General features: G+C 38.6%; 1 long non-coding RNA gene across 1 annotated transcript; it reads left to right on the forward strand.

Moving 5' to 3' along the window:
* The first annotated feature begins 12,520 nt into the window (after positions 1–12,520).
* LOC149180568 (uncharacterized) lies at positions 12,521–43,401 on the forward strand. Its single transcript, XR_016256938.1, has 3 exons — positions 12,521–12,848; positions 13,450–13,572; positions 41,312–43,401. It is a non-coding gene; the product is annotated as an uncharacterized LOC149180568 (long non-coding RNA).
* Positions 43,402–72,089: the final 28,688 nt, after the last annotated feature.

A 72,089-nucleotide genomic window follows, 5' to 3' on the forward strand; every position in this document is an offset into this window, starting at 1 on the left:
AGCAGCTTGAACGGTGTCTAGTGCCATTGGAAGTGGTCATTTGCTTTCTTATTTCAAGTCATTTCAGTTCACTTATTCCTTTCAAGCATTTCCTTTCAAGCAAGTAGTTAGAGATCACTAAACACACACTTTCACTCATTTAGGATTCACTCTACACACACACCATCACTCACTTGTTTATAAATTATCACTCCATCTTAGGAACATAATTAACCACAACAACACCCCAACGATAAGAAAAACTCTAAGAGGTTACTTAAGTACATATAGTACACCTTCACTTCATCAGCTTACGAGCCCCGGGTTGACAATAAATACTAGCAATTTAGATCACACTAAATTGACTAAACAGGTTCGGCCAATAAAAATACTTATGCAATACTGCCACTGTTTTCTCTACTCCAAAATGTCCAGCGACTTGGCAGTAGTGCACCTCCCAAATCATCTTGGTACGATCACTTGAGGGAACACAAATGTGTCCTAGGTGGCATAACAATGCATCATGGAGGTGAAATTTTGGAACTTTCTTAACTTCCAGGAGTGTCGAGTATGTGTTGCCGAATTTTGGATCACTCTTGTAAATATGCGGCCACCTCGAAGTCTCGTGACCACAAGAGTCGAGCACAATGATCAGGGCCATGACTGGTGGTCAGCTAATGCAGTCTGCAACATTATTGGTGCTTCCCTTCTTATACTTAATGTTCAAATGGAATTGTTGCAGGTATGTGGACCATTTCTGATGGCAATCATTCTGTAACTTCCCTTGTGTCTGTATGAATTGCAGGGGTTGGTGTTCTGTGTGGATGACCATTTCCTTCCACATAATGTAATGCTTCCATTGACAACATGCCTACACAATGGAATACATTTATTTGTCATAGGTGGGATACTTTCAGACTATGTCTAAAAGTGTCTCACTATGGTAAGCCACTGGATTCCCCTGTTGAGTAAGAATTGCACCAATAACATAGTCGGAGACATCTGTCTCAATCTCAAATGGTTGTTGCAGGTCTAGTAATGTGAGCATTGGTGCAGAGCAGAGGCGTTGCTTCAACTCGACAAACGCATTCTGTTGGGTTTCAAACCAAAATAAATTTTCTTTCGCTCCACCCCTAATGACTTGACTTAAAGGCCAAGTGATATGAGAGAACCTCAACACGAACCTGCGGTGGAAATTGACAAGGCCCAGAAAGCTGCAGAGCTCTGTTAGAGTGGTTGGGGTTGGGTAATCTCGAATGACTTGTATCTTGGTTGGGTCCACATGTACACCCTACTCATCAATGATGTACCCCAAATATTGAACCTGGGTCATGCCAAAAGTGCATTTCTCCAGATTGGCACACAACTTGTGTTGTCACAGGGTTTGGAGGACCTGTCGAATATGGTGGAGGTGCTCTTCCCAACTCTGGATGAAGATCAAGATGTCATCTAAATACACCAGCATGAATGCATTGGTAAATGGTCAAGAGATGTCGTCCATCAATCTCATGAAGGTTGCGGGCGAATTCGTCAGCCCGAAAGGCATGACCAACCATTCGAAAATGCCCTCCTTGGATTTGAAGGCAGTCTTCCACACATCGGAGGGTTCGATAGGTACCTAGTGATACCAGACTTCAAGTCAATCTTGCTGAAATATTGGGCCACCTTGATCTGGTCCAGAAGGTCATTAATCCGTGGGATTGGGTACCTATTCCAAACAGTGATCTTGTTCAGCGCTTGATAGTAAATACAGAGTCTCTAGGTCCCATCCTTCTTCTGTACAAATACAATTGGGTTCCCACATGGTAATGAGATTGGCCTGATGTGCCCTTTCTACAAAAGCTTTTGATTCTGCCTCTTGATCTCATCATTCTCCATAATAGGGCATCGAAAGATTGGTCCATTGGGTAGCGACGCGCCCAGGGTCAGATCGATGGATTGCTTGACCTGACAGTGCATAGGTACCCTTGTAGGTGAGGTGAAAATGTCCTTGTACTCCTCCACGACCATATCCATTTGTTGCTACTCTGCGGAGGAGCCCCATTTGGAAGTCATGGCCACAATATTCTTCTTGCCCTAAGGGCGAATCATAAGGAAAACAAATTTCCTGGTCTGTGAAATGATCTTACCACATTGCTTTGCAGAGATCAAAGAGATGACGGTAGGCGGGGCTACCTCAAGTATCCTGTACAATTTATTACCCAAAGTAATAATGATAGAGCGAGGTTTAGACTCATATACAACATGTTGCTTCCACAAGTATGGTTGTCCTAAGAATACACCACAAACTTCAAGAGGAGCAACATCACACAATACTTCATCTGTGAAGGGCTTCATTCTGTAGGGAAGGCGACACTGTTGGATGACGTGAAGATCTCATCCTTGGTGAAGCCACCCGATGGTGTACAATTGCAAATGTGTTGTAGTTTGTAGACCTAACCGCTTCACGACCTCTATTGAAATGAGGTTCTTTTGGCTCCCGCCATCGACAATGAACTGCAGCGGAGAACCCTTAACCCACATCTGTGAGTGGAAGAAGGGTTCCCCCTCCTCTGGATCTTCAGGCTCATTCTTCTGAATCTTGGTGGTGGTCATAGTGGCACTGGGCTCCGCGTAAATGATCTGCTTCCCTTTGTCATTCCCTTGTCAGGTTCTGACTCAGAGTTGGAACATGCGTCTGATTCAGAAGCCTTCAACTCAGCCACCAATGACTACTTGGCCCGAAACTCACTTGTTTTGTGAGTGGAGCTCTTATGGAACTCACACCATTTTCTCGTGTCCTTATTTATCTTCGAGGTGTTTTTCTTTTCTTCTGGCTTCGGTGGGTTGTCCTGGGTCGCCCCGCCTTGGCTTTGTCCTTTTCTCCGCGGTTTGGGGGCGCTTTTCCCTTGCTTTGGATTCACAAATCCAAAGTCTCACTTCTTCTGTTTAAATTTTTGCTCAATCTTGACAGCATATTGCTACGCCATGCCAAGCGATGAGATGTCCAGGAAATCCATCTCGTCCTGGATGTCTCTGTGTAGACATTTGCAGTACTCGAGTACCAAATGTCGCTCAGAATCCTTGATACCAAACTTCGTGTGAAGGGTATGAAAAACATTGGTAAAATTTGACACGTATTGGTCTCTTCCCTGCCACAGCATGGTCCACTTTATGTATTTATCCTCATAGCTCCCCACATGGTAATAATGCTCCTTGATGGGGTCCCGGAATGAATTCCAAGTGGGTGTGGTTGAAAATAATGAGGGTGTACTTTCGTCCTTCTTCTCACAGTAGGTTTCCCAGCAGTCCTTGACGTGGGGGGCGACTTTGAGAAGTGAAAAAGTAATCTTTTCTTGACTGGAAAAATTATGAACAAAAAAATATCCTTCTAGCATATTTAACCATTTATCTACGTCGTCTGCATCTATCTGAACTTCAAATATGGGAATGTCAAAGTTAACTTCTACCTTAAAGGGTGTGGTGCTTCTAGGGTGGTTGCTAGAAGAAGATGTGTCCCCTTTGGATAGTTGTTGAAGGATCTGGGAAAAGTTGTCCATAACTGTGTTCCTTTGTCACTCGAGGGCTTCTTCGAGCAAGATTTTGGAAGCATCTCGTGCCCCCTCGTCTTCTTTCTCTTCAGCCATAGGAGGCCATCGGGATTTCCAAGGCTGGTCTTGTAAAGGTTCGACCAGTTCGAGCCCTAACTCCTTATATCCCAGCCTCATTGGAGACATGCAAAGAAAACCAAAGAAAGAGCAGACCCCTCTGGTACCACTGATTCAAACTTAAACAAGCACACAACAAATCATAGATATAGCCATAAATATAGATATGCAACATAAATAACACTTCATTTCATTAATATCAAATATTGAAATATGCTTACAAACAGAATGGAAACCAACTAGCTCGGGCAATGGTAGCTTATCTCTGAGGAGAGATGTGGCAACTACATGCCTATGAACTATGTTACAATGAGGCTCGAAGGCCTATTTATTATTGAGAAATAATGGAAAACCCTAAACATCCAAAAACCTAACACTAGGAGATGAAGTGCCAAAGCTATGGGTCCCATTTGGGTAAATTGGTATATCAACTTCCCGGGGTCGTAACTTTGGCATACAATCTTTGTTTGATGCCCACAATACCTCGTTAGAAAGATATATCCGAGGACTACAAATTTCGATTGCAAACATTAGTGAAAAGGTTGCATTTGCCCAATTTCCCCAAAAAAATGTCGTTTAGGGTCTCAAAACGGCTCCGAAAGTTCGAGACTCGAAAAACTGTCAAAAATAGTAAACTGTGCTACAATTAAGGAAACTGAGAAACTGAAAGAGACAATGCTGGGGGTAAAAGTGGAATAGGTGGAAGGCCACAAATATCCACTTGGATCATCAAACCAACAAAAAAAAAATAAAAATTATATATATATATATATATATATATATTTATTTTGGTCCGCCCTTGGTAACTTGACTCAATGGCCAAGTGATATGAGAGAATCCCAACACAAACCTTCGATAAAAATTGGCAAGGCCCAAAAAATTGCAAAGCTTTGTTAGAGTGGTCAGGGCTAGATGACCAATCTCGAATGACTTGGATCTTAGTTGAATCCAAATGCATGCCTTGCTCATCAATGATGTAACCAAGATAGTGGACTTGGCTCATGCCAAAGGTGCATTTCTCCAAGTTGGCACATAGTTTGTGTTGTTGTAGGGTTTGTAGGACATTTTGAATGTGTTGCAAGTTCTCCTCCCAACTCTTGCTGAAGATGAGGATGTCGTCCAGATATACAACCACAAACGAGTTGCTAAAGGGCCACGAGATGTCATTCACAAACCTCATAAAAGATGTAGGGGAATTTGTTAACCCAAAAGGCATGACCAATAGATTTGCAGAGCTACAATGGAAACTGAAGTTCAATTCATTGATAACAAAATATTGAAAATAGTTTACATGTAGAATGAAAATAAACTAGCTCGGGCGATGGTAGCTTATCTCTAAGGATAGATGTGGCACCTACCTGCCTTTGAACTGTGTTACAATGAGGCTCGTGGGCCTTTTATTATTGAGAAACAAGGGAAAATCCCAAACATCCAAAAACTTACCCCCAGGAGATGAAGAGCCAAAAGTTTGTGGGCCCCATTAGGGTTAGTTGGTGCACCAACGTTTGAGGGTCGTAACTTTGGCATACGATCTTTGTTTGACACGTGCGATACCCGAAAAACTGCAAAAAATAGTAAATTGTGCTACAATTAAAGAAATTGAAAGAACTGGGTCTAAGTGGACTAGGTGGGTGGCCAACAATATCCACTTGGATCATCGAGCCATCATTTCACTATATCCCCACATTCACTAACACATCGGCCACAACAATTCTTCATAGTTAACTTTCTATGCGAATTGAAAGTAGTCCATATGAGCATGATTTGAGAGGTGAGGTACTTAGTACTTGGATCCCTGGAAAGACAACCATCTAGAGCTTCACAACTTGTGAAATGATATAGGAGAGATTTTTAGGTCTGGTTACATGCAATATCTTCGTGGGGTTAACACGTGGTTCCATGGGCCCCTCATATTTATTCTAAAATAAAAGTTCCTTTTTAACAATTTTTTTTTTTTTTTTTTTAAGTTTAACTCCATTCATTTCTAAGGGATTAGAGAAGGCATAATTTAGCCATTAGCTTTCAAAATACACAATTTACATCCCTCATTAGCAAAATGGTCCACTTTTTTATTGAAGTCTCTTTGGACATGGAAGAATTCTAGTGAGGGGATTCCTTCAACAACTTTTCGGATTCTTTTCATAAGGGACTCTAGAGATTTTTCCTTCGTGGATGAGTTCTTAACCAAATGTTGAAGAATTAGGAGAGAATCTCCCAATATAGTAAGCACACTAACACCATTTTTTTTTGCCAACAAAATACCTTGATAGAACCATAGGCTTCGATTTGGTTATTCGTTAAGTGCGCTAAACCCCATGAATACTCTATAACATTGACTTCCTTGGGGTCATGAAGAAACTCTACCCCTCCTGCTACCCCTTAAAATAAATTTAAATTATTGTAATAAAATATTATAATAATACATAATCCTATAATCAAATTAAGAAAGAAAAAATAAAATAATATGTTTAAAACAATTTGTAATTTCCCCTAAGAAATATATTATACATTTTTAATTGTATATATAAAAAAATTAGATAACAAATATTTTATATACGTTGAATTTAATTAAATTTTAGCTATTGTTAAAAAATTGTAATAAACAAGATTATTTTGGGATGGAATTTTGATCATAAACAAAAAAGCAGACCATGTTTGCATGACCCAACCAGACCAATGCTACAATGTTTGTTTATTGTAGATATCATAAAACATGTGTGATAGGAAAACCAAGTCACCATAGTGAAGATATGAGAGTACAATTTAGGACCAAAAAACCATAAGAATTACAGTGAAACTAAGGAGACCTACGATAAAAAAATCAATTGATGGATGAATATGAAAGCCATCTAAAGTGCTAAAGTGGGATGATGAGAGGTTGACTAGGAGCTGGATGGAGGATCTTTCATGATCTTTTAGGTGTGTTCCAACTAGCTTCTTCTGCTTGGCCACAAGTGTCAACTTCTTATCTAAGATGTTGACCCTATTTTCTGGGTTGTCGACTAGATGCTTGAGATGTGGTAGAATGCTTAATGACATGTTCAAATTTTTCATTGGGTTGTTTTCTAAAGCCTCCATTATTTTTGAGAGAATATCATTTTCGAAGCATAGTTCTTCAATGGCCATAGAGTTTTGGCATAGGGAACTACATGTGGCTCATAGCTCCCCATAATCCATATCCACTATGGAAAAGGTTAGTTGTGAAAGACTGTAACCAAATCTAGTCACCCAAACCAATCAATCAACCAAGTTATAGATCCAAGGAGGAAACCGAATTTTTGCATCAAAATCCATGTCTTTTCCCATAGTTTAAGTGTGGGAAAGGATGAGTGTTGGCTTATATGGGCCTGATCTAGGTTCGGAAGAGTTAGTTAGCCAAACAAATCCCGCAGCTACCGCCCCTTTCAGCAACAGCCCGCGGAGCGCGGATTGAGGTCTCACCCGAGGTAGCAGGGGAGGGTGCTGGAACCAGGTTTCTGCACCCTAGGGATGTCTTGGTGTGGTCTAGAGGTTTCGTGCACTGGTTTACAGCTCCGTGCTACTCGGTATTCGCACAGATCCAGGTTGATTATATCTTTCTTATTAGTGCGCTATTATATTGGAGGATGCTGTTACAAATTAACAGGGTTTTTAAGAAAACATTTGACCAACACAACTGATTCGCGCATTAAAATGAACCCAGATTTACATTCATTCATACCATAAGCAGATTAAATTAAACAGATATTATGAAAGTCAGATTCGTGACAGCTCAGAAGGAACACATAATTTCAGAAGAAACTTACCTTTATTTCTACTTATCCTCAATACATCCAGATCCTTCCTGCGGACTCAGCTACAGGGGTTCGTGCACACAGTGGTGGACTTTCCAGGCCTCTGCGTGCAAAGCTGTAGAGCCTCTATCTACTACCCCAACCCTTGACTTGGACCTACATACGCTTTCAGAGTATCTTCTTCTAAAAACCCATTACATTTCATATTCTTCTAAACTGGAACTGCCTTTCCCTCATAGAGCCGCGCTCTATTTATACCCTTCCTTGGCCCGCGATCCCTGCGCGGGCCAACTCTATTTATATTTCTTTACATTATTTTCGGGCGGACTACCCTTTGACTCAATCCTATTATACTTCGCGCTTCGCATACTTCATAGTTTTTACAATAATTTAATCCTGCTTTTTGGGCTTTCTGCCCCAAAACCGTTACGCGGGACCTCCGCTACCCAACAACGAGCGTGATTATACCCAAAGCATACACTCTATGGTTCTTAATGGATATGGGAGGTGGATGATAATTGATCACGATGCAAGGAAGATTCTAACGATTCCATGTGGTACAAAGAAGAGTTGACACTCGATAGATTAAGGAGTTAAAGAATATGACGATTGTCATGTATATCTTTGAAAGATATGCCCCCCTTTTAGTCTAGGTTAATGGTGTAATTACCTTAGTGATCCATTAGTTGATTGAGATCCCTCTTAATGTGATACCATTCAATTGGACATGCTAAACGAGAAGCTTGATATTGTACTCGAATGATGATAGAAGTGAGCTTGATTTCTTGTGCATTTGTGCCTTTGACCATATAACTTATTATGAGTTGGGAATATCCAAACATTAGAAGCCGCTCTTGGTGAAGAACTTGAGCTAAAGAAATGCCTTTTAAGAATGCATAATTTTCGGTCATATTTTGGTTTGTGATTCAAGTTTCCAAGCAAAAGATTCTTTAATTGTTCCAATGTTGTCAATGTTTTGAATCCAATAAAGGGTCCATCTTTGGGCAATTAGGTAAAATAGATCCTCTTTTATATTCGTAACATCAAGATTATTCAATAAGCTATATGGATAATAATCTAAGTTTACTTGCAAATCTAAATAATAGAAATTTAAAAACATACAAATAGAAATATGAGGTACAATATATATATATATATATGAAAATATTAAATAACAAATATGTAAATATATGTTTTGAATATAAATATTTAAACATTTTTTTTTTGTAAATTCACATCTTATATCATGAAAAAATATATGTATAGAGAAAATCATATATCACATCCACAACCAGTTCTAGCCTGCTTGAATGGAAACCATGCTTAGAAGGTTGGCCCAGAGTCCTACTATTTGGTTCATGAAAGTCCAAATAAAAACTAACCATGCTCAATACTAATAACAAAAGAGGCTTCGTAATCTATGATATGCATGCAAACAAAACACTATAAAACACAGATTAATTAAGGACTATGACAAAACTAAACATACTAGTAAAGGTTGTAAGCCATAGAAGGTGCATGTAACATCCAATCTGTGAAGGCCTTGCCGAGGGTGGTTGTTCATGATCTCTGAGCAGATTTGCATCCAGGCATTGCAGTGGACCATCCATAATATAAAAGAGCAAGTGAATCTCCCCCATGTGAAGGAGGAGCTCAACCCTACTCTCGTTACATTCAAATATCACCTTGCCCTGTAGGTGGTTGTGGTGTCAATACAAGTGTACTATGTGGAGGTATTGGTTTCTCTAAAGGGGCACCCAGGTCAGGGACCTAATCCTCCACCTAGGACAAGCCATCTGAATCCAAAGGCTCTACATGCTTATCTATCAATTCTTGTTTGATGTAAAAAATTTCATGTTGCACGACCACCAGGGTGTCCTCCAGAAATTTCTTTGCTAATGCTCAGACTTAGGCCTAAGATTTCGTGTTACCTTGCATGTTGTGACCGCCTACTCCTCTCCATGCTCAGGCTCATTTTCTTGGCATCGTGAGGACAACCGAGATCAACATGAGTGGATGGAAGACTTCTATGCGAGAAAGACACAAGCAGCTAGAAATTTGGGACTAGAACAAAGGCTGTTAAGACTCTCGGAAATGTATAAGCACAAAGAGAAGCTGCAATGAGAAATGATAGGGGAGTATATAACGAAACAAGCTATTTTAGAACTAGAGGGTGGACCAAAGGGTGTATGAGGCGAACATAGATGAAACATGATATAATTGCATATGGAGAAGTTTTCACATGTAGGTTTGCAGGGAGTGAAGTTTTGAGGAGTATCAGTGATGAAGGAGTTCAGTGGGACTAGATCAAGGGGTTTGGTCCTTCAACTTGCAAGGCTGTCATAATAAAGAAAGTGATCCAGTTTCCTTTGTTGGCATGACACAATTCCTTCGTGGATTTATAGCTCATATATGAAAATTGTAACCTTGTTAGATACATTATGCTAGTAGAGTGCATCACATTGGAAAGCTTAGTGCATTGAAGGAAATCCTTCAATGCTCCCCTGGCAGAGTAAATTCACCTAGCAGGGAGAATGTTTGTTTGTGACTCCACACATGGCAACTGCAATGTCACCCTCCCTTCATTAGTTGTGCCAAGTATAGGTGGGCAGTGTGTTCATATCTATTGTCATTGGCTTCTGCCTCCCCCCTCGCTTAGTGAGTGATGGAATGTGTTCTCCAACGTGAACAAGTGATAACTCATATATTGAATCACTGTGTTTTGATGTTCACTTTGGCATTAGAACACCACATTGGGATATAAATATATAAACATTATAAAAATACAAATATTCATTATATATATGTGTGCGTGTGTGTGTGAGAAAATATAAATATTGAGCTCTTTGACATGCACATTGTTTTGCAGCCATACCTTTTTATTAACTCTTACATGCCTACAACTTTTGAAGAGACATGAATGGAGGTACATTGATATCTAAGGATTACCCAAAATCCTCCCCCTTTTCAACATCTTATGTTGGAAACATGTCAATTTGTACATTAATGTTTCCTTTTAAGGTTTTTTTTAGCAATTATTGAGTTTAGGAAATGGCTTATGAATGGATCTCACAATGCTTTTTCATAAAAAATTATGGAAGTTCATTGTGTGATGGCTGAAACCATGGACAAGAAGGGGAAAAATTATAAACTCACAAATGTTCAAGGTCCAACCCAATAAGGAGACACAACCTTGGTTGGCACATATGTAGGAAGTGTCCAATAGTCAAGTTGTAATTTGGATTTCATTGATCATGGCTGTAAACACCAAATTCAATCAAAGGTGCGAGAAATTGAATATTGGACCCCATATCCAAGTTTGTAGGGGTCATCAACACAAACTTGGTTATTGTAGTGTACACTTTTTAACAACTATATAATTTGTAAATTGAAATTATTTTGGTAAAAATCAAATTAGATTTTTTGTGTCTATGTGTTTCAAACCATCCAGTGTGGTTCATCATCCTGACGATGAACCACAATGGATGGTTCAAAATGCATAGAGACAAAAATTCTAATGTGATTTTTACCGAAAGAATTTCAATTTATAAAATATGGATCATAGAAGCCTGAATTCAAAAACTATATAATTATCTATGTTTTTTATTTACAAAAAAAACACGATAATATTTTTCTTATGGAAACCAAACAATGAGGGTTTATGTTGGAAATCTTATTGCTGATATTTATAACTTCGCAGTTAGCATCACCAATTCCTTGTTTTATCAAAGAGGCTAAGAAGGATAATTAACTATGTTCTAGACAATAAGAATGATATGTTACCTTTTTTGTTTGTAATCTTGGTAGGACTACATCTTCATCATGTCCAACTTATCATCTCAATTGGGGGGATAACACGAGATTTGAACCCAAGACTTCCGGTTCGCTGAGACTTCATTTCCACGACCATTGCCAGTTGAGCTACCCCAAGCGGACGTTACCGATTATTTCTTTGAGTAAAAGATATGTTATCATTCTTTTACAATTGTTTATGCACATGACAGGGTTGAATCTAATGCTACAATCTCGATGCAAAGGGAATAAGGCATGATGCCATCCTTGAGTCCATTGAAGGTGCCAAGGCTTGATCAACACGATGATCACTTTATGAATGGTTCGGACTAGCAAGGTGAAGGCGAAGGACATATAATATGTTGTCTAATATTTTGAGATTGGTTGTAGTTAACTTGGAGCAAAATGAATGGACATGTGATGATGACTATGCTAATGGTTGAGACCAATAAGGTGAAATATTATTAGCATTTCTCATGCATGATCTAATTGTGGAAATATGAGGAGTAGATCAATGCTCAATATTGTTATAACAAGGGAAGAATAAAGTTGCATTTGTAAGGGACCCTACTTCACTATGTTGGCGTTATATATAGATTGATGAATAAATATAAGATGTCAATTTTTTTAAATGCTAATAATGTAGAGACTCATATATGTTGTGCACTTTAAGAATGCCATAAATATTAATAATATATATCTATATATCTATCGATATATATATTGTGCACTTTAAGAATGCGATAAATACTATTAATACTATAATAATTTAATTTTAAATAATAATAAATCAATTTTACATTCATTGCCGAGTCTGACATCAAATTGGTGAATGAGACCTTTTAAACTACTTGGTCTTCCCATAACGAGATTTCATGACTTGTACATCTTTGTAATTTGTTTTACAAATATGTATTAGTCTTTAACTCTCCTCATGGGACGACCGAGTGGTTGGCAAAATATGATGTTATCCCTTCCACCAAGTTTCAAATCCCATGAGGGGACATCTTTGACCCGTTGTGATAAAGTAAGTTAAATATGATGTTATCCCTTCCACCAAGTTTCAAATCCCATGAGGGGACATCTTTGACCCGTTGTGATAAAGTAAGTTTAACGAATAAACTCCTCCACTCGTGATAAAGTAAGTTTAACGAATAGACTCCTCCACCCGGGATAAAGTAAATTTAATGAATAGACTCCTCCATCCTAGACTCCGCAAATAAAACATTAAAAAATACGCTACATAGGTTATAAATTGGGTAATATTTAGGAAGCGCCGAAAGCGTTGGCCCACTCATGAAGCCTTAGCTTTATCTATGAATTTTTCTTCATCCCAAATTCGATTAGCCTATGACTTTAAGCCTACGGTCGTGTATGGCCACATATATGCTTTGGACTGGAAGAGATTCGTGTGTCCAAAACAGAAATATTCTCAGAAAATTGATGAGGAAAAGACAAGGTAACTATTCTCAGAAAATTGATGAGGAAAAGACAAGGTAACTCTGCGAGCACTTGCAGCCAGGTAGACGAATTTGATCTTGGGTAGGTGAGTGCGTAAGATGATAGTAGTTGATCTTTCCTGCTCCGTCCATCGATCTGTCTGTATGGCGAATCGGCTAAGGGGTGCTCTATTTGGCGCACGGCCCTTCAAATCTGGGTGGGTACATGCAAACCCCAAATTTCCAGATGTCAGTGAAATGTTTGACGCATTTGCGTTTCAATTTTGTTTTGAAAAGGTTGGTGGGTTGTTTGATCACAATTGTTTTAGGCTGACAACTCTTCCGAGAAAATTTGGTAAAAAACGAAACTATTTAGTCTCTTACTCTTCTGGCTTGGAATTTTTTAACCTGTTCTGATAATTTTGATAGGTGGGCTAAAAGAATTAATTGAAAAAAACATTATTGTTTCACCCTTCTAGGTGGGAAACTTAACAAGTAACTTTGTGTGATTGTGCACAAAGAACTAAATAATAACCTGTTACTGTCATGTGTTACCATTAGAAACTCTCCTGATATCTTCGGTCGATTTTTTTGAAAAGCATTTATTTAGAAAATTTTAGCTTGTTGTCTTGGGACTTGGGATTTATACCCTAGTTGATTCGACCGGCCACATCCCTTGCAATGGCCTTGCTTTCCTGCAGGCAAATTCAATCATCTTTATGTGCATCAGTTTTTATTGGATATATGCCTGTGTAATCAAATGAAATTCAAATAAAATGAAATTCAAATTCTCAAGGCTGGTAGGAATGGTGGATGCAGGGATGGGCTCAGTAGCAGGTCGGTTCCACCTGCTGATCAGTTGCAGTTGAGAGTGGTCCTATACACGGAGATTTGGATGACGAAATTACTGGCCTGTACCACAAAGTTTCACAGTTAAAATATGTAAGTCGGTTATATCAATGTGGTTTTCTGATCAAGAAAAGGTAGAATTGCAGAATTGCCAGTTAAAAATTCTTGAATTTCCTGCCACCATATGGTATATCGAGAATTTACTACACTACAAACCTGTTAACTACATATGCTATGTAAAATATGTAATATATAATGTAATTGTTTGAAATATTCTTCTGATATTCGATGTGTTTGGGAGGATCCTGATAACCTAAGCTATCTAGATGGTTGAGGACCTTCGACCATGCTTCCGGCACGGCTTTTAAATTGGGATAGTCGTTATAATATATATACATGATTCTCTTTTGGGCATTGGAGTCTCCTTTTCTTGTTGTGACATTACTTTTTCTGACCAGTAGACTAAATCTGTTTATCTATCAGTATGATTTGATATTCAGAAATCTTGACTTCTGTTGGTCTACTAGTTGACTGTCAGGTTTGGTCAGACAACCCTTCTATCAAGTAATTCTGCAAAGACAGTAACAAATTTTTCTTAGTTTTCCTCTCTGTTTTGATTATTTCCTCAGGTCACCAGTTCATTTGCAGAAGGCATGTTGGTGTAATTCATCAAGGTCAAGTCCAGAGCACGTAGAGCAACCTAGATCTATCTTAAGTCCGGATCTATCAAGCACCGAGAGGGATCAAATCTCTTTTGCTTTGAAAAAAGAGGTTTGCACCTTGAGAGATTTGATCCTTTTTGGCACTTGATAGATTTGAAGTTAAGATGGATCTAGACTGGTATTCCATATGAGAATATACATGTTTTGGTCCTTGAGAGACTGTCAGACAACAAGGCTGAAAACCATTACAAGGATATACTCATGATGATCTCAACATGTTATTATGCAGGAATTGAACTTGGGTAGTGAGGATAAGAACATTTCTCCCCACCACCTAAGCTACATCCAATTGACGTGTGTGTGTGAGGAATATGCATGTTTCGGTCCTCGAGGGACTCTCAGACAACAAGGCTCAATGTAAAAAATCCACGAAATTCTGCAAATGTTAATATGAACAATCTGAAACTAATTTCTTTTCATATAGACACATAATTTCTCTACTTATTTGCAGCAGAATAGGAACAAAAATAAATACACAACGACATAATTCAGCAATACAATTTTTATCTAACTAGGAAATCCCTCTGCTTGATTGAGAATTTTATTGATAGAAAATGAGCAACAAATCTCTTACAATACAACTTTGTATCACTAGAAACCAATCTGGCTTTCTCTCCTTGTCCTAAGCTTGAAACACCTGCAAGACCCTTGATCTGCTTCCCTCAATCTATGTGCATAAGTTGCTCTTATTTAATTAGTAAATAGCTCCTAATTGCTAGTGCAATTGCCAAAGGGAAAAATAGCCTTGACCAATCTGTGCACAAGCTCCTCTTGCACACTACTACTCTAACAAGCTCACACACAAACATGTGCTCTCTATTACTTTGTTTCACCAACTCGTGTTCACAAAACAATTGAATAATTCTGTGCCTTGGTCCTCCTTATAAGCTTTTCGAATAGGCTAAATCTGGCAAGTTTTTATTTTAGGATTTGATTTGTAATTGATGAGTGAACTAACTCATGCACCTTGTCCTGCCTCAAATTATAAGTTGAAACTCACTTGTTTGTCTTTTCCCAAAAATAACTTGCACTAGAAGACAACAAATTGAGCCTTCTATTCCACGCATAAGTCAAACTGCTTCATGAATTGTCCTAACTTATAGAAACTCGACCTAATTTTTAGGAATTTGTTCTTAAATTTTAGGAACTCGTCCTAAATTTTAGGAACTCGTCCTAAATTTTAGGAACTCGTGCATGCTAAGGAAAACTACTTCTTGGTCTCTTTGACTAAGGCACAAGTCAGAGAAGGACCTTTCTCGCTACTATTTTCAACGACCCCTCTTAGCGAAGAAGGTGCTTTTGGAAGAACCTCGTGCGCCTGGATCTATCTCCAAAACTACCACATTCTCCGCTGTTGCAGTTGCTCCCTCTGAACTAGAAGACTTCCCTGCTTTCTTCTACGGACCCTGATCTGAAGACTCGTTCTTTCCCACCATGTTCTACGAGTCCATAAGTCCCATGTACCTTGTGTACCTCTGTGGTTGCTTCCTCTGGTTGGAAGTGATATTGGAAGATTCAACTCTCTTATGATCTCCATTAACCAAATCCTCTGCCCACTTGACTCGAACTCGCCCTATACTGGGAGTCTTTAATTGAGTAGTTGCCTCCACTCACCTTGGGCTATGCTCCTCATCATCCTGCTGGTCAGCCCAACTTCCAACTAGCTTAGACTCAAACTTAGATATTGGTTGAGGCTCCATCTTGAGAGCTCTTTCCTACTCTCGCTCGACCATCACATCTCTACTCTTAGCTCTCCTTGCCTTGTTGCTCAAGGTTGCACTTGTCTCTACCTGCAACTTGTAGAGATTCTTCAATCTCACACCTATTTGTTTCTTGTTAATTTTTCATAGGGCTATATTGTTCTTTTCTTTGATAATTGCATTTCTTCATTAACACCTGAAGTTCACCCCATAACATCAAAAACATTATTCAGATTTACATCATTATTCATCATCATATGCAACTATGTAGAAAGAAAAATACCATCATCATCAATGCAGCAGAACATAAAGGATCATTAGAAGAAAAGCATTCACACATAGAGACACCAAGATTGGTTGGAGACTAGGGCAAAATCACTATGGGGAAACCCTTGCAAATTTTTCTTCTTATAGATTGTCATCAAATGATTCAACAAAAGAGAGTACAATGATCCATATCTTCATCTATGCAGCTAACCAACAAAAACAACTGCAACATCCATGAAATAAACCCAACAAAACTTATACTCTAAAACACTGATTCTGAAGTTTGTACTGAATTTTCACTAACTGTAGTCAATTGCCGAACCCTGTGGTCACAGAGCGAGATCTTCAGACAACTGAAATTTCATCTTTTAGTTACTGGTTGCATGGAGGAGGAGTCATTTGAGCAACTATAGCTTCGTGGTCGCTCTCTGAAGCACAACGACTGTGGTCGGATCGACCCAGATTTGTTTCTAAGCTTCGGTCGCACCCTTCAAGACGTTATGCGAGCGACTATAGCAGCATAGTCGCACCCTTAAGCCTGGCGAGCGAGCGACTAGGGCTGGATCTAGTCTATGGTGAGCGAGCGATTGTGTCTGTGAAAACCTTAACTCCCGGTCACATGCACAATGAGTTGTCTGTGCGACTGGAAGGCTCCAGTCGCACGCATGAGCCTATGTGAGAGCGACTGTGGTTGAGATCCTTCTGCTCTATCCCTGCTACTATGACCAAAAACCCTAGATTTGAAATGCGAGCTTCGGACCCTACAATTAAACCTCAGAGTGAACCTATTCCTCCGCGGACGAACCTCATACTTGTGTGAGCCAAAAACAAGATAGAAGAGTGTCTCAGGATTGTGTCTAAATGAGGTAGAGGGAACTTGTATTTATAGCCTTCCAAGAGGGTCCACTTTGCTTTAGGGCCGACCTTATCAAATATGCACATGTGGGATATTATTCATAAATATTAAATACACTTTCTTTTATCCGATTTGAGTGATCTTTAAGCCGATTTTGGTCCTCTTGAAAAGAGGAATTAAATGCAATTATTATCTCCATCAAGTGAGCTGTCCAAAGTGGAATTTTGACTGCAGTTGCATATTTTTAACTCTTCTTACATCCAAAAGATAAGTGTTAGAGGTATACCTTACCTCTGCTGAAGATTATGTCATATCCTTTGTCCTCAAGGGTAGCTACCGAAACAAGATTTTGCCTTAATCCTGGAACATAGAGGACATCTTTGAGATGAAGAGGATTACCTAACTCCCTCTGAAAACTGACAATACCAACTCCTCTAGCTGCACACTGATCATCATCTCCTAGCTCAATTTGAAATTGCATGTCCTTCTCTTTTAAGTGGCTAAAAATCTGCTTGTTCCCAGTCATGTGGAAGGATGCTCCTAACTGAACACATATGGCAAGTACTTTGCCTCCTCTCCTGTTGATCACTGCAACTTTTTCTACTTCAGAATGCATGCATCTCCAATCATCAAAACTGTCACTATCAGTCTCTCTTTGGTTGCTCCAAGAAGATTGAACATAGGTTACTCAAACTGCCCACACACACAATCAACACCTTGATTGATCTAGGGCTGCCAAGCACTGCTGTTCATCACCTATGAACAAACCTCCATTGTTTCCTTGATTTTGCCCACTAACCTCCACTTCAAGACATCCCAACCTATAGTCGCAACGCCCATTGTTCTTTCCACGATCTGAACTAGGTCTTGACCTCTTTTCTTCTCTGAACTAGACCACATAGGGAGTGTCTTATGGAACTGTTCTTGCATAGGAAATAAGTCTCAACTAGGGCATCAAGGACTACCCACATATTAGTATTCTAATAGCCTTTAGATCACTGAACTAGGGTTAGATAAACCACTGTCAGTTTCCCTAATTTACAGCTCTCCATCACTTTGCAACAACGAACTTGGAAAGACAATCCCTTACCTCTTTAAGATGTATTCTTCTGTCCTGAAAGAACTCAAATTTGAGCACTTATTTGACCTTTCCTTTTAGGATTCCTGAACAACTACAAGAGTGCCCTACCTTTGGCCCCCAAAACAATGCTAAAAAATTGCGTTATTTCCCTCATACAGACCCTCATCTCCTGCGCTAGTCTGCTAGAGTATGCGACCCTCTTTCCTGCAAGAAACTAGGACTTTACAACCCTTCAATACACTGCTCAGAGGGGTCTTGACCCTCTTCTTAAAACCAGAACTTATGTGGCCCGCAACACATAGGAAATCTGCCCATAATTTGTGCCCAAAACTTCCAAACAAACTCGACCAACATCCTGCTCCTACACGACCAGACCAAAACTAGGTAAACATAACTAATTGTGAAAATTCCAAACTGCAATCCTATTGTAGCCACTGATATTATTTCTCCTAATTGTTAATTAATTAACAATTTATTGCTACGACAAAATATCGAAATAAATACATTGCAACCTTCACAAATTAAACTGCGGAAAATAATAGCGTTGGAAACTGAGAAACATGCTAGCACACACACATAAAAATTTACACAATTATTTTTGGACAAATGTCCAGGGAAAAACCCAACTTGGGAAAACCGGTGCAGCGACTTAGGGTTTTATATTATAAAGCAACAGTTAAATTCTGAGTACAATATGGATGTCGAAAACTGGCAATCCATAGCAAGAAAATCTGGCTAAAATTATCTAAGGGAATTTTCCTTCTTCCACAGGGAACCCTGACATAACGCTGCTTTAGAAAACGCATCCTCTTGGACCCTCTGCGCAAGCCCCTTTGACGTCTAGCCTGAAATTGCCTCTGATCAAGTCGTTCTGCCTGTCTTTGCTGAGGAAAATGATTCTTTGGCCTTTTGGAAGACTTTCCTGGCCTTTGGAAGCTGAATTAATTTTTACCACAGTTAAATCGAATTGCCCTCTGAAGTTGACTGCACAATCCTTAGTGTTACCTCACTGGGAATAACTTGACCTCTTGTTGTTGCCTCTCCGGATATCGAAAACATCCTCCAGATCACTATCCCTGCCCCTCTCTGTCTCTGCTTCCTTCTGAAGCTCGAACTTTTCCAGCAAATGCAGGCTCTCTGGAAAAATTGAACTCTCCAAGGAAATCGAACTCCACAAGTGTCTCAAGTGATCTCTCCATCACCACATCGACCTCCTCTTATCATCCTCTGTTGGAGCACCAACGACCAAAATTAAAACATAGTCGATGACTAGGATCATCTCTAGATCGATCCGTGTGAGTTTCTAGATGATTCTTGCCTTGACTTAATTAATACTGATTAATTAACCATATTCCCTAAGTTTAGACTTAGGAAATATTTAAAAACTGGTTAATAATCTAATTAAGTCATTTCTAGGCGAAATTTCCTGAAATGATTTCTAGGTTTTGGAGATCTCATGTATTCTAGCCTCTCCACAACATTTCAAGGCTAGAACACATCCGATGCTATGAAAATTAACACTCCCTCTTAGCGAGGAATGTGTTCTAGTGTTGCAGTCCCTACCACAACACCCTGTTTCTGCATTATCTCTTGTCACACTGCTGATGTCTCGCCATACTGCCCACCAACCACTGCGCAACTGTCACTCTGGTACTGACTGCATCAACTGCCATTGATCCATTTTGCTACTGAATACTGTGGGCCCCTGTACTTAGGTACTGATCCATGAGGTGGACTCCTCAAGGACCTTGCCCAAATCTCTGTAGCTCTCTGGGGCTACAACTCCAAGTCACCCCACCTCATTCCTGGAGGTATATCAGCAAACATGGTGAAGTCTTCCTCCAACCTAGAGGAAAGCCTATCGATCTCTGCTGAAGATTCCTGTTGGTCATGCTTCTCCTCCTTGTCCTTTTTCTTGATGGACATTAGGTACTGTAGTGATCGAGCTCACCACACCCGAAGCATTTGACTTTTGACAGGTCCTTCTTCTTCTTCCTCTGCTCCCCCCCTCTCTCATTGGGACCCTTAGACGCGAGGACCACATTCTCCTCCTTCACCGTCTTCGATCCGCTGCTACCACTGATGGAACTCTTTAGAAGAGCTTGCCTCAATTCCTCCTGCTGCAAGTCAGCCCACATCTTGTCCCACTCTCGTAACATGTCTCTGCCCAATATGCTCTGGACAAAGACTTGCCAATCGTCGGAGACACTGTTGAGTGCTAATCTCACTAGCTCTGTGGGTTGAGGCACTGCCCCAACAACTGGTCCCAGACCTCCTGAATCTTGGTGAGGAAGGGGTCTATGCCTTCTCTTTATGCATCCGGATGAGCCTCAACTTCTCCTCGAGGTACATCTTCTGTTGCTCAGAAGTACCCTGATATAACGCCGAGAGAGCATCCCACATATGTTTGGCAATATCTTTGCTAGCTATATGCAAGACTATATGATCATGGACTCCATCTAGGATCAATCGCTTCGCCCGTGCCATCTCCTTTCGGTACTCTTTCAGCTGATTTTTATCCTGAGGAACTGTGTTAAAATTGGCAACTAGGGCCAAACTCCATGTGGGTCATCTTATTAATGGAAGCTGATAGTTTTCTTGGATCCCTCTCATCGGGAGGTGTAGGATTGATCTAAAGATCATTCGATTCCGATAAGTATTCGTGGAGATATGAATTTATTTGTGTTATTGGACAATTCGTCAAGGTCGGCCAGCAACCAAATAAACCCCACTTGTGCTCAACGTTTTAGTATAAATACAGGTGGCCTTCAAGTCATTTCAACATACTTGGGATCTCTTCCTCTATACTTGTCCTTGGGTTTTAGTAGGAGGAAAGATCCTAAGGGATAACGCTACCATAATCCAGAGTGTAGAAGCCGGAACTGTCGGGAAAAGCCGGAAGTGCCGGGAAAAGCCGGAACTGCCAGGACTGTCGGAACTGCTGGGAATTGCCGGAACTGCCAAGAATAGCTGGAATTGCCGGGAATAGCCAAAACTGCCGGGAATTGCCAGAACTGTCGAGAATAGCCGGAATTGTTGGAATTGTCGGGAATAGCCGGAATTGCCGGGAACAGACGGAACTGCCAGAACAACTGGGAATGCTGATGAAGAGGGCAGAAGTCAAAACTGTCGGAACTGTCGGAACTGTTGGGAATAGCCGGAAAAGTCGGAGCTGCTAGAACTGCCTGGAAAAGCCGGAACTGCCGGGAATAGCTGGAATTGTCGGAAGTGCCATGAAAAGCCGGAACTTTCGAGAATAGCCGGAACTGCCGGAACTATCGGGAACAACCGGAACTGCTGGGAACTACCAGAACAGCTGGAGCATCTGTCTCCGAAGGAGAGCAGCATGCAAGGGACAACTAACTAACATTGGGACAATTGTATTGTACTTAGCAGCAAATACACCAAGCATGCAATGTTACAGCTAGCATGCAAGGGACAACTAGCATGCAATAACAAGCATGCTAAGGACAACAAACATGCTAGGGACAACAAGCAAGCAAGGGACAACAAGCAGGCAAGGTGCAGCCAACAGATAGGTTAGTATGGCAACATGGTGCAACAATGGCACATAATGCAGTACAGTGATGGGTATAGTCATGATTAATGAAGCGTGATGAGATACAACATAGTGATGATGGGTGCAGCATGGTGCAGCACGGTGAGGTGCAGCATGATGATGAAATGCAGCACAACGATAGGTGAAGGAGTCACCTTGGAGAATCAGTTGAAGCAGCATGTCTTCAACTCATCTCATGTATCATCTTCTTAGAGATGATCTATGCTATTATCTAGATAAGTCAAAGTGTTGACTTCTGTTGTAAACGTACTATCTCTCTTTCTCTCTCTGCTGAACTATTAAAGAACATATAAGAATTGATCAAGGGTTTCCCCACATTGGGGTTTGTCCTTGGCTAGCGCCACATCTTGTGTCCTCTTGTCTTGGCTTGTCTTCTGCGATTTATGTTTATGTTCTATTTGCAGTTTACTTTAATGCTGATGTGATTGCTAATCTGGAAAAGATATTGAGCTAACTGTGAAAATTGAAATAAATTTCTCTAAGCATAGAACATACCTAAAATTAACATGGTATCGGAGCTGAGGTGAAGACAATGCCCAAGCAAGAGTGAAAGAGCAATCACCGAAGACAGTTGGGAAAGGACAGAAGGCTCAGTGGATTCCTCATCCCTCTTCAAATTCACCAAGGGTGAAGTCGAAGTAGAGAATATTATCAGAATGGTGCAGCAGAAGTTTCTGATGGCCTACCTAAAGATCACTTCAATGGGAAGTCCGGATCTAAGGGTGGAAGGAAAGACAGATGCCTTGGTTGTAATAAGTTCGACCATTATGCGAAGGAGTGTCCGAATGGCAGAAACACATCTCTTGATGAAGATACCAATCATTCCAGGGACATCTTCAATGATCAAAGGAATGACAGGTAATGTAGGTCATCAAGGAGATGGCTGACTCTTCAAAGAAAGCAAGGAACCCTAGGTATGAAGAATCAAATATTGTTTTTGATAAGATAAAGAAGCATTATCTTATATTGGCCCTCTCCTTCAGATTCTTTGGGAATCTGGGAATTTGGCTTATTGATTGTAGTGCTTCAAGGGACTTCATCGGATAGAAGGGTGCACTCTCTAATCTGGTAGAGATGGAAACAATCGTGGGATTATACTTGGAGCCAATGCCACCTATCCCGGAAAGGGTGTAGGGAATGTTACCCCTCAATTGAATGAGGGTAACTCGATTCATTTACAGAATCTCTTTTATGTACCTTATTGCAAGAAGAACCTGGTGTCCATTTCAGCAATGGAAGTCAAAGGTTACGAGGTGGCACTCATCGATGGAAAAGTACGTGTTTGAAAATAGAATTTTCAAAGATGTTTTTGAGTTCAGGGTTGTATCAAGTTGCAGGAAGTCCACTGGGGACCATGTCCATTGACACATAGCACCAGAGTTTTGTGAGTCAGATGGTGACAGGGATGCCTTAATTCAAAAAGAGCATGAAAGTACATGTTTGAGATGTATTGAAGGAAAATATTACAAGGGGACCATTCCCCTCATGTAGCAGGTCCACAGGTTTGGAACAACCCGAGGGGTTTGACATTGATGATCAGGAATCTCACGTATGCAGGTGGAAGAAAGTGCTATATGGCTTGAAGCAAAACTCCACGGGCGTAGTATGAGAGGATTGATAGTTGTCAGATGAAGCTGAGATTCACTAAGAGCGAAGCTGATCCAAACCATTGTTTGAAGGTTGTGGATGATAGACCTCTCATAGCAGCACCTTATGAGGACGACCTATTTTTGACAGGTGCAGACCCTCTCATTTGCAGAAGTAAGAGGGAGTTGGATTTCGGATGTGGAATGATAAACTGCAAGCCTGTGACTACCTCGAGGATCTTAACTTTAAGAAGTTATATGGTAGTGATGTCGAACCAAATTTGGGAAATGCCTCTGAGTTTCATAAACTCATTCGCGTTGATGTTCTTGGTGAACTTCTGTCCGGACATATGTTTTGCAGTTAGCATGGTGAGCTCATATTTGGTTGAGCCTCACTAGATTGGTGCCAAGAATCTTGTGAGATATCTTCGGGGCACAATCTCTCATGGATTGAGATACGCTGCCGGAAATATGAAACTGCATGATTATTCGAATGCTGACTGGGTAGGCAGTGTGGAGGATCACTAGAGCACTTCTTAGTGCTGGTTCTCTTTGGATTCCGCTTCGATATCATGGATGACCAGGAAGCAGAAGTCGGTTGCTATAAGCACCGCCGAGACCGAATACATAGCTACGAGTATGATCTTGTGTGACGCTGCATAGTTGCAGAAGCTCTTAAGTGAGCTGTTTGTACACATGATGAATACCACTGTGATTCTCTGTGACAACCAGAGGGGGGATTTGATTATTGAGGAATCCCGTATTCGATGATTGCTCCAGCAGATAGACATCAGATACTGCCTTATTTGGGATATGGTAAGTTGATGAGCGAGTAGGCTCCATCGCATTGAGACTGATGTATAGGTCATAGACATTTTGTCAAAGCCCCGGGAAAAGGTCAAATATGTGACTTTTCCGAACGACTTGGAGTCATTGAGAGACCTTCTTATAAGGGTCCTGCATGTTGCATGCATTGAGCTCTAGGGGCTTGGGGTACTTACTGGAGCAACATACGACCACAGGGCGACTCACCCTCCCCTGGTGGTGCGCTATGTACAAGATGACAGGTTCAACCTTCCTCTGTGATACCTTGTGGCGATTATGGAACAGGATGATTAGTTCTCCTGTGGGTCGGGATGATTAGTTCTCCCGTGGCAATTGTGGAACAGGATGATTAGTTCTCCTGTGGGCCGGGATGATTAGTTCTCCCATGGCAACTGTGAAACAGGATGATTAGTTCTCCTGTGGACCGGGATGATTAGCTCTCCCGTGGCGACTGTGGGGCAGGATGATTTGTTCTCTTGTGGACAGGATGATTAGTTCTCCTATCAAGGCATCCTACCCATGCAGTCTGGGACTCATGGGAAGTACCGCTCATCTGATCAATGAGCAGGGAAATGGGGTTAGGGACCATAGTAGTAGTATTGATGGACGCATCGATGTATCTACCGTACTCCCTTTATGCTAGGATGACCTCCATTGATCTGGGATTAATGAAATTGATCTGGGATCAGTATGAGTGGTTTGAGACACTCTCTTGTGATATTGATCTTGGATCAATAAAACTGACTTCGGGCCAGTAAGAGTGATGTGACACACTCTCTTCAAATGAAACTGACTTCGGGTTAGTAGAGAATGGTATGAGGCATTCTTGATCAATTCTTCTTCTTCAGGGTTCAGCAGAGCAGTGCAGGGCACTGATGGCAGAGATAGTACAGTCGGACATATAGATCAGCGGATGGAGTTCTCCCTAGTTGAGAGGGAGTGTTAAAATTGGCAATTAGGGCCAAACTCCATGTGGGTCATCTTATTAATGGAAGCCAATAGTTTTCTTGGATCCCTCTCATCGAGAGGTGTAGGATTGATCTAAAGATCATCCGATTCCGATAAGTATTCATGGAGATATGAATTTATTTGTGTTATGGGACAATTCGTCAAGGTCGGCCAACAACCAAATAAACCCCACTTGTGCTCAATGTTTTAATATAAATAGAGGTGGCCTTCAAGTCATTTCAACACACTTGGGATCTCTTCCTCTCTACTTGTCTTTGGGTTTTAGTAAGAGGAGAGATCCTAAGGGATAACGCTGCCCTAATCTAGAGGGTAGAAACCGGGAAAAGCCGGAACTGCCGGGACTGTTGGAACTGTCGGGAATTGCCGGAACTGTTGGGAATAGCCGGAATAGCTAGAATTGTCAGAACTGCCGGGAATAGCCGGAACTGCTAGGAATAGATGGAACTGCCGGAACAGCCGAGAAACCTGACGTAGAGGGTAGAAGCCGGAACTGTCGGGAAAAGCTGGAACTGCCGAGAAAAGTCGGAACTGCCAGAATTGCCGGAACTGCCGGGAATAGCTGGAATTGACGGAACTGCCAGAACTGCCGGGAAAAGCCGGAACTGCCGGGACTGTCGGAACTGTTGGAACTGTCGGGAATTGCCGGAACTATTGGGAATAGCCGGAATAGCTAGAATTGTCAGAACTGCCGGAACTGCCAGGAATAGATGGAACTGCCGGAACAGCCGAGAAACCTGACGTAGAGGGCAGAAGCCGGAACTGTCGGGAAAAGCTGGAACTGCCGAGAAAAGTCGGAACTGCCAGAATTGCCGGAACTGCCGGGAATAGCTGGAATTGACGGAACTGCCAGAACTGCCGGGAAAAGCCGGAACTACCGGGACTGTCGGAATTGTTGGAACTGTCGGGAATTGCCGGAACTGTTGGGAATATCCGGAATAGCTAGAATTGTCAGAACTGCCGGGAATAGCCGGAACTGCCAGGAATAGATGGAACTGCCGGAACAGTCGAGAAACCTGACGTAGAGGGCAGAAGCCGGAACTTTCGGGAAAAGCTGGAACTGGCGAGAAAAGTCGGAACTGCCAGAATTGTCGGAACTGCCGGGAATAGCTGGAATTGACGGAACTGCCAGAATTGCCGGGAAAAGCAGGAACTGCCGAGAATAGCCGAAATTGCTGGAACTGTCGGGAACTACCGGAATTGCCGAGAACAGTCGGAACTGCCAGAATTGCCAGGAACATCCAGAGCATCTGTTTCCGAAGGAGAGCAGCATGCAAGGGACAGCTAACTAACATTGGGACAGTTGTATGGTACTTAGCAACAAAAACACCAAGCATGCAAGGGACAGCTAGCATGCAACAACAAGCATGCTAAGGACAACACGCATGCTAGGGACAACAAGCAAGCAAGGGACAACAAGCAGGCAAGGTGCAACCAACAGATAGGTCAGTATGGCAACATGGTGCAACAATGGCACATAATGCAGTACAGTGATGGGTATAGTCATGATTAATGAAGCGTGATGAGATACAACATAGTGATGATGGGTGCAGCATGGTGTAGCACGGTGAGGTGCTGCATGATGATGAAATGCAGCACAACGATAGGTGAAGGAGTCACCTTGGAGAATCAGTTGAAGCAGCATGTCTTCAACTCATCTCATGTATCATCTTCTTAGAGATAATCTATGCTCTTATCTAGATAAGTCAAAGTGTTGACTTCTGTTGTAAACGTACTATCTCTCTCTCTCTCTCTGCTGAACTATTAAAGAACATATAAGAATTGATCAAGGGTTTCCCCATGTTGACCACTATCGGTCAACTACCCATGCAGTACACTCCCTTTTCTTGGCAGAAAGGGGTAGCACCTGATCGACGTGTTCGTGCCATCCTGCAGTCATCAGCAACTTAATCATTTTAATTGTAAACCCAGTCTGCATGTATGAATTGTAAATAATCTTAGCAGATGTGAGTCATGTCTGTAAATTTCCTAGGTGGACCTAATTTTCTAAGTGATAATCTACGTCCCGGAAGGTTTTTCGTCTCACCGATCCATGATCGGCAGAGTTTTCCTTCAACCTGACCCCAAAGCCGGGATGGATTTTGCCATTATAATTTTAGGAGAATCCTAGTGTGTTAATCTGCTAGATTATAGTTGTGTCGCAGAACTGGGTGATTTATGAGGGTCTATGATAAAGGGGTTTTCCCTCTTAAGATGTAAATTGTAAAAGTCATGATGTAATGTGTCTTGAGGGTTGGAAAATGTTTTAAGTCCCCTCATGAGTCCTAAGTCCTAGGTCCTAGGTGATGTTTCCAAAGGCTTAGTTCGATGATCCATTTAAGAAAATAAATAAAATAATAAAATAATAAAATAATTAAAAAATTAAAAAATTAAAATAAATAAAAAATAATAAAAAATTAAAAAATAGAGCAAAAACCCTAAATAATAAAATAATAATATTTAAGCGAATGCATGCAAAATATTATTTTTAATAATAAGTTAACAATTTCGACGGATGAGATTAAGAGATGTCTTGATCCTCATCGACGGTCGAGATCATTTCGACATGGATCACTCGAACTAGCCGTTGGGATCATTTCCTTTAAATAGGGTGCTAGCGGTCATTTCAGATCAGAAGATCTGTGAGTCTTGTGCTGAAGAAGCTCTCTTGTAATTTGTTTCTGGTTAATAAAAGAAGACTTTGGGTCCAAATCTTGCTGGTGTTACTCTCTGGAAGTGCTGTGAGCTAATTTAATTTCTGCATATTTTATTTTCAGCCATTAATAATAGCTAATTGTAGAGTATTGTGAGCACAGGTATCTTGTTCACTTGCTAGGGTTTGAGTGTTGTTAGGATTTCTGAAGTAATGGCAGGTATCTCCATTACTTTCTGAGATCTAGCAGCATTTTTGCCCTCTTTACTGATGGTTGTTCTGAGCTGTGCAGAAAACCCTTACTGAAGAAGAATTAGCGGGCGTTTGGGGAAGTTCTCGGCTGAACCAGCCAACTCCCGCAAGCATTTTTTTTGCTGAGCCCAGTTGGATTTGATCCTGGGTCTATCATTCGGTTTATTTTTCTAATTTGCATGAGAGATTTTCTGAAGTTCTTCACAGTGAAAACCTAAAATCTTTATTTCTTTAAAATATTTCTGTGCTTATCGTTAAATCTGGCTGTTAAGGGGCCAAAATTTGTAAATTATTCAACTGATCTAGGGTTTCAAAATTTTGCATATACCCAGTCTTCATTAGGGTTTAGGGTTTTTAGGTTAATTTCTGGCATATACTATTTTAAGCTTTCTTTTCTTTCGCAGGTATAGGATTAGTTTTTCGATAGCAAGGGTTTTGCGGAGGCTGCAAAGCATACATTAATTCTGGGCAAAATTTTTTTGGGGCGATCCATTCATATATCGGTACATTGGCTGGGCAAGACACTTGCTACATCAACCTGTCACTGCGCCCAAGTGAACCAGCGGTGGCTGTTCTGCGTGGAGGCTCTATTTTCATCAGGGACGCAGATACTGGTCGAAATTTCATGTGCACGCTCAGAGCTCTGTCATTGATCAGGAGTTTAACATGAGGCATCGATCTTCATCCTTCTATGCGTGGGCATGACTGAGTGTGATGCCAAGATAAGAATTTATTGAAGCTTTCTGGCGTGAGCAGTTTCTCTTCAGGTAAGAAATCCCTCAACGCAGAATTCCTCAGAAAAATCCACGTGTTTTATAAATCGACGGCTTTTTCCAGACGTGACTGCAAATCGACACACGATTTGCTGCGTATTTAACTGTGGTAAGGATTAACAGTTTTTTATCGTTCGCAAACATTTCAGCTAAGCTTCGAATTAGTTCATGTTTTATCCATCGCTGTCATCTGCTATCACATTGAAACTCTTCACGCAGTTGCCGTCGATCTGTGCTATGAAAACGATAAACCGATTTAATTTCTGTCCGCCGCCATTGACTGTTCTTTCGTCGTGGTTTCTATTTGCGCATTCATCCTTTCGCTGAGCCAGGTTTACGATTCAGTATATCATCGCAGTTTGTCTGGTTGTGCTTCAAGCCGTTTCATTTTTACCTGAGCCGTCATCGCACAGAAATTCTTTATGGTTCACGTTTCCGCCTTCTCAGTCGTCGTAGTGTATTGCGTTATGCACAGTAATTTCTTTCATGGAAAAATTTAGGGGCTAATGTTCGCCCAGTGGGCTAATTTTCCATGATTTTTCCACAAAAAAGATTTGCCAATTTCCAATTTTATAAAAGAAGATTCGCCCAAATTTTAGAATATAAAATTATTTTACCTTAAAAATCGCCGACATTATATAGAGACTATATAAAAAATCATTATATAAATTTGAATAATTTTACAAGTATATCAATAAACATTTTATAGTTTGCATATTAGGGATTAGTGAGATTCGCCAATGTTTTTAAACTTCAAGAAAATTTTCCATCCTTAAAATTTTCCTTGATTGCTTTACAGTCTTTTATGTGGTTACGTCTAGTTAATTTAAGTCTTTAGATTAGGGTTTCATTATAGTTTCGTTTTTTTTATTTTCTTTTAGATTTTAAATCGTATTTCTTTTGAGACTTTGATTTAAATAAAAATATGTATATATAAAAGGATCAGTAGCGTAGGTTAACTTTGATTTTAATTTAGTTTAAAGTTTTATTTTTTTTTATATATAGTTAGATTTCATATAAATTTAAAAAAAAAATGTTTATGTTTTAGACTTAGGTTTTGTTTGATTTTATAATTTTAGATTTTAATTTAAATAAAAATAGATTTAAGTTTTGTTTTTTTTTTTAGGATTCATTTATAATATTTCTTTAGAATTTAGATTTAGTTTAGTTTCATTTTGACTAAATTTTAAATTTTGCTTAGTTTAGATTTTTAGTTTTGATTTTTTTAATTAAAAAAAAAAAATTGAAAAGCATAAAAAGCATCGTGGAAATTTTTGCCAGATTCAGTTGTTTTCCTCAGGGAATTATCATGATTCATCTTTTATGCTGAGATTGAAAATTTTAACGTGGGAATTGGTGTTTAATCTGATTCAAATTTTCATCTGAAGATTAGCTGCATATATGTGGTTGTTTAAGGCATTTACTCTCTTAAGTTGCTGAGCTTTTGAGCCTTTTATGATTATCTTATATCTGGGGAAATTTTAAGCTTTTTTTTATGATAAATGATTGCTTCTCAGGGTCTATATTGCTGCAGTATCTGATAATTAATCGATTAAACATCAATCTCTTAAGGCACTGGTCTGCTAAATTAATTAAATCCTTTTAGTGCTTATCTCATCGTGTCTCGTGTCTCCCAACCAACTGGTCGACAATTGGTCTCATCATCTCACAGGGTCTACCCCCCTTAGCCGCGGGAGACAGGCTTAAACGGAGGGATCGGGGATCAGAGTGACAGCCCCCGGTCTGAGCGTTGTCGTGTCAATCTACACGACAACACCCCACATTGGGGTTTGTCCCTGGCTAGCGCCACATCTTGTGTCCTCTTGTCTTGGCTTGTCTTCTGCGATTTATGTTTATGTTCTATCTACAGTTTACTTTAATGCTGGTGTGATTGCTAATCTGGAAAAGGTATTGAGCTAACTGTGAAAATTGAAATAAATTACTCTAAGCATAAAACATACCTAAAATTAACAAACTGCCACCACTGCATCAATATAGGATTTTAGGCCATATTCATCTAGAAGGAAGGACATCCTTCCTTCCAAATGATGTAGTTGGAAGCTCCATCCAACCTGTCTTGATCACGAAGTCCAACAATGGTCATCTCAACGAACTGTCGAAAACTTCCTCTTTCCTTTTGCCCGACTACTGCTCTTCTATTCACACTCCCTTCCGTAATGAGAAGATTTGATCACAACCACTGCTAATCTGCAAGTTGTTGAATTTCCATGATCTTGGGTCTAGGTTAGAATCTTAGAATCTTTGACGCCACCAAACCAAGAATCTCAACATAACTACTTTGCATAACAGAACAATATAAAGTAGTAAAACACATATGCACAAGTATACACAATTTTTAACAAATTATTGTACAATAATGTACAACCCAATCTTTGTTATAAATCAATCTGAATAATACAACAGTCTATGGATTCCAAGATACAATGACAATCATGCTGCAGACTCTATGTTGTATCTTTGACTTGAGACAATCCCGTAAGATACGAAGTCACTCCTTCACCCTGTATCATCTTGGTGGACTTCAACTTGTCCTCCAATACCAATACCCAATTCTTTTTCTTATTCTGGAATATATTTTGAAGAGCCATCCACATCTCATGTGTAGTGTTCTTCTTGGACAAACGAGGTATTAGGGGATCCTTCACACCTTCAAGGATGATCAATCTCACCCTCGTATCCAAATCCTCGTACACTTCCAACTCCTTTGGGTCAGTTGGACAACCCCTCCAACCTGTCCTCATACCGAAGACTAGCCCGCAACTTCGACATTGTCACCTACAATGTGACCAAGTCCCTCTTAAGCTGTACTTTGTTGTGCACAACTCTGATTCGTTGTCTTCTAAAGTAGCTCAGATACGCTCTGATACCATGTTGAATTTCCAAAATCTTGGGTCTAGGTTAGAATCTTAGAATCTTTGACGCTACCAAACCAAGAATCTCAACAGAACTACTTTGCACAACGTAACAATATAAAGCAGTAAATCACATATGCATAAGTATACACAATTTTTAACAAAATATTGTACAATAATGTACAACCCAATCTTTGTTATATTAAACCTATTTGAATAATACAACAATCTATGGAATACAAGATACAATTACAACCATGCTGCAGACTCTATGTCGTTTCTTGTCCTACCGGTCCTTTGCTCCCATTATGCTCTCTAGCTGCCCCTTAGTCCATCAAAGCACAACACATAGAGTCTCCAGGAGTGTTTGCCACCTATCACTACTGCACGTCACTTCTGCTACAATGAACACGGGCTAATCCAATCTGCTCTCTAGGCTGGCCAATACCTAAGCTCTAATTTTTCAAGCTAGTAGCCTCATTCCTCCATCAAAGAGCTACACATAAGGCTTCAACGTTGACCCAACCTTCAACTGTCTACGTCACTTCAAGATTGCTTGTCAAGGGCTACTTTGAGTAGCCAACACGTTGCCCTCCACCAGTCCAGTGGCACCCAACACTTCACTATAAGTTCTGCTCGTAGCTGAGGTCTCAACTGTCCAAGTTAACCCCAACACATGGCACTTATAGGTTGCTCATAAAATCGATCCAAAACTGATCCAATAACATGGATCCAACACCTACAAGATGCACCAAAATACATACCTTTAGCTCACTGTTTAAGGTCTGCTCCTGTGCTGCAACCTCAACTTGGTTAGGGCAAAACCACAGTCACCTTCCAGCCCTTAATTTTTGCCCAGATTTTCTTCTCAATGCTATGGCTGCCCCTCCTTGAGAGGCCGTGGTAGTTCACTGCAAGTTTGGGTTGTCCTAGCCCTCAAACAACACACAATCTTCCTTCAAGTCACTCCGGCATGCTCCAGATCTCCTCCACAGGTCTGCGACAACCTTGTTTGTGGACAATCCACTCATAAATAAGCCCTTAAACACCTCAGACCTCAACCCCTGTACCTCGACCCTCCTTTGTAATTTTGTCACGAACAGAAGCCCAAACAACCTTCTTTTCCACGCTGGTTTCCCTCATTATGCCTGTGGCTAAGACAAAATCCTTTGTCTCCTTCAACGCACTGCTCTTGTGATGTGTTGCTCACTTTGGATGTGAGAAATGACACTCCAATCACCTCATATTTATATCCAATATGAGGGCCCCACAAAATGTCATTATTGGGCTCGTACAACTGTCATAAGCCTTCTAATCATTAGGCCAACTTGACCATACATGTGCAAAATCCAACCATATACTTAAAAAATTCAGAAATCCATTTATATAACGCGGAATCGGATAATTTTCGTTGCGTTGGATTCGTCTCGATTAGAGTTATCATCCTCAACCATCACATGTCAAAATGTGTCCATGGTTTTGTCCCAAATCACGATGGGTGCAAAACCCAAAACTTGGGTTCCAAGCCTACAAGTGACTCTTGTGGTGCTTTGCTCTCCAAACCCTGAACCCTAGGGCTTGGAGTACCTCCCAAGCTACTAAAAAATCAATACGAGGAAAATCGAACTTCTTGAGACTAGAAGTTCCCTGAGGAAAAATTTCCCTCTGTGTGTGCTCTTCTCTCTTCCACCCCGACGTTGGCTTTGCTCTAAAAACCACTGCGTCTAGCTAGAGATCTCCTCAACGAAAAATCTGAGTTGCTCCCTCTGCCCATGGAATCACTCGATTTGGAAGGATTGAATTTTTCTGCCCCTCTTAGAAAAATCTGTCTTCCTCAAGCAACACGACCTCTCTGGCAAAAGGCTACGCTGCCCTTGGGAATTTCAGCTTGCTGTCCACACTGAGCAACCAAATTCTTTCTTTTTGCCTCTGAGCTCTCCAGCTGATCAACCATGCTCTAATACCATGTGAAAATTTCACTACTGAAATCCTATTGCAACACCTGATATTATTTCTCCTAATTGTTAATTAATTAACAATTTTCTGCCACGACAAAATATCGAAATAAATACACTGCAACCTTCACAAATAAAACTGCGGAAAATAATTGCGTTGGAAACTGAGAAACATGCTAACACACATAAAAATTGACATAGTTATTTTTGGAAAATGTCCCCGGAAGAACCCAACTTGGGAAAACCGGTGTTGCAACTGAGGGTTTTATATTATTAAGCAATAGTGAAGTTCTGAGTACAATTTGGATGCTGAAAACTGGCAATTCACAACAAGAAAATCTGGCTGAAATTTTCTAAGGGAATTTTCCTTCTTCCACAAGCAACCATGACACAACTCTGCTTCAGAAAACTCATCCTCTTGGACCCTCTGCGCAGACCCCTGTGCAGTGCTTGCGCAGACCCTTTGACGTCTAGCCCGAAATTGCCTCTGATCAAGTTGTTTTGCCTGTCTTTGCTGAGGAAAATGATTCTTTGGTCTTCTGGAAGACTTTCCAGGCCTCTGGAAGCTGAATCAATTTTTCCCACAGCTAAATCGAATTGCCCGCTGAAGCTGATTGCATAGTCCTCCACGCTGCCTCATTGGGAATAACTCGGCCTCTTGTTGCTGCCTCTCCGGATCACTATCCCTGCCCCTCTCTGTCTCTGCTTCCTTTTGAAGATCGTACTCTTTCGGCAACTGCTGGCTCTCTGGAAAAATCGAACTCTCCAAGGAAATCGAACTCCACAAGTGTCTCAAGTGATCTCTCCATCACCACATCGACCTCCTCTTATAATTCTTTGTTGGAGCACCAACGACCAAAATTAAAACATAATCAAGTTCTTGTGGCCTCTATCACCTCAGCTTGGGTTGTAGTTCCCACCAAGCTAAGTCCTTTGTGTTTTGTGACTTTTTCTCGTTTATTTAGTTTGAGGGGATATTTGTTGTGCACGAGTTTTGGCATTGTTTCAATGTCCCCACACCTCTATACTCCCAAATTTCTGCCTCCTCACAAACATATTCGGGTCTCGCGCCTTAACCTTCTCAACAGACCCCATTTTGTGTGAGCCCCATTCTTCTCCAAGATCCAAACCCACATCTTTCTCTAAGGTGCATACTTGATTCTAGTTGGATGTCTAGATCCCTGGATTCACCTGGCAATTGACTAATCATTCGACTTTTTCTAGGGTTTGGCCAAGTAGGACCCACCCAAATTCAATATAAAATCTACCCTAGAAGGAGTTTAAGTTGGTGCAAGCATTGATCACTTGACCGCCTTGATGCCTAGATTCAATATTTGACACTAATAACACCTGTGTTCTAACATTGATTAACCACTCTACTAGTCCTCACCCTAATTATCAGGTCTCCACGACATTTAACGAAATCCATCGTGCGGGCTTTCCGTGTTATCTAACAGGAAAAAAATTCTGTCATGACTTCTTTTATTATGCTAAGGTAAAAAATGGTTCAACTGTCCCCCGTGCTAATGAGTGGCGTGACAAGAATTTTCCTGTCATCTGAGGCTGACCCCTAGCATCGCATTTTCTAACTACCATGCTTGTTAAAAAAGGTCATCACCTAGTAGCTAGGTATGGTGTGAATTATGCACTAATTCCATAAATTAATGATAAATTAGCCATTAAAATATTCATGGTAATTAACACTATAATACTAACTCTCGCTACAAGCCCAATTTCTACTTTACTCGGACTTGGAAATTCCACGAAATTGCCACGGACTTGCCTAAATTATTCCTAAAGAAAAACTTGCTCTAGGAAATGAAGATCATAGGGACAAAAGCCCTTATTCACACTGATATTCCACCCCAAGGAAAGCACTAAAGGAATTAGGATTCCCCCTCAACCTTCTCAGCTAAATCCAACACCAATGCACTCACTGGGTCACACCGGAATGTAGGGAATGAGTTCCCAATCACGATACAAGCGATTTATGAATGTTGCTTCTTTTGCGCTGCGTGCTCCTACACATATGCTTCTTTTCACCAATCTATTTTCTCTTGCAACGACCTAGCTTCCCTCTACTTTAGTCATGGGAAAGCTAAGCCATTTGTGGTGACTCCTTCTGCCCAATCGTTCATTTCCCATACTGAACATTTCGTTCTTCCAATAAAAGCCACCTCCACCACTTCCTTACTCTTCCTTCTTCATGTCCCTTCTCTTGTGCATTGACTTCCTCCACATGTCCTACGAGATTAAGGATAGTATGGGCATTTCCTTTGCCATAGGCTACCCATACATAACTTCAATGTTTGAACCAACAAGCCATTTAATTTTTCAAGGAGATGGGTAGGCAAATAGATGAAGTGGCTTCGGTTTGGGTTTAAACACCTCATAAGCAACTCCTCCTCCTCAGTCTCTGAATTTGTGTCCCCTCCTCTAGCTCAACCATATTTTCCATTTCCACATTATTCTACATGAATTAGAATTTATATTGTCAATTACAATAAGGGTAGAAAATGGATTGTTACATCCTCAATAAGGTATTTGAACATTGCCATCTTCATAGACATAACATAATCTAAGAATATCTACATCCATTATACCGATAATGAATGCTTTTTATCATCCATATTTTTTAAGTTTTCCTTAAATAAGATGGAGGCATTCAGTTCTTAGGCCCATCTTTACAAAATGGGGTGGTTGTGCTCATATGTGAACCTAGAGGATTTAAATAGTGATGATTCCACAAGTTGGTGCAATGTTTATTTGAATGTGATTGACTTTTCTATTTCATTTTTTAGGCCCAGTGCGTTAATGGGTGTCAAAGGTGAATTTCCACACAATGAATACAATGGAAAAGAGGAGCATGTATAGAATAATTTTTGTAGATGGTAATTTTCTCCCTACCCTCATTCATGTAAGAAACATTGAGATATCCCTCTTGGCTTAGAAATAGCCTCAATCAACAATTTTCTCACAAATTGGATGAATACCAAGACCCTTGACAAAACTTTGACTAAAGATTACCTTCAATATGCTTGTCACTATCCCTTGCACTATTCGGTCTTCGTTTCAGAGTCTTTTGTCTTTATGACACTGCACTCCTTCAGATTTCGGCCTCCTTATGCATTCGCCTTCTTATCACAGTCCACTGCTTCTTAGCTACCACAATTCTTCTCTTTATCGTGAATGACACAGTCTTTGAGATAGCGTGTTGAGTTCTTCGCTATGCTGGCAGTGGTAGGACAGTCTTATATCTAGAGAGGATAGATCATCCGAGTTTCACTGAAAGATAGACTTCACCGAGAGACAGACCTCACAGTGAGATAGATGACTTCTCTGTGGGATAGACTGTGTTTTGAGCTTCACCGAGAGACAAATTTCACCAAGAGACAGACTTGTATCTGAGCTTCATCGAGTCACTGTGGTTCTGTGTATTTCTTCTTTGCTTTTCTTCTTTTGAGATGATCTGAAGTTTTGTCCTTGTAATGCCACTCCATGCATTATATATATGGGTCAACGTTGACATACATTACGCTGACATGTGAGCCATAAGCTGGGCCGACCCATCAAGGAGATCAGTGTTTTTCATTTAGCCGACTTGCAAGGGATAGTGACACTTGTTCATTGAAGCTAGATCGTTCTGACATGACTTCAATAATACTTATGTTAAGAAACAAAATCCTAAAGACATCAAGAAGATGTCTTTTAGCTATGGTAAACACATCTTGCTCATGAAACCCATGATGCAAGGAATAATAAATGTTTCTTTTCATAATATTATATTTACAAGTCATAATAAAAACCAAACCTAGTTACGTTTTCTTCAACACTCCCTCTTAACTAGGGAGGTATTCATTAAATGTTACAAGGCTATTCATTACTAAAGAGATCTCATAAAAAGAGTCGGACTAGTAGTCCATTTCTATAGCATCATGATAATCAACATTGTCACATAGCAAGGCGTTGACTAAGGTCTCTAACACTCCATGGAAGAAAGCCACATAAGTAGTCAAGTATAAGCCTATAAGCCTCCTTACAAGTAATCCAAGTGTGCCCATGGCATCTAGGGCTCAAAGCTCTCCTTTGGAATGCCAAGTGCTCCTCTTCCAAGCTAGGTATCCCCACAAGCAAGCAAGCAACCTCCATGTAGCTTGTATAAATAATGTCGGCAAGTTGTCTAAAGGTCTCCAATGCTTCAAAGAAGAAAGCCATATAAGCATCCATTCAAGGTTTGGCAATCTAGGATCAAGCCACCTCCACATGTTCATGTCCATCATGGAAAAAACAAGGGTCACCCATACATCATGAACTCCACATCACATGAAGCACCTCTAGGGATGGTGTAAACCTAAGTCGCACAAAACACCGAAACGTTTCAGAGTTTCCGAAACAGGTACGTTTAGAAACATCACCTCCCAAAAATGGAAATGTCAGCCAAAACATCAGCTGAAACATCATATATGGATATAAATATATATAAAAAATTATAAATAATTTAATAGATCATTATCTTGCAAGAAAAAGGGGAATAACACCCATAGATGAAAATTTCGAAGGAAAACGAAGTCTATATTAAATCTCATAGATGATTATATGATGGTCGAGTTTCGGCCGAGTTTTAGCGGAGTTTCGGAGTTTACGGTACGAGTACAGCCTGAAACATCGGGTTCCTAGACGTTTCGTGCAACGTAGGTGTAAACTCTCTTGGAACAACTCTGAAAGCTAACAAAGGCTTTGCTTCATGTGGGATTGCAGTTAACCTAGTGGAAACATAATCCACATTATCCAATTTTAGAGCATCATATTCTAGGAGAAACATTGGTGCACATTATCCTATTTTAGGCGCCAAACTAGTGTAACCTTTATTGGGGGAGCAAAAGACAAGCTCCAAGATAATAATAATATTAATACATTATGTATAAGTAACCATGTCTGTAATAACATGTTCATAATATAATATGACTAGAGTTATAGTTTATCACAAGGTTAGGTGGTTAGATCACCTTAATCATCTTAGGGTACTATAAATGATGCAGTGTATCAGGAGAAAGGTGAAAGAGTCGCATATGTATCCAATGCAATTGGGTAGCCTACCTTGGGATAACCCTGTGATGTGTTTCTGTAACATGATTAATAATATATGACATTTATTATTCTTTCTCCCATACCATGGGATATTATAAAATCTTATATCCTCTGCATATCTGGAAAAATCTGTGTGCAGCCTTCCTCTTTTTTCTACCTTCAAGGAAGATATCATTGTAGAATTTAGGATTAAATGCACATGTCAACATGTGCAGAGGGACATTGAATTTGTCTCACCGATGAGAACAACATTGACCTGTGAGATCAAGCCTGCATCATCTATATTACTATTTACATTCTCTCCGTCTGAGATTCCTTTTAATGCCCCTATTATGTCATCCATGTCTTGTGAATACCCAAACAAGGTCTTGCAATCTTTACATTTCAAACCATATGGACAATAGGCTCAACGAGTAATAAGAGTAAGAGGGCTATTAATGGGACATGCCACTGTAGTAATAAAAATTGCAGTTATTGTGGACATGGATATCACAAAGATAACTGAGAATAGAGACGATAGAATAACATAAAGGTGGAGCAATTGATTTTAAGAATGTCCATATGGATAACCCCCAGTATCCCAATTTGCATTTATCCATTCATCAACCATTCGTACGACTTAGGAATCCTAAGAGGCGATGCATCATCTGCAAGGTACCTCGCCCTAAACCAGTCTTATGGCTTGGCGAGAGAATATTGGTTAGGCCCTTGGGGTATTGTCCTTAGCAGAGAACATTGTCCTACTAGCTTAAATATAAAAAATTTCCATAAACTTTGTCTTCCAGTATTCAGCTGTCAAGTTTGGTCTTTCAGTATAAAAGCTTTGGCATTTTTGGTCATCAGCAAATCAAAATTTAAAAAACAGGGTTGAACAGGGTTTTAGTGTTTCTATTCCATTTGTTTTATAATCTTTGACTTGCTCCTCGTTATCTGAATTAAGTTTGTTTACTATCAATCTTTGTTCTCTCCATTGGTCTTTGCCTGCTAGCAATTGAGAATAAATTAACAATCCATATTCTCTCTTGTGGCTAATGGCTGCATGCATGGAATTCACTATTACTGTGTTTTTAACCAACATACAATGTGATGACTCATCACATTGTATTTATTTTTCATATCACGTTTGGGCCATTGCTACCTTAACTGGTAAAGATACTTGGATCCATAGTTACCAGACTCAGCTGAGTTAAATTGGCTAGTCTGACTCTGCTGGGATCTAAATCTGAGCAGATCAGACGGAGTCAAAGCTTAATTTGGTCAGAACTCAAGGTCTAACTCAGACTCAAACAAAACTAGAGAGTTATCTCAGGATCTGACTTGGGCTTGGGCAAGAATCAGGTAAAACTTGACAACTAAAAAATAAAAGTTTTGTCCAAGTTATTTTCTTTTGCCCAACTTGCCTGAATTAAGTCTCAAGTCTTGCCTGATTTTAAGTCAAACCTTGTTTCTTTGTCCATGCTGAGTTGCACATAATACTTTATAGAAACAGTTTCCTTAATGCTATTTTATAGAGACATAATTGAGTTCAGGATCAGTTGATGCTTCCTTCACTTTGTTTAATGAGGTTGTTTGTATTTCCAGAATCTCTTTTAGGAAGTAGCTATTCCTTGAATATGAAGTTATGCATATTTCTTAGTTCTCAGTTTTCTGTTTTGTTATGGATAAAAGATGTAGTGAGCATGCTATGCCAAGTTTAGTCATAGAGATTAATAATGAAAATCCAAATACAGCATATAGAAGATTAGGTTGACAGTGGATGGTTGATTGGCTCCAAAGATACTATAATTATATTTTCCTTTCTAGTGATCACTTTGTTGGTCGATTTTTTGGTATTTTTCACTTGTTCATGCTTCAGTCCTGTGTTTCAAGCTTTGGAATATAATTTCCTTCATTCTATTGTTGCTCAAGTTCATCGTCTTTGTTGCATCTAAGCTTCACTCGCTTACACACAAACATAGGAAATGCATAGGAATTCATTTCATTCAGAAACAGAACTAGAATAAAGAACAAAGGAAGAAAACATCTTTATTTATCAAACTGTGCTGATTATTATTGCTAAAGCTTAATACCATGAAGAATGACTGGTGAATAGGACTACAACAAAAGCATGGAAAGCAAAATTTGGGAATTTTACTTCCTTGAGGAATGACTTATGCATAAAACAAGATTTGGTCGTTCTCATTATTTACTACTTATAATCACAGTATTCCCTTTCTCCCCATCTCGATGCTATATTTAATGGAATTTGATTTTGTTTTTATGTTGAGCTTGAACAACACCATAGGTTGACTGATTCAAATTTGGAAACAAGTATGAAAGGTATAGCCAAAATTATGCTAGCAAATCTAGGTCCAACATCTATAGTGTTCTGGGATATAAAACCGAACACAAATTCATTCTTTTATTTTTTAAACAAGAACAATTTATGTTATATTACGAAAGATAGTTTACATACTGTGAAGTCTGGTTTAGAGGCAAAACATACTTAGATACATACTTAGTCTGACACTTAGCTACATAAACAGCTGCATTGAAACTGACTTACTGAGACAGTCATCCATATAGTTTGTAATTTCTCAATACTGCTTTGCTGTGATTGACAAAACTATTCACCACTTGTTAATATGTCGAAGAATATCTTTGTCTGCCTTACAGGAACCCCTAACAGGGTATCCTCCAGAGGAGTGTCATTTGGAGTAGAGTAAGAAGTGCTTGAATCAAAGCCTTCGCTCCACTATGATGGGAGGTACTTTCTTGAAAGCTGACCGTAGATTCCAGCATATTGGGATAAGAAAGCATAGTTATTCGATTGAACTTATCTGTTGCCTAATCTTTGTACAGAGGCCTCTTGAAGCTGTCATTTGGTCTCTTGAAGTTGAGAGCCTTTTGAAGCTGGAATTTGGTCTCTTGAAGTTGCCAGCCCCTTGAAGCTGGGATTTGGTCTCGTGAAGTTGCTTTGTAGGGAGTGAGAACTTCAATAGTTGTTGGTCTCACTTGCAAGGAATTAATGCTGGAAGCCAATCCCTCACAGAGAGTTGAGAACAGAGGAAGCACGGAGATAAGGAAAGCGTTCCCAATATAGCTTGCTAGTTGAGTCATAATGTTATATGTTGAAGCAAAGATACCACAACTCCTCCTTTCTTCCATACTGAGATCTGAGTCCTGATAACATTAAGCTTTCCTTGTTTTTTGTGTTCCATTTTCATGGAAAATTCGGACATGTTTATATTTTTTTCCAACACATTGTGCTTTCCCTCCCAAAGGTGGAATTTCCTTAGAGTCTCTCTAAATCTGTTTATGTTTCTTTCTATCTCGACATTCGAAGAACTTGAAATTCCCATTTATGGAGCTACTACTATTTGCCAGTCTCTAAGTACTGTTAGATCTTCTGAGGTGTTCTTTTGTAAGTTTTAATATAAGTATTCCTTTTGAGTGATGCCAAGGATTCTACGTAGTTGTTGGTTGCTACTCCAATGTCCCAAGTTAAATTTTCAAATACTCTTCCTTTTGGTGTTAATATTATCCATGCCATGAACGAATGGCTTGGATCTCCCTCTGATGTTTCATCAAAGAGCATTTGTTAAAATCTTCGCATCCAATCATTAATATAATCACATTTGCAGGAGGTTACTTAAATGGGATTACATTCATGTACTTTTTTTGGTTCTGGTTTCCCTCCCTTTCTCTTCCCAATTTGCCAAATCATAAGTATTCTTCCAACCTTTTTCTTGTTGGCTTAATTCACTGTGCCTAATTTTTGAATTTTTCTAATCAAGTTGGCATTGATTCTTTAGACGTATTTGGAATATACCTATTTGTCATTTAATATTTTGTCGTTTTGATCAGCTGTATCTTCCAAGAGAGTAATATTCCAAATTACCTTTATAATTGGCTTGTTTTTGAATCCTTCAAGCGATAAAAGAAACCAGTTACTGAACAGTTGTTCTTTAGAAGATGCTGTAATAGAGGAGGGGAGACTCATTTCTGTAATCGAAGAACGCAGGAAAGGAGGTTTCGTTGTTTACAAAACAATAGTCACATCTTGAAGGATCATTAATTCCTTGTTTCACCAAGTTCTCCCCTGTTAGAAGTGTTTCATTTAGCCAGACATTAAAAGTCAAGTTTGGAGATGGAATAGCTGAATTCGATCTTGTTTCATTTGATTTCTAGAGAGAGGAAGGATCCACTCCTTCCAAGAAGTTTGAGGTATCCTTCTTTAACAATCTATTTTCTTGATTGGGTGCCCTGTTTTACTTATTCCTTTCTTATTGGAGCTTTCCCTTCCAAGACTTGGGTCAGAAAGGTCCAAAGCGTGTTCAGAGTATTAAGAAGGGAAATGGGATAGATCCACTTTGTTTAAAGGGGAAGAATGTGAATCAGGCCAGGAGGAGATATGTGCCAAAAATGAAGGATTGTTAACTTTAGACCATCTTCTAAATGGAGAGAATTCCAGATCTGATATTCGAAGGGTTTTCAAGGACATGGTTTTCCAAATCTTTCCACAAGAGCTATCCTTTGGCTGTAAAGTTAGATAGCTGTATATTTATAATTTATTTCAAGCTCATGGCCTAGCTAGACACTAAAATGATGTATGAGACCCACTTGTTTGTGAGACAAAAAACCCTCTCCACATAACGTTTGCATTATTTAATTTACAATAGTGTATTTCTAGACTAACTCTGATTGTGCCATTTTCATTGTTTAATTTACAGTGGTATACATACCCTATCTTTCTAGAATAACTCCTATTGTACTTGTATTTATGTTTGCTAATGGTGTCCCATGCAAATCTCCTGTTACATTTTAGTAAAAATAATGTTCACATATTTGTGTGGAGATGATGCTAGGTACCAATTCTGACTTCTTAATCAAAGGGATACTTTCATACTTGCAAAATGGTTCCAACACATTATATTATCGTGCAAAGTTGTTGTTTATGGTTGACGAGTATTCGTGCAATGCATTTCCATTTTAAAAAACAACAGAACATAACTCACAAAACCTTCATTGAATTCACGTGCATATGACGGGCGTAGAGCCATCACATGCATTTCATAACATATAGTTTGAGTGGGATGTACTAATTATAAGTAGTGTCTTTTATCTTTTAATACAAACGATAAAGTTTCATAATGTAAGGACATATCAACCTTGGAAAATTCAGGGAAATGTGAGCCATAATAGTTGAGATGGAAAGAAGGTGAGAACTCTTGTGCCAAGCCAAACCCTTTAGATTGTTCCCCTGACACAGTGTTGAGGGGGAGCGCCCGCCCCCCCTCGATCCCGCTCCCAATCTGCGCTCCGGGCGAGAGCGACTCGGGAGCGGGTCAGGAGCGCGCTCCCTAAAAGAAATTTCGTTCCCTGCTTTTTCGGGAGCGTTTTCGAGCGCGTTTTCCTTTTTTGCAATTTTTTTTTTGTAGTAATGTTTGAAATGCAATTTTTTTGAAAGAAACAAATAATTTTTTAGTGGGGCAGCTTAATGATCAAGTCTATGTCCCTAGTATTGATATGTTATTCATGGTAATGTTAAATTCTTAAAGTAAAAGTGACATTCTCCTTAATCTTCATTTTCATCATTTTACTTAAATTTTTAACATTACCATGAAATGACTCAGGATGCTTGAGAGTGGTTCCGGCCTCATTGGATTTCATATGGAGAAAGTAGAATTTTAGATTTCATTCAAAATCCAGCAGACTTATCAGTTTTTCAGGATTTCAGGATTGGGGGATTAGAATGTTTCCATTGAAATTTGTCATGTATTAGGGTATGGAACTCGTATTTAATCAAGAGCACCAATCCCTCTATGTACCTTGATGTTAGTGACATTGGTTGTCGAACTCCTCTATCATGACCCTCCTAAAAATGTACGCATCACTCAAACAAAATCTTGACTTGACATGCTATGCTTTTTTTATCTTATGTTAATGCTTAGAGGGTTGTATTAATGACAAAGATCCCTATACAGATATAGAGGTAATGACAAAGATACCTCTGGATATCAATGCTTAGAGGGTGATATTAATGACAAAGATCCTGATTTTACAACAAGACTAAAAAATTAGACATTTCTCGTGGTGGCAAGAGGCCCAAGCATAAGAAATAGATAATAGATTTACTTCTCTTTTCTAGTTTCTAGTAGTTTCTAGTAGTTTTTATAACTATTGACTCTTTCATATTTATTATGATATTTTTATAAACAATATATGACAATTTAAGTTTGAAGTTGGCAATTATAACTCAGTAATGAATTATGAATATGATGCTTCATGAAAGTTGAAAGTTGTTTCATTTCATTTCATTTTATAACATTTCATTTCATGTTATATATTATTTGTTGTAATGGTTACACTTAGCTTACAAGTACAACTTTGGTGATCAATGATGATAAATGTTATATATTGAATTTTGAAAGCTTGAAACTTTAAGATTGATGAATCATGAGACTCAATATGTTGTATGTTACTATGTTACTAACTTGTGGACATGGTTGATGAAGATTATAACTTCTAGATGATTCTTGTTATATGGTTCAATCTATGTTTTTTTTTGTTTTTGTTTACATATGTATCAAAATATTTCATTATTCTACATGTTTTTGTTCACATATGTATCAAAATATATATATATATATATATATATATATATATATATATATATATATATATATATATATATATATATATATATATAACGCTCCGGGATTCGCTCCCGCTCCCGTTGTCGCTCCCGCTCCTTGCTTTCGCTCTCGCTCCCAAGTAAAACTGCCTTGACACAATGGTAAAGGCCATGAAACTAATAAGTGATTGAAATGGTGGTTGTGTGGAGTAATTGAAGGTTGGTTATGAAGGTTTAACAATTGGAATTTTCATGAATAAAAATAGTATAAAATTCAATTGAATTTGTCAATATACTCTTAAGCCATGTGTAAGGATTTCATCTTGAATGGCTTTAGGTAGTTTTGTTGCAAGATTATTTTGGTGTGTTGTTTTTAAACTATCGTGAATTAGTAATTTGTTGGAGTAATATGGATGAGGCCTTGTATGAAACTTACCCGCTGCCATTATAACACCAATAGTATATCCAACAATGCAAAAACTGGATATACCAATAATTTATGACTTAGCAGGGTTGAGATTTCCTTTGTAGTGAGGATGCCTAACCTTCTAGCCTTATCACAACAGGCGAAACATGCCCCTTGGAATTTAACCTGGGTGGATAGGAGAACAAACTATGCTACCAACCACTTGAGCTACTAAGACGGGACAATAACCTTTGTGGTTATTGATTGGAACAGATGGACATGACAAAAGGTTGATAGCTTAAAATAGTTAGTTTATACATACCCTTGATGATGGCAAGGTGCACCATGGACATGTTTATTGCCCTTTGTCAAACTTGGCATGTTGCAAATTTGTGTAGCTCCCATTAGTTAGGCCTACTAAGAGAAGCTCGGAAGGGAACTTGGCGATTTGTAAGTATGATGCATGATGAACAAGATTGGCATAAAGAACTTGATTAGCTTTTATAGACTTGTGATCCTAGGATACATGTAGATTCTAAGAGTTGGGCATTTGCTATTTTAGGGTTGCAATGGATGGGTAGAAGTGCCCTAAGGCGTAAGCATCTGAGAGTACAATTGTACAATGCACTAGTTGGGTTCACATCCATTTGGCACACATCAATTGGATGAATTTGTTATGCGCACCATTGCTAAGCACACTTGGGTGCGATGGGCACATTTGTTGGGTGTGTGGCACCTCGGGCCCAACGTGATTAAGATGTTGGATAGTTGATGGAACAAGAATGAAGTGGGCAAAGGCACCATTGGCCACACATTTGTTAGGGACACATCAACTGGACACACTTGTTGGGTGTACCTTTGGTGGCTGTGCTTGGGCACCTTCAGCACGACACCATTGGATGTCAGATAGTGGATGGACAAGAAGGGGTAGAGACTAATATGCACACATATGTTAGACATGCTTACTGGGTGCACCCTTGCCATGTGTGCTTAGGTGCCTTGGGCACACTTGTTAGGTGTTTTGTGACTTAAGCACAACACCCTTAGATGTTGGACAATTTGAAATCAAGTAATGAAGGGGGTTAAATGCACCATTGATCATAGAAGTTGGTGATGTGGACACTTGAGTCCACTTAGGCATAGAGAGGCTTGTAATATGCCAAAGAAGGATGCAAGTGTGAGACAAGTCTTGTATAAGTAGTGGACACCTCAAAGTTGCTAAGGCATCATCCATTGATCATTCACCAAGAGTGTAAATGAGCTCAATTATCATGCTAAGTTCAAGGTTGGCATGGTAGGGTGAAACTGCACTAACTGAGTGAGAAGAAAAAGAAGACAAGAATTACAAGAGGTAATCTTTCAGTTGTTTTAAGGGTTTGGATTGTGAAAGTCTATTGGGTAGTAGTTAAGGCAATACTTCCTTTGACTCATTGTATATCTAGAATAAAGTTGCAATTATGTTGTTATATATGCTGCCATAGGAGCTTGTCCCTGAGTCAAAGGGAGAATACCCCCCCTTACTTCAAAACACACTTCTTTATGAAGAAAATTGCCCAAATAGAGAATTACCCCTTCACTCACTCCTCTCTACTGAATTAATTTTCATTTGGACATCATACACTAGGAAGGTTGGCAGTGGGATTGACTCAAGTCATCCTTTCACCATATTCCCACATTTTTTAGCACACTAGTTGTTGATTTTCCCTGAAATTTCTCCTAATTCCCAACATTGGTCTACATATAATTCTCTGTCACAAGATTGCGTATACACTGCTCCTCGATAGACTCTTCTCACAACAAGCTCTCACACACATAACCCGTGCATACAAGAATGTATAATGATGTGTCTTCGTCCTCCTTATAAGTTTTTTGACTCAACAAAATCTGGCAAGTGGATTTTAGAACTCAGATTTTTGATTAATTACTTAACCGAGTAAATTTGACTCTTGTAACTCATCCTAGCCTCAATTAGACATTGAGTCTCTCACTCGTCCCTTTCCAAAAATAAACTAGCATTGGAGAAAAACAAAATTGTGCCTCCAAATTCAACGCATAAAGTTAACTGCTTCATGACTTGTCTTGGTTTCTAGGAACTCGTGCACGCTAAGGAAAACCATTTGTGGTCATCTTGACTAAGGCATTAGTCAAGAAGACCTTTACTCGCTACTTTTCACCACTCCCTCTTAGCGAGGAAGGTGCTTCTGGAAGAACCTGGTCCACCTAGATTTGTCTCCTTCACTACTACATTTTCTGCTGTTGCAACTACTCCTTATGAACTCAAAGACTTCCTTTCTTTATCCCGCATAATCTGATTTGAAGACCCGTTCTTTCCAACCATGCTCTACGAGTCCATCACTTCGGTGATAAGTGCCATGTATCCTGTGTACCTCTAGGGTTCCTTCCTCTGGTTGAAGGTGATACTGGAAGATCCAACTCTCTCTTGATCTCCCTTAAACAAAGCCTCTTCCCTCTCTCTCTGAAGGTGATATTGGAAGATCCAATCTCTCTCTTGAGCTCTGTCTTGCTCTCGCTCAGCTATCACTTTTCCCTTATGAGAACTACTTTCCTTTCTACTCAAGGTTGTGCCTGTCTCTACCTAGAACTTGTAGAGATTCTTTACCCTCACACCTATCTTACTTCTTACATCCAGAAGCTAAATGTTGTAGGTAGGCCTTACCCTTGTTGAAGATTACATCATAACCCTTGTCCTCATGGGTAGCTGTCGAAACAAGACTCTGCTTTAATCCTGGAACATAAAGGACATCTATGAGGAGAAGTTAATACTTGAATCCCTCTAAAAAATGAGAGTGCTAACTCCACTAGCTGCATTCATGCCATCATCTCTTAGCTCAATTTGAAATTGCATGTCCTTTTCCAAGTGGTTGAAACATAATTTTTCGATATGAAATTTTTGATCAGAAACAAAAAAGTAAACCTTGTTTGCATGACCCAACATGACCAATGCTATAGTGTCTGTGTTGAAGAATCTAGGGCATTCATAATTAAAGTGATTCTTCTTACCATGATAACAATTTGTGAAGTGTTTTTACAATTATCTTAGCTTGATCTTCTTTGTATTATTAGTGTGTGTTTACTTCATCAAACTGCTATCAAAACAAAGAGACAAGAACACAAGATATTTGGGTTTCTACCCACACAAAATACTTCTTATAAAAATTCCAATTGACGGATACCAAGACCATGACCCTTGATCCATTCTGCCACTCCAAGACCAAGATACCAATCCTCTCCTGTGTCACTGCTGAGATCATCCTCATTGTTGCACCATTGAGGCCATCATTACCACATCACTGAGGTCTTCATTACTGCTTCTTCATCATATCAACGAGGTCTCTTGTCTTCATTGAGATCTTCACTGTGACCTTGATTCTATGACAACCATCATGATGACTGTTGCACCATATCTTCATTTGTACTTTAGATCATCACTGCATTCTTGCTGAGATCATTCATCACATTGACTGTGACCATGTCGAGAGTGTATTCCGAGACTGTGATGATCCTTGTCACCTTTTCGTATTATGCCGAGACAATAATTCTTATTACTGCTTCTCATTATGTTGAAACTGTAACCCTTGTCACTGTCATTAAGTCTCCTTCTCATTATACTAAGACTACTACAGAGATATCACTTGGATCTTCTTCATTATCAGTATGCTAAGACTATAGCAGTGCTTAGACAGTATGCAGAGGTTACTAGAGATAGATTCGAACCCTTTACAGTGATATCCTCCGAGACTTAACTTGTTGTAACCATGCTGAGACTACAAAGATATGTGCGAGGGATTCACTGTCATTGTAACCATGTCTGCTGCTCATTGTGCCATCCGAAGACTCAAAGGAATCCGAGAATTTGTCCTTGTTGTACCATCCAAAATAGCAGAGAAGAATTCGACTTCTTGCACCCTACTATACCCATCCAAAATATGTCCTGCCTACATACCCATCAAAATTTTAGAGGAGAATGTGAGTTCTGTGTCTTTCATTTGCGGATACCCTAGACGTGTACTTATAGTGGTTTGTGCTTCCTATATTGAGCCGACTTGAATACATGAGCCGACATGTCTGTTATTTGAGTCGACATGACACTTGAATATATATTTAATTCAATATTGAATCTGACATGATGAATTCCTTATCAATTTGCTTGCAAACTTCTTGGGCTTGCTAATGGAGGATTGATCTTGGTATTTGGAGGGCTGCTACACACTTTTGTGGACTTGTATACATTTACATAAGCTCATGAAGAGCTTCTTTTTACATGACTTGACTCTTTGACATATTAATAAATCCTAAAGACATCAAGAAGAAGTATTTTGTCCTATGACACTCCTTGCCTATGAAACCCATGTAGCAAGGTATACAAAAATAGTTTATTCTCTTTTATTACACCATTTACAAAGATCATGTCATTATGAAGACTGAACGCAGTTACACTTTCTTCAATAGTTTGTTTATTGTAGGTATCATAAAACATTTGTGATAGGAAAACCAAGTCACCATAGTGAAGATATGAAAGTACAATTTAGGACCAAACAACCAAAAACTTCTAAGAATTACAGTGAAACCAAGGAAACCTATGATAGAGAACTTAGTTGATGGAGGAATATGCAAGCCATCTAGAGTGCTAAAGTGGGTTAATGAGAGGTTGGCTAGGGGCTAGATGGAGGATCTTTCTTGATCTTCTAGGAGTGTCCAAATTGGCTTCTTCTATGTGGCCATAATTGTCAGCGTCTTCTCTAAGACGTTGACCCTATTTTCTAGGTTGTCAACTTGATGCTTGAGATGTGGCAGAATGCTTAATGACATGTTCAAAATTTTCATTGGGGTGTTTTCCAAAGCCTCTAGTCTTTTTGAGAGAATATCCTTGCGGAAGCATAGTTCTTCAATGGCCATTGAGCGCTGGCATAGGGAGCTGCATGTGGCTCATAGCTCCCCACAATCCATATCCACTACGGAAAAGGTTAGTTGTGAAAGACTGTGGCCAAAGTTAGTCACCCAAACCAATCAATCAACCAAGCTATCAATCCAAGGAGGAAACCAAAATTTTGCATCAGAAGCCATGCCTTTTCACATAGTTATTCCATAGTTTAAGTGTGGGAAGGGACTGATGTGATTAGACCCAAAGCATACACACCATGGTTCTTCATGGAGAGGGGAGGTGGATGATAATTGATCACGATGCAAAGAAGATTCTAATGATTCCATGTGGTACACAGATGAGTTGAGCCTTGGTAGACTGAGGAGTTAAACAATATGATGATTGCCATGTATACCTTTGAAAAATATGCCCCCCTTTTAGTCTAGGCTAATGGTGTAATTACCTTAGTAATCCATTAGTTGATTAAGATCCCTCTTAATGTGATACCATTCAATTGGGCATGCTAAATCAAAAGCTTGAGATTGTACTTGAATGATGATAAAAGTGAGTTTGATTTCTTGTACATTTGTGCCTTTGACAATATAACTAATTTTGAGTTGGGAATCTCCAAATACTAGAAGCCACTTTGGGTGAAGAACTTGAGCTAGAGAAATGCCTTTTAAGAATGCATAATTTTCCATCCTATTTTGGTTCGTAATTCAAGTTTCCAAGCAAAAGATTCTTCAATTGTTCCAATTTTGTCGATGTTTTGAATCCAATAAAGAGTCCATCTTTGGGAAATCAAGGAAAATAGATCTTCTTTTATATTTGTAAGATCGAGATTATTCAATAAGCAATATGGATAATAATCTAAGTTTACCTGCAAATCTAAATAATAGAAATTTTAAAACATGGTCCCCCCACACACACATATATATATGAACATATTAGATATTAAATATGTAAATATATGTTTTAAATATAAATATATAAAGCAGATATCAAATCCACAACTAGTTATAGGGTTTTCCTGAATGGAAACAATGCGTAGAAGGTTGGTCCATAGTCCTATTGTTTGGTTCATGAAAGTCCAAATAAAAGCTAACCATGTTTAATACTAATAACAAAAGAGGCTTCATAAGCCATAATATGCATGCAAACAAAACAATATAAAACATAAAGATTAATTAAGGACTAACAAAACTAGGCATACTAGTAATGGATGTAAGCCATAAAAGGTGCATGTAGTCATCCAATTGGCGTAGGCCTCGCCGAGGGTGGTTGTTCTTGATCTCTAAGCAAATCTGCATCTATGCGTTGCAGTGGACCATCCATAATCTAATAGAGCAGGTGAAGCTCCCCCATGTAAAGGAGGAGCTCATCCCTACTCTCGTTACAATCAAATAACACCTTGCCCAGTTGGTGGTTGAGGTCTCAATACAAGCCTATTGTGTGGAGGTACTGATTTCTCTTAGGGGTCACCTAGGTCGGGGACCTAATCCTCCACCTCAGAGAAGACATCGAATCCAAAGGCTCTATGTGTTTGTCTATCAATTCTTATCTAATGTAACCAAATTCATGTTGCATGACCACCAAGATGTCCTCTCGAAATCGCTCCGTCAATGCTCAGACTTAGGCCTAGTATTCTGCATTACCTTGCATGTTGCGACTGCCTACTCCTCTCCATGCTCAAGCTCGTTTTCTTGGCATTGCGGGGAGAGCAGATACCAAGCATGAGTGAATGGAATAACTCTATGCGAGAAAGACACAAGAATCTAGAAGTTTAGGACTGAAATAAGGGTTGTCAAGATTCTCGGAAAGGAATAAGCACATAGAGAAGTTACAACGAGAAATGGTAGGGAAGTTACAAAAGGGTGAATGAGGCGAACATAGATGAAACATGATATAATTGCATATGGAGAACCTGTCACATGTATGGTTGCAGGGAGTGAGGTTTGAGGAGTATCAACGATGAGGGAGTTCACCGGGACTAGACCATGGGGCTTGGTCCTTTAACTTGCAGGGCTACCATAATAGAGACGGTGATCTAGTTTCCCTTATTGGCCTGACACCATTATTTCATGGATTTATATCTCTGATATGAAAATGGTAACCTTGTTGGATTCATTATGCCAGTAGAGTGCATCAATGCTAACTTTGCAAAGTAAAATCACCTGGTGGGGAGAATGTCTGTGTGTGACTCTACGCATGGCAACTGCAATGTCACCCTCCCTTATAGGTGGGTGATGCGTTCATATTTGTTGTTAGTTGGCTTCCCCCTCCCCCATGCTTAATGAGTGATGAAATGTGCGCTACGTAATCAAGTGATAACTTGTGTATTGAATGTTTACGTTTTTTTGTTCACTTTGACATTAGAACACCCATTCGAATATAAATATACAAACATTAAATACAAATATTTGTTATATATATATATATATATATATAAACATTAAATTATATATATGAAATTCAAATTCAAATTTTAATAGGCATAAAAAAGCTTTAAATTTAATTATATCTATATAATCATTAAAAATATAATATAAATGCAAAATATTGAATTTTAATTATTCATATATATATAAACACATTTATAAACATTAAATAATAAATATTATTTTATTATTTGTAACCGTAATTTAAATTTAAATAGTTTTTTTTTTTTTTTTTAAATAAATATTTTATATGAACAATAAATATAGATAAATAATATAAATTTAAAATATCCTTTTTTTGCTACAGCAAGAGTGTTTTCTTCTCATTCATTTACTAAAAAGTTACAAATATATGTTACAATCCTCGGCACGGAGGCCTACAGGAACAACCAGGCCCCTCCAAACTTAAGAAACCGAGTCAAAGCTTCGAAAACCGGGCCTAGGGCCCACAATACTCTCCAACCATCGACGACCGTAGGATCTGTTTCCAAAGATCACATGGTAGGGGCAAAATCGGGAGCTCAACTAGCACACCTTTTATCTAACACAACGAACCTGAAAAGATTTCAAAACCATCTTTAGAGTCCAATCGGGTCCGCCCTGGGATATAACTCCTGGGCTTTTTCACCGCCCGAAAACCAAGATCGCGATTAGCCCGGAGGTTAACACCGCCAACTAGCTCGATGAACCGTGGTTGTAGATCTTCACAAGCGGGATCTGACGATTGAGGAGAATATCGGGCAGAGAAGAAGCACGAGGAAAACCCGCCTGATATAGGTGGTTTCCTCTCTCCTCCCTCAGCCACATGTTGATTGATGAGTGGCATCGGGGACAAACCTTAAAATACAACTTAGGGGATTGGGGACGCCCGAAAACTACTAAACCTCTAAAACTCAGTTTTCCTCGAAAAAGAATCCCACTCTTTCTTTGCTTCCTTCCATCCATCTAGGATACCCAATCACATCAATTCTGAGGTCTTCTACTTGTTTAACCCTTATCCTCCATCATCTTAATTTCCAAATTGTTGCTTCTCCTTCATACTATGATAATGTTCCCTGTCTGCGCTTGCCAAAATGTGGCAGTCCTCACGCAGTTTCCCTATGGGCGCTAACTCCCACATACATTTACTGTTATCTCTTTTACAAAGCACCCCCTCATTCGCCAGTCGATTTGCTAATCTGTTGGCATTTATGCATACATGAACAAAATTGAGAGTTCTCAAGATTCTTAGATGTGATTGATTACGATGATAGACCTGCAAAAGTCTCCAATGGTTTGAGAATTTTTCTGGTGCTGAGCCATTTACTATTTTTTTGACAGAATTAATTGTTAATTTAGAGTCTGCCTATATGATTGTGTTATGCATATTGAGATCCATCAGTATCTCTAAGCAATGCTCTATGGCCATTAGTTCCGCCATATTGTTGGTGGCATTCCCTAAATGACTATGAAAGATGAATTTTATATTTCCCTTGTCATCTCTTATAACTCCACCGTAACCTGCAGCCCCCGGGTTTCCTTTTGAGGCTCCATCTATATTGAATCTCAAAAAGTCAGGGGCGGGCGATTTCCAGTAAGCCTTCCCCACTGTAGTGTGTGTTGCAATCCTATTTGTGCGCTGGGGGACTAGCTTCTGGAGGCCCAAAAGCAAAAGAATGCGAGCATCCTGGTGAGAAGGAGGATTCTCGGGAGGTTGCTTCAGAAGGGTATTTACAGTTTCTTTGAGCTGTCTTAAGAGCTAAGCTATGATGCTTTGGGTTGAGCCAGATTTATCATTGAAAATTCTGTTGTTGCGCTCTTTCCAAACATCCTAGATCAAAAAGCCTAGAATCAGAGTCCAGGCTATGTTGACTGTCTCATTTTCAGATAAGTTTTTGCTCCAATTCTTTAAAGTTTTAGTGATGTCGTTTTCATCGCTATCAGCTTGCCTGAAGATTGAGGCAACCCAGTTCCATAAGGTTGAGGTGAATGTGCAGAGGTTGAGAAGGTGATCCATCGTTTCTTCATGAAGACCACATAACTGGCATCTAGATGGTCCAGCAAAACCTTTCTTTCTAAGATTTTCCCAATAGTCACTTACCTTTTGCAGCCCTTTGTTGACAGTATCATCTTTGAGAATGTCCAATCCTTCTCTGCATAGGTTAGGTTCTTGCTGCCAGTTATCCTCCCAAACCCAGGCTAGGTTCCCATTTCTGATCTCCCAGAAACTATGTTTCTGAACTAAGGCTCTGTTCTCCCAAGCATTGTTCCAAATATGGGGGCCCCTGATGTGTCCTGTCATTCAAATGTGGTCCCTTTCTTTCCAGTTCTTCACATATTTCTGTTTCCAGAGCTTGGCCCATGGGTTTCTCGTTTCCTTTAGCCATCTCCACCAAAGTTTTGTCCCCAAAATTGTGTTGAGAGTTTCCGGGTCATGGAGACCCAAACCCCCATGTGTTTTGGGTTTTCATAGCTTGTGCCAAGCTACCAGAGCCCATTTCTTTTTTTCTTCCCCTTTACCCCAAAGAAAATCTCTTTGAATATTCCTGATTTGTTGTAAAACTCCTTTTGGGACATAAAGAGCCGAAAACATGTAGATTGGAATGGTTTGCAGGACCGCCTTTGTGAGAACTAGCTTGCCTGCTAAATTCAAAGATCTACTTGTCCATTTACTGACTTTGTCCTTCAGTTTATTAGTCATTGGCTCCCAAACTTCCTTGCTTAGAGGTTTGTCAGTGAGAGGTATTCCCAGATATTTGGAGGGAAGATGATCTCTTTGAAAGCCGAGAATTCTGGAGAGGTTTATCTGAATAGCAATAGTAGTGTTGAAAAAGAAAACTTTTGATTTTGTGAGGCTTACCTCTGTGCCAGCAGCCATAGCAAAATCATGCAGAATTTTTTTGAAAGCTTTGGCTTCCTTGACCGTGGGTGTGCCCTGCAGCATGGTGTCATCTACAAATTGTTGATGAGTCAATGTGTCTCCGTCCTGGGTTAGCTTGAGACCCTGGATTCTTCCTTCCGCCTTCGCTGAATTGATTGCTTTGCCTAATCATTCCATCATAAGGATAACGAGAAAGGGGGAGAGTGGATCTCCTTGCCTGAGACCTCTCGAAGGCCAAAAGAACCTGGATGGAGAGCCATTGAGAAGGATTGAAAAGCTAGCAGAGGTAACCAGAGCCATAACCCACCTTATCCAATTATGGTTGAAGCCATACACTTTTAGTACATCCCTGATGTATGACCAGCTTAGCTTATCATAAGATTTCGCTAGGTCAAGCTGTATGATCATACCTGCTTGCTTATTATTCTTGAGAGAGTGCACCACTTCGTGAGCTTGAATGATGTTATTGAGAATTTGCCTTCCTTCCACATATCTAGTTTGCTCTTCAGACACGAGTGTTAGAAGAAGGGGCTTGAGTCTCTTTGCAATTACTTTAGAAATGATTTTGTATATTGCATAAAGCTATGGGCCTGAATCGATCTTGTGTCATAGCCTTTTCCTTCTTAGGGATTAGGGCTATGAAGGAGGCATTTAGCGCTTTTAGAGCTGTTTTTGAATTTCTCGAATCCTCCACCACCTCAAGGATGTCATGTTTGACTATTTCCTAGCATGCCTTGAAGAAGTCTACATTGAAACCATCCGGGCCTGGAGCTTTCCCATTGTGCATCTCTTTGATTACTTCATTGACCTCCTCTTCCCTCACTGCCTGTTGAGATTATAATTGTCTTCCTGGTCACCAATTTTGGAATGTGCTGAGTGAAGCTTTTAATAAATAGAGATCTGTCTAAGATAGGATCCTCTGCAATGTTTTGAAAATGTTGTACCAGAATGGATTCTATATCTTTGTGTGTGCTCAACTCTTTCCCTTGAGGATCTAAGAGTTTTGTAATCCGATTATGTGCCCTATGTTCCATGGTAGATTTGTGAAAAAACCTTGTATTTCTTTCTCCTTCTTTAATCCATTGCACTCTTGATTTCTGTCTCCAGAAGATTTCTTCCTGCTAACATCTATTGTCCCATTCCTATTGGAGAGAGTCAACTTGCATTTTCCTCTCCTCAGTGAAGCCTTCTTTGATGAGAATTTGGTTAATTTTTTGTAATTTTTGTTCCACTTCTCTTTTGGCTTTAAAAATATTTCCAAACTCATTTTTGTTCCATTCTTTAAGTCTGAGCTTGATGTGTTTGAGTCTCTATTGAAAAAGGAACATTTTCGTGCCTTGAATGGGCAAGTCTTCCGTCCATCATTTACCAATATTGGCGATGAAGTCAGGGTGAGTAAGCCAAACATTCTCGAACCTGAAAGGTCTGTTCCTCGGAGTGCCAATAAATGAAGCTTCTAGGTGAATAGGCTAGTGGTCCGATCCTCCGAAAGGAAGGATGAAAGCATTCAAGTTAAGGCCAGTGAGAAAGAGGTCCTCCAAGATGATGAATCTGTCTAGTTTCGAGGCAACTTGGGAAGCTCCTCCCCTCTTATTGTTCCATGTGAAGGTACCATTTACTGTTTCCGTGTCCACTAGCCTCATGTTGATTAGGAAGTTCTGGAATGCAATGGAGTCTCTGCCTAGTGTTCTGGTCCCTCCTTTTTTTTTGTGAGAGATCTGATCATGTTGAAGTCTCCTCCCAGAATCCAAGGCATTACCAGGTGTCTCTCTCAGTTCCTCCAGTGAAGTGAGAAGCCTGAGCTTGTTTTTAGGTTTTTGAGGACCATAGACATTTGTGATCATATAGATTTCCTTGTCACCCAAAGGTTGGATAACCATTGAAAGGTAGTTCCTGGATGCTTCAGCATCCAGAATTCCAAATTTCTGAGGATTCCAAAGAGTGAGAATCCCACCCGCTGTATTATTAGCTTTGACTTCTAGGTACTCATATTTAATAAGCCATTTGTTGTGTATCTCCCGGATTTTGTCTATTGAACATTTTGTTTCCTGTATAAACACCATATCTGGGTTTTCTTCTTTTATTCTATTGCTGAGATTTCTTTGTTTTCTTTTACTTCCTAGACCCCTAATATTCCAGGTTGTGAGCTTCATAATGATGGGTTTGTAAATGAGTAACTGGTGAGATATTTCATCTTGCCTGAGTTGATCATGAGTTTCCCACACTCTGTCAGTAGCTCATTCTGTCTCTTCCTTCCTCTTTTCTTGCCTGGGTTCTTGGTAGAGTGTCCTGATGCTTCCTCCATTGATTGGACCTCTCTGTTCTCATGGCTATCATGGTTCCTTTTGACTCCAGTAGCCTTCGTTTGAGATCTCCAGAGGAAGAGTTGTTGTACTTTGTCAAACTCCTCTTGTGGTAGAGAGTCAATCCCTTTGTTGGTTCCCTGGTCTAGGAACTTTTCTAGATCAAGATTCTCCCTCTCAAGAATCTCCTGTAGTTTGTGGTTCTCCGTCCCAACTTCACTTGGGGTCATCTCATGGTCCCTGCCAAGTTCCATAGTGCTTGGTAGATTCTCCTTTTGTTCGCTGTTTTCATGTATGATTTCCATATTGTCCTCTTTTTCCTTCTCTGTGGGATTGATCTCGGGTGCATTGTCCTTTCCATTGTTCCCTCCTTCTTCTAAAATCTCGAAACTGTTACGACTTGGTAGCTTGTTCTCACAAGGTTTCTTTTGGTACTTTCTTCCCCCTCCTTTCCCTCTACCTCCCATCTTGGTGAATCCTTCAGGATCTTTGCCTGTGTTGGTTCTCGGATTATCCTCCATTTTGTTTTATGGGCAATCTCTAAAGAGGTGCCCATGTTCATGACATTTACGGCATCTGAATGGGACATGTTCATAGTCCACCGCCTGTACCCATTCTTCATCATATACTTCTAGAACAACTTCATCCGGAAGTGCTCCCGATAGGTCCATTTTCACACATATGCGGGCGAAGGAGGTATATTTACCTCGCATAGTTGCCTCTGATATTCTTAGAAAATGCCCTAATTTATTGCCTATAGCTTTTAAGGATTAGGCAGCCAATAATCTAGAGGTAAGGAGTATAGTCTTATCCATACCGGGACCGATGTGAATGTTTCTCGTTCCGGGACAAAGTTCATCACCCAAGGTCGCATGTATAGGCCTGTAGCAACATAGAAGTAGGGTCCTCCTTCGAACACTCTATCTTTGTCCTCTAGGTTAGTGAAAACCACTGTGAAGAAACCCTTGGACCCTAGATGTAGATTTATTTCTCCCTTTGGTTTCCAGTTGTTTCTTATCCATGTGTACAGATTCTTCTGTGTAGGCCATATACCCATAAACTTGCATATAACTGCGTAAGTCGCCATGTGATCTCTATGCACCTGTAGTACAGGATCATTTAAGACCACCCGGGGTTTAATGGTTGACATGGGTTTACAGGGTCCCGTTGCAGATTTGTACTTGGTTCTCTGACTATTGTCCCCTGGTCTCTCCTCCCTCCTGACTGCCCCGTGAGTCTCTTCCTGTTCATCGGATTTGCTGCTTTCCGGATTTTTTGTGTTTGTCTTCTTTTTTCCTGCCTCCAGAGGTTTCATGAATCCGTTCAAACTCGCCTCCTTGCTTCTGCTTGATACTACGTTACTATAGGAGGGAGTGGAACTCCCTCCTGTTTGCCCCTCCATTGTTACCAGCTCGCTTCTGTTGCTCCCTATTTTAAACCCTAACTGGAATTCGTATCAAGTCCTTCTCTTTTAGGTAGTAAACTTAATCCAATCAATATAAATTTAAAATATCATATTTTAATCAAATATATAATTTTTCATATATGTATATATATATTTTGATTAAAATTATAATAATATATATATATATATATATATATATATATATATTTAAAATACTTTATTCTTTCCTAATATAAAATTTTATGATTAATAATTTTTTCTAATTGTTATATAAGTAATTAATATTTCGTGAAGTGTATTCAAGAAAAGCGTGAAGAGGTTAGATCGTATTTATTGGGTTAATTTTTTCTTTTTTAATTTATATAACTAATTATATAATAAATAATAAATATTAATAAATTTATAATTTTTAAAAATATATAAATACATAATATATATAAATTTCAAAAATATATAAATAATATAATATGTAAATTAAATTAAATATTTGTTATATATGCATAAACAAAATATATTATAGATTTTTAAAATTAAAAATATATAAATAATATAATATATACATTAAATTAAATATTTGTTATATATTCATAAACAAAATATATATAAAATTTAAATAACAAATATTTTATTAATATTTTTAAAATATATATAAAATTTAAATAACAAATATTTATATTATTAGTATAAAAAATATTTTAAATAACAAATATTTTATTAATATCAAATTTAAATTAGTATAAAAAATATTATAATAAATCAATATAATTTTTCTACAATATAAACAAATTTTGTTTAACAATATAACTTTTAAATATATTAAGAATATAAATAAATTTTATTTAGCAATATAAATAAATTTTATTTAGCAATATAACTTTTAAATATATTAAGAATATAATCAAATATATGGTTAATATTTTTAATTTAAATATTTTTTTAACAAATATATTAAACATTATATATTTATTAAGGAATTTAGACTTCTGTGATCCATATTTTCCCCGCTCAGAAGTTAGGGGTTCTTAGCACGCTTGCCACACGTGTTGTAAGAATTTCGGATGAGGAGAGCCTGGAAGCGGAGAAGGCTCATCTCCTAGATGTCTTTGAGAAGAATGGTTACAATAGGCACCTCGGTCAAAAAGCCTTCCTCAGGGCCAAGAAGGAGCCTTCAATCCGAAGAGTTCCTAAAGATCATATCATAGGTGTGAACCTTCCTTACATCCAAGGGACCACAGATAGGATTGCGAGGATTCTGAGGAAGTACGATGTGCCCGCAACTTTTAGGCCTCTCAACACTATCCGTAGCTCCCTCAGGTCTGTGAAAGACCCTATTGACCCTAAGGACATGAAGGGCGTCTATGTCATTCCCTGTTCCTGTGGGACCCCTTATATTGGTGAGACTGGTCGCTCTATTAATCAACGGATTAGCAAGCATTCGGCTGACCTAAGACATGGTAGCACCAAGTCCTCAGCCCTGGCGGAGCATGCGGGGAAGACTATGCATCATGTTTGTATAGAAGAGGCTCAAGTCATTACCAAAGTTGCGCAGTTTCACCATCGCAAATTTAGAGAGGCCCTGGAGATTGAGAAAAGGCCGAACAATCTTAATAGGGATGATGGTTGGAAGATTAGCAGTTGCTAGGTCCCAGCCTTGTCTTCCTAGCCTCCTCATTCCCCTTTTGTTAGGTCTCAGGGTTTCTGTCTTCCTCTCCTTAAGTTTTGTTGTTGGCGGGTTAATCATATTATTATGAAGTGCTTGAGTTATTAATAAGTTATTAAGTATTTTCGGGCTAATTATCCCGTTTATGATTCTAGGGGGTATATTCTTATTAGTTTAGATTTTTTGGTTCCATAATTTCAATTAATGAAATTTCCCTTTAACTAATTTCCTATTTATTTAATTAATAAAAAAACCCCTTTTTAAACCTTATAAGTAATAGTTTATTTACCTAATAACATAGTTAATTTTAATAAAAAAATTTAGTGAATAAATATTGATTATTTAATGAATACAAATTACTAAATTAATGATAAGAGGAGATCTAGTTTACCAAATAACCATTAGGTTTAAATGATAAACAAGAAATTAATATAAATATATGATATACCAATAACATTGAGTTAGTTTGAGTTAGTTATATTATTAAAAAACATATACTTAAATTATGGTATTTACCTAATGTAACTAAATTCTAAGAATAATAATGATTTAACTAGAATACTATTTAATTGTTTTTTAATAATATTGGAATTATAAATTATTAAGTAATTATAGATTTTAATTTCGAATGGGCCATTATATTAAAATAATTAATAAAAATGATATATTTTAAAGAACAAATAGAGAAGATCTAGTTTACCAATGGACCCTTAGGTTTAAATAATTATTATTAAATATATACACAATTACCTATTGTAACTAAATTCTAAGAATAATAGTAATTTAATACTATTTATTTATATAATTTAGGAATAATAATAAATATGGATTATTTAATAAACATGAAGATAGAATTTATTAAGGACCATTATATTTAATAATAAATATAGATTATATATATTTAAATAATAAATATAATTATTATATTTACTAATTATATGTTTTTATTAATAATAAGATTAGTGGTTTGACTAGGATCATTAGGTCAAAATTAGCTGTTGGCAATATAGCCGTTGGAGTCTTTGCACACTCTATTTAATCAAGCTAAGCCAGATTGGTTCTTCAACTTGTCCTGACGATGAACCACACTGGTTGGTTCGAAACGCGTTGACAAAAGATTGGTTATGTGATTTTGCCGAAGATTATCTAAACATTATATATTTAACTTTATATTATTAAATATTTAAATTTTAATCTATTTTTATTTTAAATATTTTTTTAACAAATATATTGAACATTATATATTTAAATTTAAATAATTAAATATTTAAATTTTAATCTTTATAAAATTATATGTGTTTGTTAAATATTTAAATATATATATATATACATAATTATATTAAATATTTAAATATTATATAAAGCATTATATATATATATATATATATATATCGAAATAATAAATATTTTATTGATATTAAATTAAATTAAGTTTGAATAATTTTATTATATTCGATTTACAAATGAAATACAAAATTATATAAATAAAAATATAAGTATAATTGTACAAATATAATTAAACAATTATAAAAATATAAATTAAATACAATTATATAAACACAAATTGATGTAATACAAGCGATTTATAATAATTTAAAATCAATTAAATAATAAAATTATACAAATACAATTATTCAAATAGAAAACAATTACATTCATTCAAATACAAAAATATCATACATAAACTAAAAAACATTAAGCACTAAATATTATCATTTTCCATATATATATATATGGTGGAGGAATGATAAAAATTGGGCTCTAATGCTTGTATGTGTGTATTTATATAAAGAGCTTCTCTTAGCTTCAAGAATCATAAATTCTCCACTGACAAGGCCAACTACGTGAAGGTGGAAGCTCATCGGGCCTCCCCCCACTTCTAGCCTATAATTACACTCTACTCATCACTCCCCAAACCCCACCTTTTATTTTAAATCACATACAATATGCCATCCACATTCATTCTAAATACATAAATATAAAGGAGAACCAAGTAATAAACATTATACACTACCATCAATGCACATCCAATTTCCATTAATACATGACTACATATCAAATTTTGCAAACATAAAAACCTCAGGGATATATTTTTCATTATTACAAAAAAAATAAGCATCAGATTTTTAATCATTACAAACAAAGGAATTGTAAATACACAAGTCCCAAAAATTGTCAAACATACAAACACAAACACTAGATGCCAAGCACAAAAATGTTGTAAATGCATAAACATACAAGTCCATGTAGGCACTAAGCATTGAAAAAATAATTTCACACACACTTCAAAGTACATGTCATACAATAATATTGGAAATACTACATGCAAATCAAACTCAAAAGACAACCATACACAAACATAGAAACATGATCACATATCAATTGCAACCTAAAAATATTGTAAATGCATAAGATACAAGCACATGGAGATACTACGCATTGCCAAATGAAATTTCACACACATTTATTCTAAAGTACATATCCAAATGTCATGCACAATCATTGGAAATACACAACTATACAAATGCAACTAAAACCACAAACATTGCTACAATCATGAATACACATCAAAAGACAAGCATACACAAACATAGAAACATCACATATCAATTGCACCTAAAAATATTGTAAATGCATAAGATACAAGCACATGGAGATACTACGCATTGCCAAATGAAATTTCACACACATTCATTTTAAAGTACATATCCAAATGTCATACACAATCATTGTAAATACACAACCATACAAATGCAACTAAAACCACAAACATTGTTACACATGAATACACATCAAAAGACAAGCATACACAAACAAAGCTCTTCTAGAGCTATCCATCAAGAGCTATACACAAGACAAAGGAACCACTGGCATATGTAGTGTTGATTGAGTTTTGTCCCCAGCCCATATGGTGTTACTTATTCTCCCTCGTGCGTATGGGCTCGCACGAGATCATCAAATAAACTGGCCCTCTCGGCCCATTTGTGGAGCCATGTGAATCATATGCATCCAATGCATTAACCATACCATCATAGTATCATAGGAAATAATCCACATGCCAACTCTTGCATGTCATCATAAGAACGTTCATCTTTGTTAATTGCAACATTATGAATAATAAGGAATTGCATGCTCATGCATGTCATAGATTTGTACGGAACTATCGCATGCTTCAGTTATACCACCAACATAATTATATTAAAGACATATCATGACTTCTCATAAATGAACCACATGTCAATAATCCTCATATTATAGCATCATAATTCCTATGCCACGTTATGCATATCATATCTATCATGAGTATTGAACATTAAATACCTATCATCACTTAGTAAATGAATATGTCAATATATCTTGACATAACATCATAATACCTCTGCATATCGCTACTATCGTATGGATACCTTATCACTATAAGAACCATATGTACATCATTATCTTCCTACCATGATAGCATGAAACATCATCATATGTTTTCATCAAGTTGTCAATTACTTTTCAATAATCAGTTCGACTTCTTTCTACTAGGTAGTTGATTATTTACACCAATGGTATAATCATCTAAGTACATCGTTAAATTTCACATGAGCCTCATCATCTTGAGTCTTAATCTCTCGTCATATATTCTTCCTAGTGATAGCATCATTATTTAAATCATCTATCTCAAAATTAAAATCCTTTGATTTTACATCCATTTACCCTTTGGCTTACTGATTCCAATACCGCTATATGCAATTGCATATAAACATTTTTTCATCATGATTTAATTTTATATCATGGTTAATTTACTTGCAAGGGTTTGTTAATCCATGTTGACTTATTTAACAATCAGCACTTCATCCACATAAATATTTTTTGATCTCGTCAAGTTCGTAAAGTTCGTATCTCAATACCACTTGATTGCTTTCTCATAAATTCAGTTTCATCAAGTTGGGCAAAAGACTCTTTCTTATTCAATAGTATCATTATTTTAGATTTTGAAACAGTTGGAAACACTACTACCATCATTGTCCATGAGAAATTTAAATGTGGAAACGACCTCTTTTAACGTTATGGAAAGTTCTACTCATGAAACAATGAGTCAAGTGCAATCTCTATTAATTGACTTTCACTTATTTTGTCACTATGTACACAATCCTTCTCAAGGTATCCGTCTAAAATTTCTAGCAAAATTCCTTCCTATATCTTCCTCGTTTATTATCATTTGGTCATCATGCAACTTCACACCTTCACATTTTTAAAATATGTAGATCATCATTATGACCATTACCTATGGTGTTTCTAGCTCTACTCATTAATACCTTTAAAAGAACTTTCTTCTTGATAGAACATCCCTTCATTTTCTCCTATTCGATATTCATAGATATATTTTTCTTTTTCTCCTTGTCTTGATTTCCTACTATTCCATGTCTATTGGCTTCAAAAATGGAAGTATCTTCACTTCATTCTATTGTATTAAATTGACTTCAATTTCTCACCTCCAATCATTGTGGTTTTTCCTCCTCTCCTATAGCACTGATATACCTTGGAAATGTTGTTGCTATTTCCAACTTGGGTAAGCCCTGATAAATAAATTCATTAAGATAGCTACCAAGTGTAATCCACTTATCTTTTCCTGTTTTAAGACACCAACATAATAAAATCTCCTTATCATACGTCTTGTTATCCATAATTCATTCATATAGCTAGTCACCTATGGAAAACTTTACAATGTGGCTCTCCCATTGTTATAGATGTTGTTATGCACACAACTTATCTTCTCCAATCATTCTATTTATCATCCCTTATAGGTTCCTTAAAATAACGTTCATTATTACCCTGATTTTTCAAGTTCATTAGTTGATTGCCAATATTTTATTCTTTAGTGCATCATCCTTAGATAGACCTTATAGTGATACATTTAGAGTACCAAGTCATGATTATACCAACTCTTCCATTATGTTCTAAAATCAGTTGTTTCTTCTTATTGATTTCTTACGCCTGTTGTGATACTAATTCTCTACGATCCAAGTTGGCCATAATCACATGAACTATCATTAGCAAGTTTCTCCTTTCCATTTCTCTTTCGACATCTTTATCCACTATATGTAACTAAACTTGAATCACGAAACCTCATGTAACATTATACTTAACATCTAAACTGAAACCCAAGTCTGTACGATTTGCCATTGAGAATATAGTAGTAAATGAGCAGATACATGTAATCTGAATGGCAATGGCAGTGTAAAATTAAATTTATTAGAAGATCATATTGAGAGAGTTGTGTTCCAGAGAAATGCCAAGCAACTGCTATTGCTAAAGGACAATGAGAAAAACAATCCAACCCAAATAACTAGTGAATAGTATGATCAACATTCAAGGAATGTTATCTCTATGTTTTTAGATCAGATTGAACAATGAAATAATGAACAGATGCTAGTGAACAATGATCATCTAAAGGTAATAAGATATCAGAGTTTATCCATTGTCAATTGGAACAGATTTCACTATTTTAGAGCACTTTAATTGGTGACAAATTTTAACTTCAATTATCCAAATACTTCAAAAACTATGTTGTAAAATGAACTAGTGGTGAGTGGTTACGCCAACATTAGAGATTTGTTACAAAAAACATGCCAGCAATTAGACATCGTTAATTATGGGTAGATTATCACCATCCAAGATTACAAGATTTTTTCCAATGAATCAATGAGTCATAACAAAACTATATACCTTTAATTAGGTGACTCATTTAGAATTTCACTTTTTTATGTGGTTGTAATGGAGAGAACTGTTGTAGCACTTTTCTTTTTATGAAATATTGTTTAGAAAATGATAAGAGAATGCAAGCACAAACAACTCAAGAAAATGAGATAGTGGTTTTACCATGTAATGAGATTCTAATGCGAACAGAGAACCAAAGAATCTGTTGTCTATAATGATGCATGAGAAAACCAATGACGAACTAATGAATGCACCAAACTTTATACAAACGTTATTCTACTGTCAAGAATCCGATTGTTGTAGCTTATTGCCAAGAATATATCAATCCTCTGATACCATATGTAACAACCCAAAATAAATATCTAATTAACTTACTAACATTTAATTTAAATAAGAGTTGCACTTACCTAGCCAAATAAACATGTAATTAATTAACTAAATTCAAATTTAATGAATAGTGCTTACCTGTTTACCTGTGGTAGAAGTAGGCTTACCGCAACAAGGTTTTGGGGACGACTCTCCACCCAACCGTAGGCTCAATTGTGCAAGAATTTGCTACAACTGGCTACCCCCAAGCCCTCAATCAACGTACTACTGCTAGTGACTCCTAAGTCTTAGAACTCCATTCTCCCAAGAGAATGCAAGATAGAATCTCGGAATGATGGAATGCAGGAATGCCTCTCATTTTCCTCACCATCTATTAAATAGAACAACATTGGAAGGGGAACCACATGCACACACTCCAAGTGTCTACATGCAACTTTATTTTGATTTTTAGCTTTTCTTGTTTTATTTCCTTCTTTTTGATAGTTTTCTTGTTTTATTTCTATTATTCTTATTTAAAGTTTTAGTATAGTTATTACTATTTTTATTTTTATTATTTTTATTATTTATTATTAAGTGATTTATTTATTATTTCTATTATTAATTATTAATTATTTTTATTATTTATTATTTATTATTTATTATTAAGGGGAGGGAGCTTTAGGACCGAATTTGTTCCACGCATGCACTGGGTCCCACAGGGCCACCAAACAAGGGCCACGCACTGGCACAGGTAGGCAGCTACCAAACAAGAGCCACACACTTGTACAGGTAGGGCAACCACTGCCAGGATCGCTCTTGAGATATCCCGCCATTCCTATGCTATGCTGAATCGAAATGGATCTCAAATCCAAAGAGAAGCTTATTCTTGTCTGTCTTCTGTCACGTTCATCCTGCGTCGCTTTGAGTCGCGGATGTTAGCAAACAGACTTCGTAAACCGCAGAGGGAGAGAACCGGTGGAGGAAAAGACGAAAAGATGGGAGGATGCCCTGGGCGATCTTCAAGCCCTATCATTCAAAATGAAGGAAGGGTAAATACATCATTACTCAACTCTCGCTTGATTTATAAATTTCCATTCTACTTTTGACTAACAAGATTGATTGAGGAGGTTGTTTACTTTTTTAGAAACCTGGGAGATTTTGCAGAGAAAATTGCCCTGGTTCATCCAAATTTTAATCAAATTACTGGACTTAACGCATCGAATTCCAATTCCAATTCCCGCTGGACTTAACGCATCGAATTAACTCCCTGTGTAGCTCTCATTTTGTGGGCCGTTGTAGCTCAAAGCCTGTCGCACTCACACTCACATTTCCAAGCGCATGTGGGTGGATGGGCAACACAGAATCTCAGCGCGGCTAATTTCAGCAACACAACAGCGGTCCGTGGTGTCTCAGGTGTGGATGATCTTTCATGTTCTCCATGTGCATCATTGCCAGGTCAGGATCTTCAATTGCTTTGCCCGTCCTTGAGATATCCCTTCATAACATTCGACCCAACCTCGATCATCTGCACTTCACCTATCATTCCAATTCCAATTCCGCTGGGCCCAACCTCGCCCATTTGCCCAATTCCGCTAGCTTTCATTTCGTGGGCTGCAACTCAAACTCTGTCCTACCACACTCAAATTTCCAAGCGCATGTGGGTGGGTAACACAGAATCTCAGCGCTTCAATTTTCAGCAACACAGCAGCAGGCGGAGGCTGAGCTTATGGTTGGTTTTGTCCCTGACGAGAGGCAGGAATTGGTTAGAGCAGAGCAGGCACTGTGTTAACAAGAGGCAGGAATTGAATTGAATTGAGCAGAGCAGAGCAGGCATTTTGCATTAAGAACAATAACGACCCTTGCCATTGGAACTGTGATTTATGCATTTCAGGGACGTTGGGAGCCACCACACAGCCCTGCAACCAAAAGAGCCGATCCCAAATCAAATTTGTGCCTGCTCATCCCACTCATTTAATTTGAATATATAACCAGAAAAGCAGAGAGAGATGCAAAGAAATTTACCCAATCTACCTGGGATTCAATCCTTGCGCAGGCCTGTGGATGTACCAATACCAATTCATATTTAAGTTTAACTTGCCAATTCAATTCAATAATACTTGAAAAACAACAGAGCAAGTCAATTGCATTGAATTACAAAATTCATAATTAAATATCTTGTAAGAACAGGGCAAGTGAGTTGCATTGAATTACAAAAGTCATAGTTAAATATCTTGTGAAGTAGGTAGCCAATCTAAAATCTGTAACAAGGTTCAAAACACAAAACGATTACATGTACAGAAATTTGCATACCTGGTATGGTATTGAGAAGGCTGATGGATATGGGTGGATATCTCATCATATACATACTTGGGATGGGATGGGATTGAATCCTCCTTTAGCGCCCGCCTGCTGATTTAATAACAAAAATGAATTGATGTGAATGCTACCTCCACCTCCCAGTACCGCACAGCACAACACACATGCACAAGACAAGACAAGACAAAACCAGACCAGAAAAAACTCAGACAGACCAAACCAGACAATACTCATACAAACAAAACATGACATGACATGGAGCTCCAAGACTCAATACACACAGGACGACCCATACAACGCAGGAGCCATGGTAGGAGGAGAGGTAATGGAAAATGCAGCGATTCCGACCAGGGTTGCAAATAAATAATGGTTGGATTCAACGGTCATGCTTTTCTTTGACTGCCAGCTCTGCAAAAAAGCTTGCTGCTAGCTCTGCAAAAAAGCACAATGTCAGTCTCTTTCCAATTATCTATATAACAATGTTTAAAGTTCAAAGTAAGAAATTATATGACATTATTTCACATATATAGTTTCATAAATTACATATATATATATACTCAAACTTAGGCTATACTGTCACGACCCTTTCATGCTTTACGCTATGTTGGATGGAAGCTTAGATTGTATTTGTGTTAACGCTTTCTAAGGGAAATATAGAGGGTAACTTATTAGTCATTATTATTGTGTTTGTATTAATCTCACCTTACTTATTTATTTAGAGGGTGTGATAATTTTCATTGATTATAATTTTTGTTTTGTTTTGTTTTTTTTTTTTTTCTGTTTTTTTAAATAAGGTCAATGACTTTGGTTAAAGTTATTACCTATCGTTGTAAATCACTTTTTGCTGTGCTGCGCTGCGCAGCCCGTGACCTAGACAGCGCCACCACAGACACCTCTTCACAGGTTTGCAGCTCCAATGGAGGTCGGCGGGGTGCCGATCCCTCCCCTCCCCTACTCGAACTCCTCGCATTCAAGAAGCTCATCGCCGACTCTCTCAAGAGACCACTGTTCGAGACTCAGCAGAAATTTGTCAAAAAGCTGGACTGCATCCCAATCGTGGAATTGCCAATTGCAGAAACATGTAGATCGATATTCAATCTTGCAGACAGAGGGCTCATAGGACAGTTTACTGGGCTTTGGCCTTCTCCCAAATCTGTTGAAGCTTGGATGCAGAGGAATTGGACGCTGCTCATATCAGAAGGAATCAAGAGCCACTTTGTAGGAAAAGGATTCTATGTATTCGTGTTCGAAAGCTCTGAGGATAAAAATCTCATCTTCAGAAACGGTTCATACTTCATGGGGAATCAGGGTTTATACCTGAACAAATGGACCCCTGATTTCGACCTAGCCCAATATGTGCCGTCTGCCGTTCGAGTTTGGGTCCGCCTACCTCATCTTCCTTTACATTGCTGGAATAAAAAATCACTGCAAGCTATCGGCAATTCGCTTGGAAGGTATATTGATCAAGCAGTGCGAAAGGATCAGTACTCATGCGCATGGATCTGCGTGGAGGTTGATCTGGAAGTAGGGTTTCCAGAGGCAATTAAACTTACTGCAGCAGACTGGACGCACATCCAGGAGCTAGACTATGAGCAATTACCCTTCAAATGTCAGCACTGTCACGACTACGGCCATTTCGCAAGACATTGCAAAAAAAAGGAAGCAGAAGAGAGCGAGAAAGTATAACAATGGACCACAGTGCAAAAAGCAGGGACAACAAAACCTAGAAGCAAAGGAATAACAAAGGAAAACAACCCTGGGCCAACGGGGCAGGAACAAAAAGATGGGAACTCCAACCCCATGTCGAAATCAGGATCTCAAAATGCAGAGCCCAGTAAGGCCGCAGAAGAGCTGGAAGTAAATAAGGACTGCAGTGAACAACCCAAATCCCCTCCTAACGGGAAAGGAACAGAGGAGCAAGGGCAAAACGCGGGAACCCCCGAAGTAGTCCCCTCCCCCTCTTATGCTGACATAGCAAGAAAGAAAGTACATGAATCACCAAGCTCATCGGAGGATGAGATCTTAGAAAGGCCTGCCAAAAGAGCAGGAAGAAAGTCCCGCAGAGAAGCAAGGGAGGAAGAAGCTGAAAGGCAAAAGACTCAAGGAAGTCAACCCACTATAGAAATGTCAATCGGCAGAAGTACAAGGACAAGGCCGCCAAAAGGAGGAGGCCCAACCACCCCTAACAGTAAGTAATGAAAATCGTCTCTTGGAACTGCAGAGGGCTGGGGAACCCGATGAAAATTGAAGCGGTCAAAGATCTACTGAAAGCGGAACCAACAGACATCCTAATGCTCCAAGAGACAAAGATAGAAGGGGAGGTCCTTCTAGAGATCAGCAAAAAGAAATGGCAGAAGAACGCAGGAAAAGCAATAAGCGCAAGAGGCTCTTCCGGTGGAATAGCAACCCTGTGGAAGGGAGACTAGTTCAGGCTTGTCAACTCCCACAACACACAACACTGGAGCTTCACAGAGTTGAAGCACATAGCAAGTAAGTTAACCATTATTCAATTTATATGTACCGGTATTGTATTCT

The sequence above is a fragment of the Pinus tabuliformis genome, chromosome 3_2 (genome assembly GCF_031772625.1).
Source record: "Pinus tabuliformis cultivar Carrire ecotype Pingquan chromosome 3_2, CPIR1, whole genome shotgun sequence".
Classification (NCBI taxonomy): domain Eukaryota; kingdom Viridiplantae; phylum Streptophyta; class Pinopsida; order Pinales; family Pinaceae; genus Pinus; species Pinus tabuliformis.